Consider the following 72089-nt stretch of genomic DNA (forward strand, 5'->3'; position numbering starts at 1 on the left):
GCATGAGAGTAAATTGGATGCACCTTTGTCTAGTTGTACTCGTTCAGGCTCTTGCCATGCATCTTATGCATCAGATTGTTATGCTTTGACTGTGTCTAGCTTACATGATGTTGAGGAACCTCTATCTTTTGATGGAGGACAGAATTTAGAAAATTGGATGGCTGTCATGCAATCAGAATATGATGCGCTTATAGAAAATGACACATGGACTTTATGTGATTTGCCTCCTCGAAAAAAGGCCATTAGTACGAAGTGGGTTTACAAGTTGAAATGCAAGCCGGATGGTAAGATCGATCGCCATAAGGCTCAACTTGTTGCAAAGGGTTATGCACAACAAAAAGGCATAGATTATAAAGAGACTTTTGCTCCCACTTGTCGTATGACTAATGTGCGTTTTCTATGTGCATTGGCAGCTCATTTTGGTTGGGATGTACATCAATCAGACATTGTTACTGCTTTCTTGAATGGTGACATATTTGAGGAAGTTTATGTAACGCAACCTTGCAGTTTTGTCATAAAAGGACAAGAGGACAAAGTGTGAAAATGTAAGAAGGCTTTGTATGGGTTGAAGCAATCTCCTCGTGCTTGGTATGAGAAAGCTGACACTCATTTGGTAAAACGAGGCTTTTATAACAGTCCAACAGAGAGCACATTGTATGTAAAGCTTGAGGGCGATGTACTTCTCATTGTTGTTCTTTATGTGGATGATTTGTTGATCACTGGTCCCAATGAGGCACATATTGCTAAATTTAAGGCTGATTTGAATGCTACTTTCAAGATGAAAGATTTGGGGCTGTCGCATCATTACTTGGGCATACAGTTTAAGCAGTGTGATGGTGGTATTGCCTTGTGTCAGAAAAGTTACATAGAGACATTGCTATGTAAGTTTGGACTTGAGGATTGCAAACCTATTGCCACTCCTATAGAAAGAGGTTTAAAGTTTAGTCTACATGATGCTGGCGATCCTGCTGATGTCACTCTTTACCAAACTGATGTTGGATGCCTCCTTTATGTATGCAACACGAGGCCGAATATTCAGTTTGCAGTCTCACATGTCAGCAAATTTATGCATAGCTCAGGGTCTAAGCATTGGCAGGATGTCAAGAGGATTTTCCGCTACCTTAGTGCCACTTTACATCTTGACTTGTTTTATCCCAAGGGGGGATCATTGCCGCCACACTTACATGCTTTTTCGGACTCAGATTGGGCTGGTTGTTTTGACACGCGAGTGTCCACAAGTGGTTTCTGTTTCATGCTTGGCAGTTCATGTATATCATGGTTGAGCAAGAAGCAACCTACTGTGGCCACTTCCAGTTGTGAGGCTGAGTACAGGGCAGTCTTCACAGCTACAGTTGAGTGTGTATGGCTCAGACGCCTTATGGCTGAATTGGGTGTTGGACAGGACACTGCCAACACTATCTACACTGAAAGTCAGAGCGCATTGCAAGGAACCTAGTTTTTCATGCTCGCACAAAGCATATTGAGGTGCATTACCACTATGTCAGGGAGAGGCTCTCAGCGGGAGAGATCAGCTTGGCTTATGTGCCAACACAGGACAACCTTGCAGATCTTTTCACAAAGGCATTGTCTCGTGAGAAGCTCGAAGCTTTCTGCAAAGCTTTGGGCTTACTCCCCTTTGTGGACTGATCATGTACTCAAGGCATGGCACTTCCCTTTACTCATGTGCCAGCTCTCGTTCACCGCATCACTCCAAGGGGGATTTGTTACCATATACATGTGGTAGTGATGTGTGTGAACACACTAGGACCGCCGGGGCATTTTTCACCTCTTTAGGAGGTTTTTTCCCTGTGCAGTGTATATACGCCCATCACTCTAGGGCTATCTATCTTTCCATTGCACACTAAGGAATACACTCTCTATTGTGTGCCTTGAGCTTCCTTCGTCTTCTCCAAGCTTTGTGCGTTTCTCTACAACCCTAATTCCAACACTCCCTACCTCTCACACGGATAGAGATCACCACTCATATGTCAGGATCTGATTTAGCTAGATACGAGGAGCACATGGATACCAATAGATGCCCATTTTGAGGGGTACCAACAGAGGCTAGGATACGTCATTTATGTCGCCTAGAGCCAGAGACAGATCTACATTACACATCACTGCTCGGTGTACTATGAGCCGCGTCCATTGTCTATTCAGAGAGGGTTTTGGACCATTTTCTAGAGTCATGAGATATGAGGATCAGAGATGTCTTGGATTGTTTCTACTAAAGATGCGCAGACATAGAGAGAGCTTGCTGTGGACATTAAGGGAGAGCTTGTCTCAGAGACAGATCACAGACTTCTTTACACACCAGACGGGGGACATCCAGAGGAGCAGTCATTACAGCAGATCTCAGATCCCACTTACACCAGAGGTACGCTAATTGAGCGAGCCAGTGAGCTAGGCAGATCCAAGCACCCACGACCACAGGGGGTCTCACATCACTGACGGAGGTGGCAACAGAGGATCCAGATCATCCTAGCTCGACATGCAAGATGATCGGTCAAAGTATTGACCATGGAGGATATTGAGGAGATTCGGCAACGATTGATGAGGGATGTCATATGAGCTTGACCCGTCTACCCCTGATGATTTGTATCTCATTTCCATTTGTATCACTAGTGATGTGTATCCATTAGCTAACCCATTATATCAGCCCTCACCCCGTCACCCCTCCCCACCTATTTTGTTTCAGCTTCTATTTTTTCAACTTTTTGTTCTTTCTATACTCAGACATTATATCAGATTCACCAATTGTGACTTTTTGGTCTCATAGTGGCCTCTTAAAGACATTAATTTAACATTTCATTTCATTTCTCTCTCTTCTCTCTCTCTCTCTCTCTCTCTCTCTCTCTCTCTCTCTCTCTCTTAAATCTCTTGATATTGTTCACACACACACACGAGGAGCACCATTTAATGTAGGAACAATATCAAGAGATTTGAGAGAGAGAGAGAGAGAGAGAGAGAGAGAGAGAGAGAGCTAAGCATTTAATGGTGCTCCTCGTGTGTGTGTGTGTGTGTGTGTGTGTGTGTGTGTGTGTGTGTGTGTGTGTGTGTGTGAACAATATCAAGAGATTTAAGAGAGAGAGAGAGAGAGAGGTTCACACACACGAGAGGAGTACCATTTAATGTAGGAACAATATCAAGAGATTTGAGAGAGAGAGAGAGAGAGAGAGAGAGAGAGGAGAGAAGAGAGAGAGCTAAGCATAGTAGATTGGTTATCCAGATTCCCTTTGGCGTAATAGGTCTTTTTTCAAATAGATCTTTAAGACCTCGTGGGATTGTTCTGACGACGACAAAAAGTATTCTTCTTCGCTCTCTATCTCTCAGAAAATAGCAGGAAATAGCAGATTTCAGACACAGCAAAACTCAAAAATTATAGATTTTTAGAAAATTGCAAGAAATTGCAAAAATGGAATATGCCATATATGCTTAATGCAGGAACATGTATACATAATGTGGAAGCCCATTGCGTGTAGATCTCCGCAACCTTTCGTCTTGTCTCGTTTGTTAGTAACAACCAACCATGAGGAAGCAGAATGACAAGCCTGACCCCCTAGAAGACACAATCCAAAAGTGCAAAGAAGAAATGGTCGAGACCATAGCAAGATTAACCTCCACCTTTTAGTTAAAATAAATCTGTTCGAAGATCGCGTTCTAGCCCAAGAAAGCAAGATCATTGCACTAGGAGATCGTGTGACAGCCTAAGACGAAGAGATTGCGTCGCTCAAGAGGGAGCTCACTGAGGCACGATCACAAAATACACTTGAAGAAGGAGAATTGCAACCTTCAATAATAGAAGAGCTCAACACGATCAAAGAGCAAGTGCGAGACATCAAAGAGGGGAAAGAGCAGCACAAAGAAATGACGACCTCTTGGGTGGACGTTACTACAAAGACTCAACAAAAGGCCGATGAAGCCGAGAAATGAATTGAGGTTGCCAAGAAAGGGAAAAGCAAGGAAACAACGTCCACACCACACCCAACATAATTAACCTGACACTAGAAGATGAGCAAAGAAGGCGTGTGCACTCTCTACATGTGTGAATTTGCGGCCTTAGACAATGTGGACGAAGAGGTAAAAGAACTCATGGCTTTTATGGGGGTTCATGAGCCGATGCACTCAAGAGCATGGAGAGTGGGCAACAAGAAAAATGGGAGCAAGGGAAGAAAAATGGGAGCAAGGGGGAAACCTCGAAAGAAAGGGCACTCATCCTTCGTTTTTCCTCCATGGAAGCGAAGAAGGACTTTTTGAAGAAGAGACCAACTCTGAAGAAAACAGGCATCTTTCTCGGGGATGATCTTAGCCTCTCACAGATCGCTAGTATGCAAGAGGTAATGCCAGAGAATAGAGCGGCAAGGGAAAAAGGTGAGATTGCTTTTTACCGAGATGGAAGAGGGGTGATACTGGAGCCACGCTTTACATCATGGTGTGAGACCTATGGGACCACACTCAAAGTTGCTACCTGGAATTGTAATGGATCTATGCGTCTTGATGTGGGTGGTGGGAGAGACATCATCTTCTACTCTGAGACACATCAGGCCCCTGGGCAGACTATGCCTCACATTAGTGGATATAGATGGGAGACCGCCTGTAGACAGGAGACACGATCAGAGCATAGAGGAGGGGGCTCAGGAGGAATGGCAGTGTTATTCAAGGAGGAGTTGCAACCATTGATAAATATAGCTCGCAAGGATAAGCAAGCTAGGTACATGTGGGTGAGACTGAGAGCAGAGACAGACAGATATCTTTACATTGCTATTTGCTACTTTCCCCCAAGTACGTCAGTGTATGCATCGCCCAAAGGACAGTCCCCTATTCTATTTTGGATGTGACATCTGGGAGTTCTCTAGAGATGGTGACATCATCATTTTAGGGGACTTCAATGCTAGCACTGCCCATCATCAGACAGTTTTTTATGATACCTCAGAGGAGATGTTGAGAGAGGTGGATGTTGCAGAGACGGGCCTATCCAGACTATCACAGGATGGGGAACATACTGAGTATGGACTACACTTGATAGACATGGGGCCTGCACATGGATTGATCATCTTGAATGGCCTACAGAGATTTCCCGATGCGGGGGGTTTTACATGCTTTCCACACAGACATGGAGCAAGCATTGTGGATTATGTCATGGCACAACCGAGTCTCATCTCTAGTATTTAGGATCTCATGGTCGGTGGACCCAAACATGTTGGTGTGGCAGTGGATCATGCTCTTGTGTCGTTGACCATCTCTACCAGTCCATTGTAGCACACAGGCCACAGGCAACAGCCCCTACTCGCTACACTTTCACGCGGGAGACAGACTGTGTATACATAGATGGGATCTACAAACGCCTGTGTACAGAAGAGCCAGGGAGACCTCTAGAGGAGCTGACTACTATATTGACACAAACATTACATGATGCAGCAGCAGAGGCATACCCACACACCCAGCCTGAGCAGAGACGTCGTTCTGGGAGCATGCCCCATAACAGCTGGTATGATGAGGAGCGCGGCGAGACTAGAGCTAGACTTCAGAGGGAGGTGCTTTTGGGGGACATCACTCACAGACAGTCACAAATTGATTTCCGGTGCCTAGTGCGGCGGAAGAAGAGGGAAATTTTGGCTCGCCTAGAGCAGGACCTATACCAACTATTCTTGAGTCAGGACTCACTGGAGGCATGGCGGCTCTTTCATGAGCACTCCCCTCCCCCTGCCATTACCTCTACAGAGGCATGGGGCCAGTACACATCATCTCTATACACAGTTCCTGACCCCCCCGATCCATGTCCCCACATGTGTGCTTTTTTCACCGCCGCTGAGATGGTGAGAAAGGCCATTGACAGGATGAGGACTGGGAGAGCATATGATCATGATGGCTTAGTGGCTGAGCACTTCATGCATGCCAGAGATCTACTAGCAGAGCTTCTAGCAGTTATATTATGATCGGACACACATTGGCACGGTTGTATGCATCCATCCTTGAGCAGCAACTGAGCAAATGGGTAGAGAGAGAGAGAGGCTACGCGCAGCCGGGCTGGCAGGGTTCAGGAGAGGTTTTTCTACTCTTGACCATATCTTGACACTCAGAGCCATCATTGAGGAGGGCAAATCACATCGGAGACGGATCTACTGTAGCTTTGTCGACTTCCGCAAAGCATTTGACACAGTATCCAAAGCTAGATTGATGCACAGATTACAAGAGATGGGAGTACCCACAAAGCTCATTTGGGGAGTCATGGCATTATATAGGTCAGTAGTGGGGCATGTATGCACCTCAGAGGGCCTATCTACAACGGTTCACTCCACTATTGGGTGAAGCAAGACTGTCCGCTCTCCCCTACTCTATTTGGTATGTATGTGGATGAGGTTTCTGACTACATTGAGAGAGATGGTGATAGAGGTGCCTAGTTGGTAGGGACATGGATTCCACTATTGTTATATGTTGATGATATTGTGTTCATCTCTGACTCTCCGGAGGGGATACAGCGTCACTTGGATGCTTTGCACAGGTTCGCCCATGAAAGTGGTCTATATGTCAACCTTGGTAAAACCAAGGCCATGGTATTTAATACCACCCCACAATGGGTCAAGATGTCAACGCCCGCATTCACATACGGCCAGGAGACGGTGGAGTACACAGATGCTTACACTTCCTTGGAGTGGTTTTGAGTGGACCAACATTTTCATTGAGGAGAATAGCAGAGACTAGACTGACCAGAGCCCATGCAGCATTTGGCAGATTGGAGAGGATGTGTTCACATGTTCAGTTTCAAGAGCTCAAACAAAGCTCTGGCTCTTTGATACTTTGGTGGCTTCTGCATTACTTTATGGAGCTGAGATTTGGAGACCTTCATTGGACCATCACGGGAGGACAGGTCGCCACTCATGGATGGGGGAACATGGAGAAGTCACTAGATGATCTTGCAGCTCATTAGAGCCAAGGCTTCGGTGCCACGTGCCATAATCCGGGCAGAGCTAGCTGCCCCCCCCACTAGTAGTGAAGGCGCTCACCAGATCCGTCTCCTTCATACACCACAATTGGGTTATCCCTGTTCCCTCTATAAAGAGGGTTCGATGTTATTTTGGTACTTATTTTTCATCAATTGATGTTTGTTATGCTCACAACCCACAAGAAAAAATGTGCAAGCACAAAGCGTTCCACTGTTTACCTTAGCACCTGTGCATAATAGATACTGAATTGACTTGTGTTTCATGTTTTCCGATAAAAAGTCGCTCATTGACACCAGGTTGCACAAATGGGACCTTTCCACACATGCAATGATCAAAGCTCAATGCAATACAAAATATTCTTCCTTTGAATCCTTATGAACCTTGAGCTCTCGTAATGTTCTCATGGACTGAGGGCACACTTATGGCACAATGTCAGAAATACTCTTGAAATTCAAGTAACATATCACATAGAAAGGAAATTCAATGTGCTTGTTAACAAGAGCACATAAAATTAGCCTTTAAACCAACAAGGTGAAGATTCGGCATTCTAAAAGAATTAAATACAAGGAAGTCGAGGCAATCCAAGGCTGTGAAAAGAAAAGACCATCGATTGACAAATTGAACAAAGGAAAACTATTCGCATGGAAAGGTAGATTAATGGAAATAATAAATTTTCAAATGTCCACCTAACTCTCTTCTCCTCTAGGGCTTCTTTTAGATAGCCAAAAGGGCACAACTCAAGGGACCACTCACTCGTATGTAAAATTCAATCAACCTTCGGCAGGCTGAGGCATTCATCCATGGAAAGGTTCAAATTATCTTTATACAGATAAAACCTCATACAATTAAAGGCAGGGACAGAAAAAGGCAGAGCAGTCACGGATAGGGTATAATGTACATCATGTTTAAGCTTTAGCAAGAGATGAACCTACAAAACTTCTTGATTCAGAAGACCATTGCATACCGGCTACTGCTTCTCGGTAATCACCTTCTGAAGACGGTTGAGAAGATTCAAGCCAAATACAGAATCTTCACAGTTAACTTTCACTAATACAGGTAAAGCGTCGGTGCTATCGCCCATGCTTTGAAGCTCCAATGTGATAGTTATCAAGCACAGACTAGAATCTACTAAAGTCTCCCCACTGAACTTCAAGTGTACGTTCAAGACGTCATCATTGATAGCTCCTGTATAAACTGGTATTGTGGCCATCACCAAAAAGACATTAATTTGGCTTAGTACTCTGGTTGCTAGCACTCTTGTGAGGGCAAGTGCTTCTTCATCAGCATCAAGTACTGCAAAATTCTGACTTCTCATTGGCCTCTCTGCAGAGCATCTGCCAATCAAACCAGAATTTACAATTAGATTGCTCTCTCAAACGTTACAAATCGCTGGCATTAAGAAACAAACCTGTATGTCATCTCGAACATGCCAACTAGCTTGCCTTCAGCAGCTCCAAACTCCTCAAAGCTCATCACCTTTGGTCGCAGGAAGGCACCCACGTCTGGTACTAGCTTCACAACAAAACATTTTCGATTGCAGTGAACTGCAAGCTTCACCGGTACTAGCTGCTGTCGAAAATCAACGTGTACATCGAACTCTTTCACCTGATGAGGTTCAAGGGATTGTACCTCAGGAGATGGGAAAACCAACACTCCAGGCCTGAAAAAGTTGAAGCCACAAGTCAAGAAACAAAACCTAAACAAAAAGCAGCCTTTCAAAGCTCAATCAGATCAAATGCTTACTCGACAACATCTTTTGACGTTTCAGCCTCCGCTTGCTTGAGAGAAATGGCAGACAGTGCATCCGATGATCTATTTGTCAAGTGAAGCTTTACCCACACCATCTTATCGTAGTAGACAGAATTACGAAAACAAAAGGAGTACTTCACTTCCAATCCCTCTCCATTTGTGAAGTCCAGTAGGGTCATCTTCCGAGGCTCTCTCTTTATGGAGTCCATGGAGAGATTCAAAAATCCCGAAGGCAATCTGTTCTCCGTGCAAGAATGCTTGCTTAAAAAGCTATCCGCAGTAAGCCAGGATTCCAGATCCTCTGCTGTTCTCGTACCCAGACTAGTTTGAGCAGACTGCCTTGGATGTACATGCTGCATCCTCGTTCCAGAATATCCCAAGCTGTCTGCAGCTTCATCATCAGACAGATGTATTAAAGGTTCGACTGCAGCCTCTCGATCTAAGCTGCTTGAGTTCCCTTGAGCACCCCCGTGAATCCTCATTGCCCCATTAGAGCTGCAACTCTCATTCTCACTGGTCTGTGAGTAAGCATATCCATTATTTGCACTAAGAACCCTTGATGCAGTATCATCATCGTCATCGTCAGCCTCACTATTGCTAAGATCTGAGGACAAACTTCCAGTATAATCACTCATTCTGTCAAACTGTTGAGAACTTTCTTTTTGAGAATTTGTTGGATCACTACAAAGATGCCCAGGAATATGGGTATCACCTCTCACTGGCAGGGCTGTAAAGCTGTTAGGCTCAGGAAGCGGTCTATAACCAGGAGCACTATGATTTACAATATGGGACATGGACCCGAGTATAAAGGTTCTGACATGTGAGGAGGACACTGGAAGTGACCTCAGTTTTGAAAAGGTTAAGATATAATTTGGAAGTAACCTTAGATCATCCTGAAAATCTTTGCTTAATGTCCTGACATTAGGAACAGGTAATTTTTCAAGGCTTAATTTGCTTAGCACATCAGATACTTGCGAATCATCTAGTGCTTTATGTAGACCCAAAAGCTGCTTTAGCATGCGTGCTCGATCACGAACATCGTAGTTACCATCACTTACACCAAGGTCAAGCACGTACGTCAAAGCCATTACAGCTATCTTAAATGAAGCTCCTAAATCTTCCCACGACTGGACCAATATCTGCAATGTGATTAAAAATATCATTAATACAAAATTTAAGTGTACTTTATTTAATGAAAAGTGAGGGGCCCTCCAAATAGATATGGCAAAGGCATGTATACAACCAGACTCAGGCAGATTCATGCCCTTACAGCATGTAATACCCTCACTAAGTGTGTAAGCAATGCCTGTATGCACGACACAAGGTGTGCACTCACTGCTCAGAAAGACATCAAGTTACCCCTGCCACAGATTATACATACATCACATGATATATCCCACCTGATGTATTGTGTTTCCCAGAGTTGAGTTTGTGTTTCACTGACGTATTATGAAATCAATCAACATCAACACGCGCCTAGATTTGTGTCATGTTTATTTACACTTTGCATCTAACAAAAATGACAAATAGTAAAAATCTGGGGCTAAACACCTTCACATCGAAAGAGAAATGAGAGAATGAGCGAGGGCGAACTAACCCACATCTATAGGGAAATAACAGAAATGTGGGCAGTACACCCACATCTGCCTCCATGGCACCTTGGCACCCAATTGATTGATGTAAAGAGCTCGTTAGACGAGCACCCTCAACCATTGTGACCTCAAAGACCATCAACAAAGCACTGTACTGAGAATCTCATGTACTCTGAAAAATCATGGGACTGTAAAGCCCATATCCATGAAATAGGATCTCTCAGTCCAATGCTGAAAAAAGATGCTGTGCTAAAATGGTATTACACTGACCCTATATCCAGTCTTGATCTCTTGGGTAGAAACCCACTTTTTCTTTTCTTTTTTGAAGGTTTTAGAGACAATTCACACGTAAAGACATTTTGCAACAAAATGGAGTTGCTGGGCAAAAAAGCATGCACTTAAGATATTGTGCATGCATTGATGTGTGGAAGAATACTTCACATGACTTTTGGGCTGAGGCTATGTCTATTAGATTCTGAAAAGGAGCCCTACAGTCTCCGTGAATAATGTAATATGCAAGGAAAAATATACTACTAAGAAACCAATTTGGCTCACTAAGAGGTTTTGGATGTGTTACACACCCAGATCGTTCCCAACGTAAAAAAGTAAAACGATTGAACACTCATCGGAGCAGTACTCTCCCCTTCCTTAACACATTGCATTCGTGTGTTCTTTTTTACCAAAACTCAAACTATGCTCTTCAAAAGATACACCCACAACTTGCTTTTGTGGTCATTAACAACCGTGACACAATGAAAGACCTTATAGGCTGCAATTGCCCACATACAATCACATTCAAGAATGTTAAAATTTACTTCTGAATGCATGCACAACAATTACATCCCGTACATAAATGTTACCTTGGATATACAACTCAGTATTTGGAGCTTGGACTCATTTTCCTCATTGACAAAACATGAAGCAAGATAGCTGAAGACTGTTGGTAGAATTTCCCTGATTATAGAACTTCTGCTGCCGTACTCTCCCACCATCCAAATAACTACAGCCCGGGCTGCAGCCACCCTGATAAGATCTAGGTCACATATCAGCCGCACAAAGACCTGCAAACAATTATGATCAGAGCTGAAATGTACTGAAAATAAAATTTGTAGACGAGCAGTTAAAAACTATTGAGTAGAAAATGCATGCAGTACTCCAGAATACTGGTACCTTTTCTACTTGTTTGAAATGATGCGATGCAACAGATCTTATGGCAAGCACGGCTTGAACTATAACTCCCATATCTCGGTCTCCACCTGAGTTATGACGTCTGTAAGCCTGTCTTCCATATCTCATGCAACAATCTCGATACACACAAACTCAATGTACCTTGATCAGTTGATGACATTTTGCAACCTCCTTGAATGAGGCTGAGAAGCCCTTCCGTACACGTTGAGGCAATAGTAGGATGTCTTACAGCACACTTACCTATTGCACTCACTGCATTGGCAGCAAAATCACGATCTGGATCTCGGATATATGCCTGCAATGTTTGCAAGACACTAACCTGCTTACATTTCATTAACAAAATTTCTAAAATGTTGTGTGCAAGTGCATTTGTTCGTACGTAAGTGCCCAACCGCCGCCACCAAAAAAATCTTTCTTCCCTTTCTTTCCCAAAACCTTGGCACTATATCCAGTTGTCTTCTGCACCACTCCAAATCCTCTCTTTCTGACCCTTCTTTCTGTCTCTTATATATCTCCACAACAATGGACACAAGAACTTTATCGACAAGCCATTACGACATTGGGAATATAACAATATTATGCCCACTCTATCCTACAAAAATATTAAATCTAAGCCTACCAAGTCAACTTAAAAGGCTTTTCTATTGAAAATCTTATCTGAATCCTACAATAACTTAAATCTAAGCCTTCCAAGATGGCTTAAAAGCTTTTCTATTTGAAAGCCTATTTGACTCACTTCCATGACATGCTTAACAGCGTAACAAAAAGAAAGAAGCACACTAAAACACATAATGCTTAAACCATCCAATTGTGCACAAATTTGAATTTTTCAACCGAGACACTCGCCTGCAATTCTTGCAGAATGGCAGCAATTGATGATTTCGTTGCAATCAGAGCTAAAATCTCCAATTTCATTGCCCTGACATGGAGACTATCAGAAGACCGCACGAAAAAATCATCATAATATTCTTCAAACAAAGAAGGATTATTCTTGACCAGTGTTAATAAGTTGGCCAGTACCTGCACCAGAAAAATAACCACAAGATGTAAAAAACAGCCAGCAAGCCAATAGTTGCAAAGCAGCAAAGAAAGCATTTTCAAAGAAGCGAAACAACTAAAAACTACAACGAAGGAAATAGGTGCATAGCAAAAAGAAGCAATAAGTGATCCTTTCTCAGTCTACTGGCTGCAAATTTTGAGGCAGGACTAGTACTGGAGGTTTCTCAAGCACTTGGATGCAAATACCACATAACTGAGCTGTAAAAGGTGACCACTAAGCACCTCCCACAACACAGAGGAGAGGTTAGCACCCTCTCTCTATAGAGGGCAGGTGACAGTTCACACCCCAAAGGTTGATATGTAGCATCTCCTGCAACACAAAGGGAGAGGTAGCATCCTCTCAACACCCCAAAGGTTGATATGTCAGGGGATCAGCAAAAACAAGGCAAACAAGCACACGCTCACACACCCCCACACACTCACAAGAAAAGGCTAGCACCATGCACACATCCATAGATGCAGCCACACCTGCATGCACACTCAGGAGTTGGCCTCACTCGTATGCAAACACCCTTAATGCACAAAACCCACAAACCAAAGCCTAGAACACACAAAAAACAGAAAACACAAGTCAGAGAAACGGAACAGAAGAAAACAGAGGCAGAACAAGCAAAAGCAGGAAACAAAAAAGAAAAAACAGAAAACAAGTAAGGGGGGAGGAGGAGGGAAGCTGTAGCTGAGGTATATCAGATCTCCAATCAAAAGAGAAGGGGCAGCATCCTCTGGGCAAGAGGGCATCTGGGGCAGCCATCCTTTTTGTACAACATAGGTTGTCATCACAGGCCCCTCGCAAGGGCTGCAAGGTCTCACCTCCTCCTCATCAAAGCGTGGGCACTGTCTCTCCCTTATCTTCCTCTCGGATGCCTCATGCAATGCAGGATTTATACATGTCAGTCAGAACAAAACCCTTATGTCAAATTCAAACACTGGGAATAGAGAATGTCAGATACGCAGACGTTTCCTTCTATTTACACACATGCACGTTGGAAGGTTCTTACCACATACTGAGTGTCATAAGAAGACCTCAAAAGAAATAATAATGGCTTCACTGTCTTCATCAACTGTGTACTCGGAGCCAAAATCCAGTGTACTCCAGTAGCTGCCAACACCACCGAACTGTTGTGACTCCACATGAGGGGTACAGTGGACTGCAGCAAACACCGTCTATCATGTGGCACCTCATGTCTACCATCCACTTCTAAACACCACAATACCAATGCTTAAGTCTTCAAAAAATGAAGCATGTGTTCTGGATTCTAATTTGAGCAGTTTGAAACACATTGAACAGACAAAAAATAACTATTAGAAGATTCAACCTACCTTCCGCCTCATTTTTCCCAGGGTAGCCATGTGCTGCAACAACATATCGAAGAAGAATGTCTACTAACAAAACTTGGCCCCATTCCTCAACATCTGTCAGTAGTCTACAAAGTTCCTGGAACCTTGGAGCAATAATTCCAAAGTTCTCAGGGCAGACCGCATTAAAAGCTGCAGCAGCTGCTCCAAGAACACCAGCTGACTTGTCATCCAGCAGGAGGCCTATCAGCTACACAAAAATTTCTGGATTTACTACAGGGTCAGATGGAACACTAAGAAAATTTAGATATGCAACCCCAAAGAACAAAACAGCACCTCTTCTAAAACGTCAACATATTGCTCTGGATTTAGTACATAAAGCTTTGGAATAGCATTAGCTGCAGAACGCCGTACATATGGTGACGGATCCTTGGCACATTTTTGAACTGCCATTATCATCAATGGGGCCACAACATGAACTCTTATGCCACACATGGCCCGTAAGGCCCATGCACGCACCAGTGGATTGAAATCCACCAAGTCTTTCTGAAAAGTATTGATTGACAGCAAGGCTTCATCAGGACGCCTGCATAAAAACGCTAACAAGAGTTGGAAGCTTTGATTCCATTCCGATCATATGCACTACCATCAGGCAAGCATGCACAAATTTGACAATAATTGTCCTAGAAATTGAAACAAATGCATACCAGTCGCTAAATTTCTCACTAGATCATACTTTTCAGCATAATGGACAAGGTAGATGTAGACAAGCTTCTTCACTTCCAAGTTCGAGGATGCCACACTTTTTACCACCTACGTAAAGCAACAACATAATGGTCGTTAGAAAAACATTTTAAAACGTAGAAGGGGAAGCGAGAAAAAATTAAGCCATAATCACAGATTCAGCATATTAGAAAACCTAACTTATCCAATAGCTGAACTTCTTCAAAGATAACTCACAAGCCAAGGGGCAAAACAATATCAACCATACTGAACTTTGATTAAAATGAACAGTTTGCGGCACCCGCGGGGTGGGGGGGGCGGGGGGGGGGGGGGGGGGGGGGGGGGGGGGGGGGGGGGGGGGGGGGATGGGATTATCAACGTCTTCGAAAGGCCAAACTCAGCCTATGAGACAAATCAATGTACATGTGTGGTATGTCCATTTTCATCCCAAAAAGGAAAAGCTAAAGTGAAAATGAAGGATATAACTGACTGAGAGAGAGAGAGAGAGAGAGAGAGAGAGAGAGAGAGAGAGAGAGAGAGAGAGAAATGAAATGAAATGTTATATTAACGTCTTCAAAAGGCCATAGTGACCTATGAGACCAGAAAGTTACAAGGTGGTGGATCTGATACAAAGTCAGAGTAACAAAATAACATAACAACAGTACAAAACAAAGATATATACTATGGGATCCTAGATTGGTCGATGTGAACTAAGCAAAAATAGGCGGCTCGTTGGGATAGCTGAATCACAAGAGATCTAGCATCGGTCGTTGGCGAATCTCATCAATTTCCTCCATGGTTAGTAGTCTGACCGGGCGTCGTGCATGCCTGGCCAGCGTGCTCCGAATCGACGGAGGCTACTAGATTGGTCGATGTGAACTAAGCAAAAACTAAGCAAAAATGGGCGGCTTGTTGGGATAGCTGAATCACAAGAGATATAGCATCGGTCGTTGGCGAATCTCATCAATTTCCTCCATGGTTAGTAGTCTGACCGGGCGTCGTGCATGCCTGGCCAGCGTGCTCCGAAATCTTCTGACGTAGCCTCCGTCGATGCTGTGTAGTCCTCCGCAGTCGTGGGCGCCTGGATTTCCTCAATTCAATCGCTCGATCGATTAGTGTGCCTCTGGTGTGAGACGAGGGAGAGCTCTGCTGTGGGAGTGGCTCTTGCGGTTGTCCCGTGTCTGCTCTGAAGAAGTCTGTGATCCGTCTTTGAGACCATTCATCAGGCTATCTCTGTGTCTGCGTAGCTCGAGCAAGAACAAACCCAGGCATCTCTCATCTTTGTATCCCATGACTCTTGAAAGTGGTCCAAAACCCTCTCTGAACAAGCAATGGAAGCGGCCTCGTATCTCGTAGTAGACGAGGCAGCGGCATGTATAATGCAGCTCTGTCTCAGGTTCCATGTCACACAAGGGGCATGTCCTGGCCTCTGATGGTACTCCGCTGTATCTCCCAGTCTCAATCCGCAGTTGGTGAGAAGATGTGCGTAACTAGCCAATAGCACATCGTATCCCATGAGACAAGTGGGTATCCATGTATCTGGGTCTCGTCACAAAACCATCTTCCGTAAGCTGGAGAAGGTGGTCTCTGTAGAAAGCCATCTTCGTGCCCAATTCCTGTGCTGGTTGTATCCATGTCCTCCTGGTGTCTAGCTGGGTCAGGTCTTGGCGGATGAGCTTGGTGATCTCTGACTGTGTAAGAGTGAGAGATGGTGCATCCAATGAGTACTGGAATGGTGGCAGCCTATCTATGCTGAACCCATGCGCCTGAAACCATGATGTCATCTCCCCATACCAGCATGTTGTATCTCCTTGTATAGCTAACTGTCGAGAGGTCTCAAGCGCTACACGAGCATATCTGTCTCTAGGAAGTTCCCATGTGCGGTTTATGAAGGAGACTGATCTGGTGAGCGCCTCCACCACTAGTGGGGGGGCCGCTAGCTCTGCTCGAATAATGGCCCGTGGTACTGATGCCTTGGCTCTAATGAGCCGCGAGATCATAGAGATGAGAGGTTTCTCCATGTTCCCCCATCCGTCTGTGCAACCCGGCCTCCCGCGGTGATCCAATGAAGGTCCCCATATCTCAGCTCCATAGAGAAATGCTGAAGCCACCAAAGTGTCAAAGAGCCAGAGCTTCATCCGAGGCTCCTGAAACTGAACCTGCGAACACATCTTCTCCAATCTACCCAATGTTGCGTGGGCTCTAGTCAGTCTGGTCTCTGCTGCTCTTCTGAGTGAGAATGCAGGTCCGCTAAAAACCACTCCAAGGTAAGTGTAAGCATATGTGTACTCCACAGTCTCCTGGCTGTATGTGAATGTAGGCGCTGACCTCCTGATCCACTGTGGGGTGGTATTAAACACCATAACCTTGGTTTTACCAAGGTTGACAGACAAACCACTTTCGTGGGCAAACGTATGCAAAGCATCCAATTGACGTTACATTCCCTCTGGGGATTCGGAGATCAACACTATATCATCAGCATATAACAAAAGTGGAATCCATGTCCCTGCCAACTGTGCACCTCTATCCCCATCGCTCTCAATGTAGTCAGAAACCTCATCCACATACATACCGAAAAGAGTAGGACAGAGCGGGCAGCCCTGCTTCACCCCAATAGTGGAGTGAACCGGTGTAGAAAGTCCCTCTGGGGTGCGTACATGCCCTACTACTGATCTGTACAATGCCATGATCCCCCAAATGAGCTCTGTGGGTACTCCCATTTCCTGTAATCTGCGCATCAATCTAGCTCTGGGTACTGTGTCAAAAGCTTTGCGGAAGTCCACAAAGCTACAATAGATCCGTCTCCCATGAGATCTGCCTTCCTCGATGATGGCCCTGAGTGTCAAGATATGGTCAAGAGTAGAGAAGCCTCTCCTGAACCCTGTCTGCCCAATTGCACGCATTCCCTCTCTGCCCATCTACTCAGCTGTTGCTCAAGAATGGATGCATACAATCGTGCCACGGTGTGCCCCATCATAATAGTGCGATAATTCCCAGGCTCCATGGGGTCTCCTGACTTGAAGATAGGTACGATCGTAGATAGGCTCCCAAGTGTCCGGTAGGCCCTCACACATGGCACGGTTAAACATAACTGCTAGAAGCTCTGCTAGTAGGTCTTTGGCATGCATGAAATGCTCAACGACTAAGCCATCATGATCATGCTCTCCTAGTCCTCATCCTGTCAATACTTTCTTCACCATCTTAGCGGTGGAAAAAACACATGTGTGTGGGCATGGATCGGGGGGGTTGGGGAGGGGCGGCTGTCCACGTACTGTGTACAAAGATGATGCGTACTGACCCCAGGTCTCTGTGGAGGAAATAACAGGGGGGGGGGGACTGCTCATGAAAGAGCCGCCATGCCTCACGCGAGTCTTGACTCAAGAATAGCTGATATAGATCCTGCTCGAGTCGAGCCAAAAAAGCCCTGTTCTTCCGCCCCACCAGGCATCGAAAGTCAATCTGTGACTGTTTGTGAGTGACGTCCCCCAAAAGCACCTCCCTCTGAAGTCTGGCTCTAGTCTGGCGGCACTCCTCATCGTACCAGCTGTTCTGAGGCATGCTCCCTGATCGGCGGCTCTGCTCAGGCTGGGTGTGTGGGTATGCTTCTGTTGCTGCATCATGCAATGTCTGTGTCAGTATAGTAGTTAGCTCCTCCAGAGGTCGCCCCGAGTCCTCGGTGCATAGGCGTCTGTAGATCCCGTCCATGTATACAGAATCCGTCTCCCGTGTGAATGTGTAGCGAGTAGGGGCTGCTACCTGTGGCATGTGTGCTACACTGAACTGGAAGGAGATGGTCATCGACACCAGAGCATGATCCACTGCCACCCCGATTGGTCTGGGCCCAACTGTGAGATCCTAGATACTAGAGATGAGATTCGGTTGTGCCATGACATAGTCCACTGTGCTGGCTCCATGTCTGTGTGGGAAGCATGTAAAACCTCCCGCAAAGCAGGAAATCTTTGTAGGCCGTTCAAGATGGCCAATCCATGTGTGGTGCCCATGTCTATCAGGTGTCGCCCATACTCAGTATATTCCACATCGTGTGATAGTCTGGACAGGCCCGTCTCTACAACATCTAGCTCTCTTAGCATCTCCTCTGAAGTATCATAAAACACTGCCTGGTGATGGGCAGTCCTAGCATTGAAGTCCCCTAGGATGATAATGTCACCATCCCTAGAGAACTCCCATATGTCATCATCCAAAATAGAGAAAGGGGACTGTCCTCTGGGTGATGCATAAACTGATGTACTCGGGGGAAAGTAGCAAATAGCTAGGTAGAGATATCTGCCTGTCTCTGCTTTCAATCTCACCCACATGTACCTAGCCTGCTCATCCCTGCGGGCTATATGTATCAGTGGCTACAGATCCTCTCTAAATAACACTGCCACTCCCCCCGAGCCCCGCCCTCTGTCCTCTGAGCGTGTCTCCTGTCTGTAAGCTGTCTCCCACCTGTATCCACTGATGTGAGGCATGGATTACCCATAGGCCTGGTGTGTCTCAGAGTAAAAGATGATGTCTCTTCGAGTAAAGCTATCCTCAAAAGCACCCACATCAAGACGCATAGATCCATTACAGTTCCAGGCAGCCACTTTGAGTGTGGTCCCATAAGTCTCGCACCGTCATGTGGAGCGTCGCTCTAGTATTACCACTTTTCCATCCCGATAAAAGGCAATCTTGCCTTTTCCCCTTGCCGCTCTAATCTCCGGCATTACTTCCTGCATATGAGCGATCTGCGAGAGGGTGAGATCATCCCCGAGAAAGATGCCAGTCTCTTTAAGAGTTGGTCTTTTCTTCAAGAAGGACTTCTTCGCTTCCATGGAGGGAAAACGAAGGATGAGTGCTCTTTCTTTTGAGGTTTCTCCACTGTTTCCATTTTTCTTTATGTTGCCCACTCTCCATGCCCTTGTGTGCGTCGGCTCATGAACCCCCATCAAGGCTGTGAGTTCTTTTACTTCTTCGTCCACATTGCCTTTGTCTTTAAGACCGCAAATTCTCACATGTAAAGCGCGCACCCGTCTTCTTTGCTCCTCCTCTAGTGTCTGATTAATGATAGTGGGTGTGGACGTGGGCGTTATCTCCTTGCCTTTTCCTTTCTTGGCCACCTTGATCCATTTCTCGGCTTCATCCGCCTTCTGTTGAGTTTTGGTAAGAACATCCACCCAAGAAGTCGTCATTTCTTTGTGTTGCTCTTCTCCCTCTTTGATGGCCCGTACTTGCTCCTTGATCGTGTTGATTTCTTCGATTGCTGAGGGTTGCAGTTCGCCCTCTTCCAGTGTGTTTCTTGATCGTGCTTCGGCGAGATCTTTCTTGAGTGACGCAATCTCTTCCTCTTGAGTCGTCACTCGGTCTTCCAACGTACTTATCTTGCTCTCTTGGATCAACAGGCGTCCGTCGAGCATGTTTATTGTGCCCAAGAGATTGCAGTTCATCTTGGTAATGATCTCCGTCATTTTCTCTTTGCACTTTTGAATGGCATCCTCTAGGGGGTCAGCTTTATCGTTCAGCTTCCTCATGCTTGATCGCCGTCCGCAAAGGAGTCACTAAACGTACGTGTGCACCCACACTAGCGGCGGGCGCGGTAGCTGGGCGAGTGGGGGAGCGTGAGGAGGTATGGCAAGGGAGGGGCAGCGATAGAGTACACACGAGAGAGAGAGAGAGAGAGAGAGAGAGAGAGAGAGAGAGAGAGAGAGAGAGAGAGAGAAATGAAATGTTATATTAACGTCTTCAAAAGGCCAAAATGACCTATGAAACCAGAGCGTTACAATGTGGTGGATCTGATACATAGAGTAGCAAAATGAAATCAAATGAAATGACAAAAGGATGAGATGTAAATACTATGAAATCCTAAGCTTGTAGGTGTGAAATAAGCAGCTAGCCGGGATAGCTAGACCACAAGTCACAAGAGATCCAACATTGGCTCTAGGCGACATAAGTGTAGCCTCTCCTAGTATCCCTCAAAATCGGCCAGTCTCAATCTGAAGCTGATGTGAGGATGTGCATATCTAGAGAAGATGCGCTCTATAAAAAGCCATCTTCGTGCCCAACTCCCGCGACGGCTGTATCCATGTGCTCCTAGTATCTAGTTGAATCAGATCCTAACATATGAGTCTGGTGATCTCTGTCCGTGTGAGAGATAGGGAGGGTGCATCCAAGGAATACTAAAACGGAGGCAATCTATCCATGCTGAAACCATTAGGTCATCTGTCCATACCAACATGATGTGTCACCCTGCAGTGCTAGCTGTCGGGATGACTCCAGGCTAGCAGAGCATATCCGTCTCTGGGGAGGTCCCATACACTATGTATAAAGGATATTGATATAGTCAATGCCTCGACCACGAGGGGTGGGGCTCCTAGCTCGGCTCGGATAATCTCATGTGGCATTGAGGCCTTATAGCCCGAATCATCTGAGAAATCATAGAGACCAGAGGCCTCTCCGTACATCTCCATCCATCCGTGCTGCTAGATCTACCATGGTGGTCTACTGAGGGTCCCCATATCTGAACTCCGTAAAGCATAGCTAAAGCCACTAGAGTGTTAAAAAGCCAAAGCTTTGTTCGTGGTTCCTGAAACTGAATCTGCGAACACATCTTCTCCAATCCTCCCGAGGCAGCATAGGCTCTCGTAAGTCTGGTCTCTGCTGCTCTCCTCAATGAAAACATCGGTCCACACTGAAGACTATCCCAAGATAGGTGTATGCATCTGTGTACTCCACTATCTCCTGGGCATACGTAAATGTGGGTGCTAAACCTCCTGACCCACTGTGATGTGGTGTTGAACACCATAACCTTGGTTTTCCCAAGGTTGACAGACAATCCACTATCATGGGCAAATGTGTGCAAAGCATCCAAATGACGCTCCATCCCCTCCAGAGAGTCGGAAATCAACACAATATCATCATCGTATAACAACATCGGAATCCCTATCCCTGCTAGTTGAGCACCTCTATCTCCCTCTCGCAGTCTAAACACACATCCACATACATCCCAAAAAGAGTCCGAGATAGGGGGCATCCCTGCTTCACCCCAATAGTGGAGTGGACCATGTCAGACATACCCTCTGTAGTGCGTACCCGCCCTACCACTGTCCTGTATAAAGCCAAGATCCCCCAGATCATCTCTGTGGGCACACCAATGTCCTGTAGTCTTCGTATAAGTCTGGCTCTCGACACTGTGTCAAAAGCTTTGCAGAAATCCACAAAGCTACAGTAGATCCTCCTGCCATGGTGTCTACCCTCCTCAATCATAGCTCTTGAGTGTCAAAATCTGGTCAAGAGTGGAGAAACCTTTCCTGAATCCTGCCTGCCTGATGCACGTATGCCCTTTCTCTCTACTCATTTACTCAGCTCTTTCTCAAGAATAGATACATACAGCCTAGCCAAAGTGTGACCAACCATAATGGTGCGATAATTTCCAAGAATCATGGGATCACCTAACTTGCAAAAAGGCACAATCGTGGACATACTTCAAGTCTCAGGAAAACCCTCATACATGGCTCGATTAAACATCATAGCAAGGAGCTCTACAAGCATATCTCTGGCATGGATGAAGTGCTCTGCTACCAGACCTTCATGATCATGAGCTCTCCCTGTCTTCATCCTGTCAATGGCTTTCCTTACCGTCTCAGCAGTAAAGAAAGTACATGTCTCAAGGCATGTCTCCGGTGGGTCCGGCAAAGGTGGTTGCCCTGATGCTTGTGAGTGCACGGACGCGGTGCATGTGCGGGGAGAGAGAGAGAGAGAGAGAGAGAGAGAGAGAGAGAGAGAGAGAAGACAAGATGTGGGTGGAGCTCCCAAATCTCACTGTATGAGTACCATGTGAGAATGTGAGTGAGAGCTCCTTATTCTTTGTATGTATAAAGAATAAGGAGATAAATGTGGGCAGCCGGACATTGGCCGGCGGACACGGGCAAAGCACAGTGAGGCACACCGCCTTTACCTAACATTCTCCCACTAAAGGCTGTGTGCCGATAAGTGGCGAGAAGACTAGCCTACAACTAGTATATACAAGAGGTGAGAGAAGACGACTCTCAACCTATGCCCACTGGCTCACTCTATAACCGCTCTAGTGTAGATGCAACATGCATACCACTACGGCTAGAGCTACGATGACACTCCTGATGCAAGTATCGAGTGACGACCTACATGGCTCCACAATGCACAATGCCAGTGTCAGTCATCGCACGACTGACAACTCCCACTGCAAATGCACCAACCGCATAAGCAAGATCACGTCTCGAAACCAAAAGGTCAAACATGAGAGACCCGAAAGTCGACGAAACATGCACTATGTGTGCCAACCTATCCCTGTCAGCAACCTCAGTGCCACATGCATCCTCATCAGGAACCACCTGACTATGCATCACCATGTCATCATCATCTGGCAAAGGCATGTTCGCTGAGAATGACTGCAAAACCGAAAAATCAGCACCACTTCAATCACACACAGCTGTTTGAAGGACACTGTCGCCCTCAAACGTATCAGACGCATCATAGAACAATGCATCGGTCTCTTGCTCAACTGAAGTCACCTCAATTGATGACTGACAAAGCTGTGCATTCCCAGAGATACCACTGTCTGTGTGAACGTCACCACAAGACAAATGCACAACCTGCTCTCCATACAACACATCCGCAAAAGAGACACGCCTCGTCTCTCGCTCCAAACATGGCTGCAAATACACAGAGACTATACCGCCTCGTGTGTCAGAAATATGCAAAGGGTATATCAGACCACTCCTAGCACCTCTGGCTATTACCAACGATCCCCTATGCATCTGAAATGACCGCTCTCCAAGCAGTACACGATGTCCACTACTCTGCAAAACTGACGCACTGAAATGAGACTCTGACTAAGTCCTGGTACATAACGTACATCTCGTAGTGTAAGCAATGCACCGCTAGGCAAGGACATACATACATCTCCAACACCCTCTATGTCGTATGCTGAACCATCAGCAAACTGCACACAACCAAGTCTCCCACTAGAGAAAGAGAAAAACAAATCACGACGTGGTGTCACGTGAAAAACTGCATGCTCGTCTAGTAGAAAACGCGTAGACAATGTGCTATCCCAAGACACAAAGTAGTCTGAAGGCAAGCTAGATTCAAAAGTGACATGCCCGTCACATGCATACTCTCTAGCATCTGTCCTCATAGTAGCACCATGCATCTGCCTCTTCCGCTGCCTCATACGCCTGAAGCAACGGCGCCTAATATGCCCCTTATGGCCGCAGTGTCAACATGTCAATCGCGATCGTGAACAAGAACCGCCTCTAACCTGAAGCGTCTCCATGCCAAAAGTATGGCAAACAATGCTCAAGATCACAAGACTCTCCCACCCGAGACAAACCACTGTCTCAAGCAAAGAAGGATACACAACTCCTCACTCTTGCGAGAGTGGATACTAAAACACAAAGCTGTGTCCAAACTGACAAAACCTATCAAAGTGAGTAAACACTCGATCACAAACTATGGCGAGAATCTGGGAAAAATCCGGCAGAGTTTCCCTTGAAAACTGAGCAAAAACTCAAGTACAATCTCTACCATAAACCATAACACTACTCAATGCCAATGAGTAGAAATACCAAAATGGCTCCACATTTTCACATACAATGGCAATCCGCACTCAACTTACATCAATGGAGTGACCGCGCATAAGCAAGCGCCAAAAGAGTTGCAATCCAGAAACTTGATCAATGCGAAAACAATGCTCTCAAGAGAGCTCACCGGCACTTGAAAGTGTTCGCCAAAATCCATATATAATGGGCATCAACTATGCACCATAACCATATGCAAACCCATTCACAAAGACCATGAATCCAAGCACAAAATCATTGCCAAAGTATCCTGTGAAAACCAATGAAAGAAGCTCCACTTGTGTGCTCCAAAAAACGTCTCTCTCAAGAGACCCCTTCGGTGGTGTGTAAACGCCTCCGTACTTCGTTGCCCAAATCTACCAAAAAACCCTCAAATCACAAGCTCTGCACAAGCTCAAATTGCATCTTCAGCTCAGAATTGATGCACCTAACTTCGAGCACCTGCCGTGCTTCCAAAAGTGCATAACTCGCACACTATGCGAAAACAAAAAACCTGCAATTTCTATATACAGTCAGTCTGAGCTGAATATCAGCAAAACGGTGAGGAATTTGCAAAACATTTCTTCTGCAAAGTTGTAGACTACGTCGAAACGGATGGGCATAGCGGACAGAATTCTCATATCTGCATTCTACAAGGAGAAAAACGAATTTGAAAACAGTGCTGCTGCGCACACAGATTTTAGGGCAACACCTTCACTTACACACAATCTTCCACACTCCTTTCTGAGCTTCCACAAGAGCATACATCACTCTCAACTAAGCTCACAAGCTCCCATTGCATTCTCACAAAGCTTCCAAGCTTTCTTAATCTCTCCACCGTCGAGAGCGAGCGAGCTATTGCCTCGAAGCTCTCAAAGCCGTCGTGCTCTCTGCGGTCACCATAGCTCTGATACCAATTGTGAGTGCACGGATGCGGTGCGTGTGCGGAGAGTGAGAAGGAGAGAGAGGAAGAGAGAGAGAACGACACAAGATGTGGGTGGAGCTCCCAAATCTCACTGTATGAGTACCATGTGAGAATGTGAGTGAGAGCTCCTTATTCTTTGTATATATAAAGAATAAGGAGATAAATGTGGGCAGCCAGACACTAGCCGGCGGACACGGGCAAAGCACAGTGAGGCACACCGCCTTTACCTAACAATGCTATGTAGAGAGATGTTGCATATTCCCCCCATGTCTTTGTGGAGGTGATGGTTGGTGGTGGTGAATGCTTATGGAATAGTCTCGCCTCACTTGAGTCCTAACTCATAAACAGCTTATACAGATCCTGATCTAGCTAAGATATATAAGCCCTCTTCTTTCGTCACTTTAGCCGGCGAAAGACAATTTGTGACTGTCTATGTGTGGATTATAATACCCATGATCACCTCCCTCTGCAATTTGATCCTTGTCTCTCTACACTCCTCATCATACCAACTGTTCTGGGGCGTGCTCTCAGATCGTCTCCGTGTAGGTTGACTGTGGGGATATGCCTCTGATGCTGCATCATGGAGCGTCTCTGTCAGTATCTGAGTGAGCTCATCTAGTGGCCTTCCTGTGCATAGCTGCCTATATATCTCATCCATGTACACGGAATTTGTCTCCCTTATGAAGGTATATCGAGTGTGTGTGGAGAGCTCTCCTAGTGGAGCTGTGCTGAACTGGAACGCGAGAGCGAAAGACAAGATAGCATGATCAACTGCTACTCCGACTGGGCTGGTGCCCACTATGAAACCTGAAAGGATGGAATGAGACATGGCAGGGCCACAAACACAATCCACTGTGCTAGCCCCATGTCGGTGTGGAAAACATGTGAAACCCCCCGATGTAAGAAATCTCTGTAGGCCATTCAAAATGGCCAATCCATGGCAGTCAACCCCCATATCTATCAAGGATCTGCCATACTCAGTGTGCTCTTCATCCTGTGATAGTCTGGATAAGCCCATCTCTGTACCATCAAGCTCCCTAAGCATCTCCTCTAAAGTATCATAGAATACTATCTAATGATAGGCAGTTCTAGCATGGAAGTCCCCTAGTATGATAATGTCACCATCCCTAGAAAACTCGCATATGTCATCATCCAAGATAGAAAAGGGGGACTCTCCTCTAGGTGATGCATATACTGACGTACTAGGAGGGAAATAACAGATAGCAATGTAGACATATTTGCCTGTCTCTACCTTCAGTCTCACCAACATATACCTAGCCTGCTCATCCTTGCGTGCTATATGTATCAAAGGCTGCAATTCCTCCCCGAATAGAATTGCCACTCCCCCTAAGCCCATCCTCGATGCTATGATCAGGTCTCTTGTCTACACAGTGCAAGTTGTCTCCAATCTATATCCGCTCACCTGTGGCATGGACTGCCCAACAGCTTGATGTGGCTCAGAATAGAAAATGATGTCCCTCCCAGTGAAACTATCCTCAAAGGCACCTACATCAAGGCATAGAGATCCATTATAGTTCCAGGCGGTCACCTTTAATTTAATCCCATAGGTCCCGCACCGTCATGTGGAGCATCGCTCCATTATCACAACCCTCCCATCTCTATAGAAAGCAATCTTCCCTTTTTCCCTTGTCGCTCTAATCTCAAGCATTACCTCCTTCATCTGAGTAATCTGCGATAGTGTGAAGTCGTCCCCAAGAGAAATACATGTCTTCTTAAGAGTGGATCTTTTCTTCAAAAAGTCCTTTGCTTCCAGAGAGGGAAAGCGGAGGATAAGCGCTCTTTCCTTGAAAGTTCACCCTTGCTTTCACTTTTCTTGTTACCTACTCGCCAAGCCTTCGTATGCGCTGGCGTGGTAACCCCCATCATAAACATGAGTTCGTTGACCTCTTCCTCAACATTATCTTGGTCTTTGAAGCCGATAATCCTCACATGTAAGGAACGCACACGCCTCCTTTGCTCCTTTACTAGTGTCAAATTAATGATAGTGGGTGTGGGGGTTGATTCTTTGCCTTTGCCTTTTTTGGTGGGCTCAAACCATTTCTTAGCCTCATCCGCATTCTTTTGAGTTTTGGTAATTATGTCCACCCAAGAAGTCTTCAATATTTATTTTGCTCCTCCCCTTCTTAGATACCCGCACTTGCTCTTTTATGGTGTTGAGCTCTTCCAGTACCGATGGTTGAAGTTCCCCTTCTTCGAGTGCACTTTGTGAGCGCACTTCTTCTAGCTCCTTCTTAAGTAGTGTAATCTCCTGGTCTTGGGCCGTCACCCGTTCCTCAAGTATCTTATCGTGCCTAGGAGGTTGCGGTTAATTTTGGTGATGGTCGCTTGCATTTCCTCTTTGCATTTTTGGATGGCATCTTCAAGGGGGTCGTCCTTGTCATTTTGCTTCCTCATGGCCGCTTGTTCTATTTGTTCGCTTGTTTCACAATCTATGCAAGTCCTTTGAGCCACACTAAGCATACAGTGGCATTTACCACATTATGCATACATGTTGATCCTCACTATGCATTCATTCAACACATAAAGCATACATTTTCCCCCCTTTTTCGCAAAATATATTCCACCTTGTTGTACCTGCTGCTGAATTGGCCGAAACCCTGTAACTCTAGCCTGCTGTTGACTTTGTTGCGAAACCCTAAACTGCCATTGTCGCGAACCCTAAAATTTGCTCCCTGCCCCGCTGTGCACTGAAACCCACTGTCGCACACCCTAATCTGGCATCGAGCGCGCAGGGCATGAGAAAGAAAGCACAGGTTCGGCCGCGTAGGACAGCAAGTTGCAGGTTCGGGTTGCGCGAACCAGCACAGAGAGAGAGAGAGAGAGAGAGAGAGTGATTTTTTAACGTCTATGTGAGGCCGAAGTCGGCCTATGAGACAAATCAAATATACATGTTGTATGTCCTCCATCTATCGAAAAAGACAAAACAATCCAAACTGGCACAAAATAAGGATAAGGATAAAAACCTTGGTTTGTGATGGGATCTGTGGGTGGGAATGGAGCTCGCGTATGTGCATGTCTATACGCTCAGGTAGTACACCATGCAAATGCATCAAGCTAGCTAGTTTTACATGAGAGGATCGTGAGCAAGAGCTGGTCAAAGCCGCAGCTGGGTGAGCCATCATTTGGGCTCGTCTCTCCTCAGTCGCTTGACGAGCTCGGGTCTGGATCTCCTCAATCTGTCTGCGATGGAGTCATGGGGCCCAGCATCCAATAACACGTGGGCGTTGATTGGCCAGCTCGTCTCAACCTGTTGGAGAGTCACTCCCCTCGGTGGATCTGGGAATGGAGGGGGTGTGGTCCTTTGGAAAAATCTATAAGCTGTGATTGCCCCCCACCCCTGGGGCCTATAACAGACTTGGACACCCCAAGTCTAGATTCTGTCGCGACACAATAGAGACTCACTTAAAATTCTTCATAATTAAAGAGTCGACACAGCTCGGCGTAGTTCTGTGCCTAGAGAGATTGACCCCAAAGACTTGGCGCCCCTTTCGATATTTCTTTTAATACTAACCTTTGAGCAAAGTACAACTCCCGTGGGTCCTCGCTCTCAGACTCTGCGTCCAGATGCCCTGAGAAGTGAGGCCCATTATTGATACAAAGGGATGCTAAAAGCAGAGCCCCCAAAAGCAGTAAACTTTAAAGTGATGCTTCCAAAAGCAACGTGGCAATATCTGGCAACAAAAAGCAGTTAGTGCAACTAGCAGAATTCCGTACAATTCTACCACGTCAACAGCAGCGCAAAAAGCAGAATTTCCGTACAACCACGTCAACAGTCAGTCATCGCATTTTTCAGGGTCCGTACAGCCTGCCTGCCACGTCGACATCCATACAGTACGACAATGCTGTACTGTTCTGCCACATCATCCTCTTATCGGGCAATAGGACATGCCACGTCACAACTTTGTGACATACCCCCCTCTTGAAATAATTGTAATCGCCCTTGATTACGCCTGCAAAACAGACAAAGGCCAGAAACCATTTCAGTAGACACTGACTCTAAGTACCTATGCACTAGACATGACACATCTAGTACTTGTACAAAGACAACAATCACATCACTACACGTGACATCGCATGACAAATCAATCACAGAAAGACTCATTCCAAATCTCAAACCATGCAATGTAACAGGGAATGGGCGGAACACAGCCCAAACGTTCCGAAACGGCGTCCGGACGAGTCCCATTTCCGAAACGGAGTCAAGAATAGGACACCGTTCCGGAACAGGGTGTGACCGGAACGGTGTTCTGAAACAGGGGCAACAGGGCAGAACGCGAGGCGGAATGGGGCGGAACGCGGGGAACAAGGCGGAACGCGGGGCAGAACGGGCAAAAGTAGGCATTTGGGGGCAGATTTGGGGCTGTTTGGGGTGACATATTTGGGGCAATTTGAGGGCAGGTTTGGAGACAGATTTGGGGTTGTTTAGGAGTTGATTTGGGACTAAGCTGAATGGAGGTAATTCAAGCCTTACTTTAGTTGACTGTTCCGGCCCCATTCCCGTTCCGGGCCCCCCTCCTCCCCGTTCCCGTCCCCTGTTCCCGCAACGTATTTAGTAACCGCACCTAGATCCATCCTGGACCTCACTGATGTCGGATTAATTAATCCTTATTGCGATCATGTCTATAGAGATTTATGAGATGAAAATGCTGCAATCATTTTGTCTTTCAGTTCTTGCACTCAAACAAGTCACATGAGAGAGTACAAATCATTCGTATTCAATTTCGGGAATTCCATTTCATAAAGTCATACAGCACAAAACTGTCAAACAGCAGTATCTCTAAAACCCAAACGGATATCAGTGACTCTATTCAATCCAAATAACGTGTGACAAAGGAGCAGAGTGACTCCCCACTTGTGTAATCCCTCTGCACTAGATTCAACCCTGCTGATCCACGGGATCTCTCGGAGTTGACGCAGCTAAACCGAATGCTTCAAGGTAAAGTTCCAAAATCTGAGGAGTATTTGCTAGGTCCTCCTCCATCCACTTCTCATCTAATGCCGGATAGTTCTTGAATTTAACTAAGAACCGTTGAATCACTTTACCTTTCACTTTTCTTTCCTTGTGTGCCAAAATTTGTTCAGGAACGAGTATCTCCTGGCTCTCTTCCACTTCAGACTGCTCATTTGGCTCCCCATCAATTGGCACCTGAGGACCTTTAAAAGGTTTCAAGAGACTCACATGGAATGCATTGTGAATCTTCCAAGTATCGAGCAGCTTGAGTTGAGAGGAGACATCATTTATCTTTTCTTTAATCTAGAAAGGGCCATAATACCTTACGCTAAGCTTTGGAAAAAGCCCCTCCTTTCCCTTTCGTTTCCTTAGGCGTGCCTTTTCAAAACGTAAGAGCACCCAATCGTCTTCCTTTAGTTTCAAGTCTCGTCGATGTCGATCTGCTACCTTCTTATGTTGTACTTGAGACTTCTCTAAAGCCTCGCGGACCTTGGCAAAAGCAGTGTCCGAGTCCCTCGTGTACTGGTCGGCTTCAAAAATCTTGTCTTTAGTGATGAGAAAGGATGGAACCTTTTGAGCACCTTCAATTATCTCAAATGGCGCCTTTCCTGTCGACGAGTGAACCGTGTTATGGTAGGCAAATTCCACCAAAGGCAAAAATCTTTCCCATTGAGTCTTTTGATCAGAGATGTAAGACTTCAATAAATCCAAAACAACTGAGTTTGCGATCTCAGATTGTCCATCTGTCTGCGGGGGAATGATGACAAGAACTGCAACCGCGTGCCAATGTTCTCCCAAATAGCCCTCCAAAAAAAACTTGTGAATCGAAGATCTCTATCGGAGACGATTGTCTGTGCAATGGACAGTCTTGCTAAATGGTTCGGCTTCACTGTTTTCTTCATTGGAATGAAGTGAGCTTGCTTGCTAAATCTATCAATGACAGACCAAATGCCATCGTGCCACTTTGTGTCTTCAGGAGATCAAAGATGAAATCCATTGCAATACTTTCTCAGGGGCGGGTGGGCATGGGTAAAGGCTGTAGTAATCCTTGTGCCTTATGCATGTCAAACTTGACCTTCTAGCATACTAAACAACTGCAAACAAAGTCGTCCACATCCTTCTCGAGTCTCGGCCAAAAGAAATAACGCTCCACCCCCTTCAAGGTGGTGTCGATGCCGCAATGACCCATAAATGGTGGACAGTGGCACTCTGTCAAAACCTTTTCCCTCAAAGGTTGCGTAACACACAACATTGTTTTCTTCATCAAGTAGCCATCCCATATGGAATATCCACGCACTATCTCCCCATTCTATATCCGAGTAAAAACATCGGTAAAGTCCAGATCGGTGGCGTACTAGTCAACCATATCCTCAAAGCTTCTGTGATGTATCATGGAAATAGCCAAAACGAGGAGCTTCCAAGACAATGCATCTCCCATTAAGTTTTTCTGTCCCTGAACATGGACAATCTGGAAGTGAAACTGTGACAAGATGTTAGCCTACCACATCTGCTTTTGCTACTTCTGTGACAAGTAGCATAGACTCTGATGATCGATAAAGACCGTAAAATCGTCTCCGAATAGATAATGTCGTCATAGTGTAAAAGCATGGATCACTGCCAACAGCTCTTTCTCGTAAATCTATGCTACCAATTTTGGCCTTGAAAACATTCTAGTTTCATAAGCAATCACATGGCCTTCTTGCATCAAGACCACTCCCAAACTACGACCACAAGCGTCACAATAAACTTCGAATGGCTTTTGCAAGTCTTGCAAAGCCAACACTGGTTCAGTAGTCAATTTTTCCTTAAATGTCTAAAAAGCAATCACCTGTGTTGGTCCCCATGAGAAAGGGACTCCTTTTTGAGCCAATAAGTGTAAAGGCGAAGTTATCTCTGCAAACTTCCGAATAAACTGCCGATAGTAAGAATACAAGCCCAAAAAGCTTCTAGCTTCGTGAACATTCTTCAAGTCAGGCCAATCGCGAATTGTCTTAATTTTGGCCGAATCAAAGAAAGTGCCCACAAAAGATCGATGCTCTCGGAAAATCCTATCCATCATTCGGTTGAAAGTTGTTGGATCATTGGTAAGTCCAAAAGGCATCACCAAAAATTCGTATAAACCAAAGCTTGTCCGAAAGGCTATATTGTAGACATCTCCCGAAGCGATTCTGATCTAATGATACCCACTTTTCAAATCAATCCTGCTGAAACAAGAGGATTCTGTCAAGAATATCATCGATCCTTGGAATCAAGAATCTGTTCTTGATGGTGAAATTATTGAGAGCTCTATAGTCAATGCACAATCTCCAAGATCCGTCTTTCTTTAGTACCAATAAAACCGGAAAACAATAAGGTAAAGTACTGGGCTAAATGAGACCCTTTTCAAGGTCTTTCACTTGGTTCATGATTTCTTCATTCTGGGCTCGGCAAACACGGTAAGGTGGCCAGTTCGGTGGTGTGGTTCCAGGAATCAGATCAATAGTGTGGTCCTCAGGATGAGATGGAGATAACTCCCCTGGCAGACCTTCCGATAAACAGTCAGCATGTGTGTGCATAAATTCTTGTCATTCTTTGTCCAATTCAGACATGTTCGTTCGTTGTTGATCATTCAATTCTTTCAAATAGATCGAGTAAACAAAAAGACTGGATTTCATTAATTTTGAAATGGCCGAAGCCGATACAATAGGGACGGACTCGCCCTTCAATTTTACATCGAGTACAATTTTCATGCCCTTCTCATTATTCAAGGTCGCTTTCTTGGCCCGATAGTCAACCACGGCGTTGTTCTTATGGTACCAAGGGATTCCTAGGAGGACGTCACACCCTTCCAAAGGCATGATGTAAAAGTCCTCGTGCCCTAAATACTCCTGACAATGCAAACAAAGTTTGCTAATGACAGACGTAATGGCTACATCCTGTTCGGGCGCTGCTAGAACTGCCTCTGCCGGTGGCCCCATGTTATCAGGCGTAATCTCGAGTCGAGCCGCCAATTCAAGTGAAATGAAGTTGGCTTTGGCTCCTCCATCAAAGAAGATGAGGGCTTCCTGATCTTTTACTTTGCCCCATGCACGGCAAAGTTCCGTACTTTCATTCATCTGGCTTGGGTCGGATCCCATGGAATCCGGTACCAATCTTGCTTTCATCTTGCCTTTTCTACCACGTTCTTCCACTGCTCTAGAACTCTCAGGTTTGTCTTCAGTTTGTTCTCGTTGTGCCTTTTTGGGGCACTTCGCGGAGATGTGCCCTTGTTCCCCGCAACCAAAACACTTCCCCTCTTTGAGATAGTCAAATGGGGTCGTGCATCTTTCTTTTTCTAGGAGTTCTTCTTTCTATTATCATTGGTCGAGGTCTGTCTGGTCTTCTCAATCAAAACTTCATCAGCGGGTAGGTCTGTCACGTGACACATCCAACCCTGTGTGTCCGTGGACAAGCTACAGCACGACAAGGGTTCAATCAGTCCAGATTTAGGAGTGTTCTGGCACTTTTATGAGTCTGTTCGCAGACCGTGCATGCCCAGGCACTTAGAGGAGATGCATATCCTCCGGTTGCACACAGCATGATCATAAGCATTTCCATCAAAATCCTTCAGGGGAATTTTACTGTGCATTTAACCTATTTTCCCTATTTTTGACATTTTTCACTTATTATTTTAAGTGACTTTTGTTGGGAACTAAGTAGGGAAATTTGGGTAAGATAATATATAAGCAAACCTAGGCTAGCACTATTTGGCAGAAGAGCAAGGAGAACACAGGGCATAGGCAGCAGGTTCCCCCTCTCTCTCTCAAGCAGTACCTTTCCCCCTTGGTGGCGTTTTTCCTCCAAGCAAGAACCTCAGCACCCTGGCGTTTTTTAGCAAAGCTTCATCGCCATAGACTCCAGCACCATAGCGTTTTCAACATCAGTCTCATCGGCAGAAAACCAGCGTTTTCAGCTTCAGTAGACCAACGTTTTCAGCTTCAGAAAACCAGTGTTTTCAGCCTCAGAAAACCAGCGTTTCCAGCCTCAGAAAATCAGCGTTTTGCATCAGCAAATTCAGCGACAAGAAGCATCCCAAGCATTCAGTTTTCAGCCATAGTCTCGTCCTCATCGTCCACACCGTCGACATCGACATAGCCCCATTTAGATTTGCATCGGCGTCTTGTACCAGATTGTGCAATCAATAGTAACCACTCTCGCCATCGAGAGTGGGGCCCTTGGAGGAGGGTTTTACAACGTCTCTGGTGTCGTATTTTCTTCTCTATCTCTCACTCTCATACACTTTCACGCACAGTGTCCTTTCACTTTGTTTGTGTCCATTGCACTCTCTCACTAAAGGAATGGAAGGCTCTCCCTTCCATAGGAACAAAGGAACCTTGAGCACAGTTCGGCGCACTCAAGGAAAGAACCACAAGAATCACAAGAAATTTTTTTGCTTGTTGAGGTCGCACGAACCCAAGTTCACTTGGGCGTGTCGATTCCTAATTGTGTTTTTGAAGAGTGATAATACGTTCGGTTCAAGTGCTTGTATAGACTTCTCCTTAGTATTAAAGATACTATTATGGGGGGGGGGGACCAACCAATCTTCCCGTCCCCAGGACTGTGTCGATCTTCTCACTCTCTCTATCTATTTCTCTCTATATACTTTGGCTTCATATTAAGTGATAAGTTATGTTTATCCGAGTATATTTTATATTGCTATGCGCTCCCGTTTGTGACAAGCGGCCTCTCCAAGATGTTGTCTCTTGCAGTACATTGACAAGGATCCTCTCCAAGATGCCGTCTCTTGGAGAGCATTCATTGCTGATATGCCCAACATGGCTATGGCAAGGAAGCTTTGTCTCTTGAGAGCATTGATTGTAGGGTATGCCCAGCCTGGTTGTGACAAGGAACCTCTTGTCTGTTTTAACCAAATGCAAAGGGAAGGCCTCTCTCAAGATGCAATCACTTATGCTTGCGCCTCTCAAGCATGTGGCCTTACGCGAAACGTTCACGAATTCACTATGAGATTGCTACATAGGGGCTATTGGAGAAACATGTTGTGCTTGGCTGTGCTTTGATCGATATGTATAACAAAACATGGCTGTGTCAAAAAAGCTTCAGGCTGTTTTCACTCGAGGGGAAGGGAAAGCCTTCTATCCAGATGTGATTGCTAGCCAAGGGCTGTTCAAGAAACATGTTGGAGTAGGTTAATTACAGATATGCCCAAAATGGCTTTGGCAAGAAAGCTCTGGGCTGGAATCACCTATGCTTACACAAGGTGAAAGAATTCATGATGTGACTGCTAGTCAAGGGACATTGGAGAAAGATTTTGTTCCTCGTTGATCGTTATGTATGTCATATGTGGTGCCTTCGCAAAAGCACAAAGAGTTTTTGATGGGCATCCCCTCCGGGATGTCGTCTCTTGGAGCACGTTGGTTACAACATATGCCCAATATGGTTGTTGTAACAAACTGCTGACATGTCAAAGCCTAAAGAATGGAAACCCTAATTTCTGCCAGAAACCCTAACTACTGAAACCCTAATTCTGGAAACCCTAACCCTAACCCTCAGGGCAACGTAGCAGATTTCCGAAAATTGTGCTGGCATGATGACGTGGCAGGCTGTATGGATTTTTGTGTTTTGCGCTGGCTGATGGCGTGGCAAGCTGTACGGATTTCCGTGATTTATGTTGGCAGCTTTTTGGCTTTGTTTTTGGACCAGAAGCTTTTAAGTTTGAAGGCTTTTTACTGTAAACTGCTTTTTAGGCCAAGGGCCTTTAAATATGAGGTTAGGGCTCATTCTCTCGAAGGGGCAGAGTCTCGAGTACCGGCCTGTACTGTGTTGATGCAATATAAAGAAATACCGAAAGGGGCGCCAAGGTTTGGGGCCAATACTCTCTGGGGTGGAATTCCGCCACTCCGTGTCGCGTGTCGTCTCTCTCTCTCTCTCTCTCAGTTCTGTTGTTATTGAAGTGCTAAAAGTCTGTTCAGTCTGTTCTTTTCTATTGGCACGTGGTGCTCGTCTTGTGACAGTGGTATCAGAGCATCAGGCGTGTGCTTTTCTAAAAGCATACTGGTCCTGCAAAAGAGCAAACAGAGCTATTGGAATTTTATTGGGAGGTATCCTCGCCCTCCAACCCGGATGGAATTTTATTGGGAGGTATCCTCACCCTCCAACCAACCCGGACCTATTAGTCACTCCCACCCTTACTTCGTCGCGCATCGGGCGCGCTCCCGTCTTCACCGCAATGTCTTACAGGGTATAAGCCAATTAAGAACCCAATACTTGGAATTCATGGATTCGGCAGAATATTTGCAGTTTCTGTTCAACAAGCTTCACGACATTCTTTCGCGGCATCCTCAGCAGAATCTTTCGATGCTGCAAAGTTTTCAACAATTTTTGAACTACATGTTACCCCCTTTGATGCCCCAGGTGGTACCTCCTCCTCCGGCACCAGAAAGTACGAGAGCTTCCAATCGGCAACCTTCTCAGCCGTCTGTTCCGATCGGGGGAGTCTTCAAGAATATGGTGCAACCATCTGACCCTGATCCAGTGCAACCGCCTTTGCCACCGCCATTGCCCCCACCTCCACCACCACCGCCACCAGGCTACAATGTTTGGAGCCCATATAGATACCCTTATTATCCATACCCGGGACATGCACCTAACCAACCCAAAGATTTCAAAGATGGTGGCACGACAGTCAAATTTTTCACTTTTTCCGGGATGAAAGATCGCAAGAAAGCATTACAGTTCCTACAGCAATTCGACAACATCTATGCTTTGGGGAACTATACAGAAAAATCCAAGATTTCTCGAGCAGCGGGATTTCTTAAAGATAATGCTATGCAATGGTGTAGTTCAATCGCGACACAACCGCATGCTCCAAGGACCTGGCAAGCTTTCAAGACAGTTTTTGTGCGTAGTTATATGACTTCAATGTTTAAAGTCCGGATTTTGGCAGAGTAGGGCAACTTGAAAATGCTTGCCACCGAAACCATGGACGACTATAACCAAAGGTTTCTCGACGTGTACCTTCCGGTGTCCTCCTATAAGTTCATTCCCTTGGAGGACCAGTGCGAGCGCTACACCATTGGACTACCATCACCATTGCAGGAATATTGTCTCTCCAAGCAAGTCTCTACCATGCAAGAGCTTATGGACCATGCCGCGGTCGGCTACAAGCTCATGAAAGGAAAGTTTGAGTTTACCATAGAAGAAGTTGTTGCCACTAACCAGAACTACCGGCAACAACGAACAAATTCTCGAGAATCCCGTGAAAACCAACCTCAACGGCCTCGTTTGACACAACTTCAACAAGACGCCTTGTTACAAGAAGGCCGATGCTTCAAATGTTTCCAAACAGGGCATACGTTCAATACATGTCCTGAGCGACCCTTGACGTCCTCAGTGCAACCTTCTGCTCCCACAACAGACAAATCCCCGCGGCCACCTCCGACCAAGAAGCCTAGACCTGCTATTGGACTAGTACCCGATATTTATGGTATACACCTCGAGAGTTTATGGAAAAGTCAACGGCTTGAAAGCCCTTATTTTCTTTGACCCCGGAGCTATGGAGAACTTCATCCATCCAGAATTCTTGAAGCAGATGCACTTTGATTATGATGCAGAGGGTGGAGAAATTGAAGCTGAGCTAGCCACGGGGCAAACTTAGAAAGTGGTACCGCTCATTGGTGCACTTCCAGTGACTATACAAGATTATCATGGAAAAGCCGATTTCCACATTATGAAGTTGGGCAATTGCGACGTTCTCTTGGGCATGCCCTGGCACGACAAGAATGATGCAACTCTCCAAGTCCGGAACCGAACCATCACCGTGATGCAGAAGGGCAAGCCCGTTGTCCTCAAAGTTCGATTGTCCGAACAAAACCCCGAATGACCTCTCTAGTTGTTTTCAAATTTCTACTTAGATACTTTTGAACATTGTTTGAGAAAGTATTGTTTGAACTTTGTTTGAAATGGATGCTATCTGTTTTAAACCTGTCTTGGTGCCGATTTGAAATGTTTGACTCTGGTTTCAATACTGGTTTCATTGAATGGTGATTTTTACTCCCGAGTGGAGGAATGAGAAATACAGTCTTGATATTGTTTGAACCTCGGAACGACGCAGGCCGATGCCTGGGGAGCGTTTCGTTGTATGCTAGAAAATCTCCGAACGACGCACGCCGATGCTTGGGGAGCGTTTGGTTGTATGCTTGAACCTCCGAGCGACGCAGACTGTGGTTTGGGGAGCGTTTGGTTGTACGGTCCTCTGAGCTCATGGCCCGGACCTTTTTAGGTTATTTGCGGGGGGAGTGACGAGGTAGTCGTTGAGTAGCTTCATACCGCAGACCGTTTGTCTCGAGGGAGTGCTCAACGGCGCTGTTTGTTGTGTCTTGTAACATGCATATGTGAGCATGTGTGTTGCATTGTGATGTGTCAATTATTGAATATTCCTAATTGGATGAGATTGCCTGGGTATGTAATTTTAGTGCATCATGACACCCGTGGAACTTGAGTTGTTTTGCAGATATGTTGTAATTGCGGACGGTTACTCTCTTTCAAGAAGGGAAGATGTAACAAACTGCTGACGTGTCAAAGCCTAAAGAATGGAAACCCTAATTTCTGCCAGAAACCCTAATTGTTGAAACCCTAATTTTGAAAACCCTAACCCTAAAACCTGCAAACCCTAGTTCTGGAAACCCTAACCCTAAAAACTGCAGAAACCCTAACCCTAACCCTAAGGGCAGCGTAGCAATTTTTGAATATTGTGCTGGCATGATGACGTGGTAGGCTGTACGGATTTCTGCGTTTTCCACTGGCTGATGACATGGCAGGCTGTACGGATTTCCGTGATTTATGCTGACAGCTTTTTGGCTTTGTTTTTGGACCAGAAGCTTTTAAGTTTGAAGGCTTTTTACTGTAAACTGCTTTTTAGGCCAAGGGCCTTTAAATATGAGGTTAGGGCTCATTCTCTGGCATGCTTCAGTACGAAGGTGCAGAGTCTCGAGTAGTGGCTTGTACTGTGTTGATGCAATATAAAGAAATACCGAAAGGGGCGCCAAGGTTTGGGGCCAACACTCTCTGGGGTGGAATTCCGCCACTCTGTCGCGTGTCGTCTCTCTCTCTCTCAGTTCTCTTGTTATTGAAGTGCTAAAAGTCTGTTCAGTCTGTTCTTTTCTGTTGGCACGTGGTGCCCGTCTTGTGACAGTTGTGGCAAGGAAGCTCTGGTCTGTTTTAGCTAGATGCCAGGAAAGGCCTCTCTCCATATGAAATCAAGATGTGACTTCAAGGAATGTGGCCTTACGCAAGACTTTCACGTGGGTGAGAGAATTCCCGATGTGATTACTACTCAAGGGCTGTTGGAGAAACATGTGCTGCTTGGTGATGCTTTGGCCGATTCGTGTCACGTGACACATCCAACCCTATGTGTCCGTGGACAAGCTACAGCACGACAAGGGTTCAATTCAGTCCAGTCAGTCTAGATTTAGAAGTGATCAGGCACTTTTGTGAGTCTGTTCGCAGACCGTGCATGCCCAGGCACTTAGTGTAGATGCATATCCTCTGGTTGCACACAGCATGATCATAAGCATTCCCATCAGAATCCTTCAGGGGAATTTTCCAATGTATTTGACCTATTTTCCCTACTTTTGACATTTTTCACTTATTATTTTAAAGTGACTTTTGTTGGAAAGTAGGTAGGGCAATTTTGCTAAGTTTGTATATATGCAAATCTAGACCAGCACTAATTGGCAAAAGAGGCAGGAGCACAAGCTCAACAGGCAACTTCTCAACAAGAACCCCCTTGGTGGCGTTTTCTCCTCCAAGCAAAGACTCCCCTTCCCTAGCGTTTTCAACGGTCCTAGCGTTTTCCACCACAGCACCATCGCCATAGCCTCTAAGCCCTGGCGTTTCCAGAACCCCAAGTCGCCCCCATTTGCATGGCGTTTTTCAGAAGATAAGGAACCAGCAGATTTCAGCCTTGACAAGCCTCAGAACCGGCAGATTTCAGCCCGCAAAGAGCAGCCCACATCAGCGTTTTTGGTTCCAGAGATTTTCAGCCATTAGCGTTTTTGGGACAGCAGCAAATCAACGACAGATTTCAGCCAGTAGCGTTTTTGGACAGCAGTACAAAAGCATCAGCTTTCAGCCCTTAGATCGGTCTCGCCATTCCCATCGTCGTCATCGATCTAGCCTAGACTTGCATCAGTCACATGCATCCACTTTGTACGAGTTTGTGCAATCAATAGTAGACCACTCTCGCCAACGAGAGTGGGGCCTTCGGAGGAGGGTTTTTACAATGTCTCTAGTGTCATATTCTCTTCTCTCTCTATCTCTCAGTCTCATACACTTGCACGCACAGTGTCCATTCACTTTGTTTGTGATCATTGCAATCTCTCATTAAGAACAGAAGGCTCTCCTTTCCATAAGAACAAAAGGAACCTTGAGCATAGTTCGGAGCACTCATCTTGAGCAAAGTTCAAACATTCATTCCGTTGCACCTAACATTAGTATCAGAGCTTTGGCAGTGTTCTGTATCACTCAAGGAAAGAACCACAAGAACCACTTTTTTTTTTTTTGCTTGTTGCGTCGCACGTAACCCAAGTCCTCTTGGGCGTGTTGATTCCTAATCGTGTTTTTGAAGAGTGACAGGAAACCCAAGAAAGAAGGGCTTGTCCAGCCTCCCCTGTGCCTATTTTCACTCATTGAGAGCGGACCGTGCACTTAGCGGCCGGCCAGTCGACGTGAGATGGGAAAAAGCAACCTTGGTGTGAGCGCAAGGCCGCCAAGGGGTGCACCCGTAGAAAAGAGCAAAACTCGGGTGAAGAGAAGATCCTTCTCGAACACACATTGCAAGCGAAAGAAGAACCTCAAGAACCCCAAGAAACCAAGACCCGCAAGAACCCAAGTTCCTCGTGAACTTAAGAACCCAAGACCACAAGAATTCACAAGAGCCCAAGACTTCAGTGGATGGTCGTCACTCGAAGTGGAATGGATACTTCGCTTGGAGGTGATGAGCATGAGAGAGGCGAAGAAGAATTTTCCCCACCAAGAGGTTTTTCCGACCCTCCCCCTTCCCCATCTACGCCAAGGATTGCACTAACTCCTATGAAGGAGTTGGAGCAATTGTTTATGGAAAGACAGTTAGAACGAGAAGAAAGAAAAGCAGAAAGAGAAGCAGAAAGAAAGGCCTACGAAGAACGAAGGGCAGCCATAGATCGTGAATACAAAGAAGGAATGGCAACCATAGAGCGTGAGCACAAGCAAGCACGCTTGGAAGCCAAAGAAAGACAAGCAATATTTGATCGCGAGAACAACAAAAGACAAGCAGAATATGATCGCGAGAACAAAGCAAGACAAGAGAAGGGCGATCAACACATGAAAGAGTTGTGACAACTTTTTTCTCAAGTGCAGGCGTACTTTGCACAGAATCAGGGAAAAAAGACTCTCTCAGTCTCTACTTCTCCAAAGCAAGACACACATGATTTGCATGATAATTTGAATGACAATAATAAGCATGATGATTTGCATGGTGATCAAGATGTGATTTCTCACAAGCATGATGATTTGCATGAAGATGACGTGATTGTTCACAAGGATGATGAGTTAGTTGATACTTTCTCTAGTGAAGCTAACCTCATTGCAGATTCGATCAATCACAAAGAATCGATCTTGGCTCTCGAGTCGAGGTCCAAAGAACCCCCACAGGAAGATTCGACCAATCGGGAACAACCGATCTTGGCTCTCGAGCCTAGGTCCAAAGAACCCTCACAGGAAGTATTATGTGTTCGCATGATTAGTACGGACGCATTGTTCGAGTGTTTCATTCATGATCGTTTCCTGTATTTTCGTCAGCGTCTTTATGTGATCCCTTTTCCTAGGCATGACATATTGTACGATGAGCACGTTTCACTCATGAATGAGCACGAATGTATGCGGATTGTTCATGAAAAGCTGAAAAGTATGTATGTAAGGAAGTCACATTCCATGTCTCTTCCTTGGCATGACACATTCGTAGCACGAGCACATGAAAGTATAAGCACCAAACATGGGCATTTCCGTTGTGAATAGCCAAAGTTGATTGCTTTAGATCTGAAGAGCAAGATTCGATCTCATTGTTTGCGTGTGTGTGGTGAACGGTTTGGCACTCCGTCTCTTTATTCATCTACATTGCATGCACAGTCTTTTAGGAAGACAAGATTTTTTCCAGTCACTTTACATGGAATAGGTATGTTCATGTTTTTGTGTTGGAAGTGGTTTCATGAATTTTCAGCCATGGAGATTCTTGACGAAGAAGAAGCATGACTCTCGACAAAGTTGAAGCATTGAAGGAGCCACAGAAGACTTTGTGTCGCTTTCGGCGCGGCCCAAAGAAGCAAGCGTTGCAGACCTTTATGAAGTTCAAATACCGCACGACCCACACATCAGAGTGGGCCGGCGAAGAGTCCCTTCCAGGATTCCGGATGCTATTGGCGATCTCCCTCGACGCCATACAGTTCGGTATCAGTACCTCACTTTGAAAAGGAGGGGATGTCACGTGACACATCCAACCCTATGTATCCGTGGACAAGCTACAGCACGACAAGGGTTCAGTTCAGTCCAATCAGTCTAGATTTAGAAGTGATCTGGCACTTTTGTGAGTCTGTTCGCAGACTGTGCATGCCCAGGCACTTAGTGTAGATGCATATCCTCTGGTTGCACACAGCATGATCATAAGCATTCCCATCAGAATCCTTCAGGGGAATTTTCCAATGTATTTGACCTATTTTCCCTACTTTTGACATTTTTCACTTATTATTTTAAAGTGACTTTTGTTGGAAAGTAGGTAGGGCAATTTTGCTAAGTTTATATATAAGCAAACCTAGACTAGCACTAATTGGCAGAAGAGGCAGCAGGAGCACAAGCTCAACACGCAACTTCTCAACAAGAACCCCTTGGTGGTGTTTTCTCCTCCAAGCAAAGACTCCCCTTCCCTAGCGTTTTCCACCACAGCACCATCGCCATAGCCTCTCAGCCCTGGCATTTCCGGAACCCCAAGTCGCCCCCATTTGCATGGCGTTTTTCAGCAAATAAGGAACCAGCAGATTTCAGCCTTGACAAGCCTCAGAACCGGCAGATTTCAGCCCGCAAAGAGCAACCCACATCAGCGTTTTTGGTTCCAGAGATTTTCAGCCATTACCGTTTTTGGGACAGCAGCAAATCAGTGACAGATTTCAGCCAATAGCGTTTTTGGACAGCAATACAAAAGCATCAGTTTTCAGCCCTTAGATCGGTCTCGCCATTCCCGTTGTCGTCATCGATCTAGCCTAGACTTGCATCAGTCACAAGCATCCACTTTGTACGAGTTTGTACAATCAATAGTAGACGACTCTCGCCAACAAGAGTGGGGCCTTCGGAGGAGGTCTCTGGTGTCGTATTCTCTTCTCTCTCTATCTCTCAGTCTCATACACTTGCACGCACAGTGTCCATTCACTTTGTTTGTGATCATTGCACTCTCTCATTAAGAACCGAAGACTCTCCTAGAAAAAAGGAACCTTGAGCATAGTTCGGAGCACTCATCTTGAGCAAAGTTCAAACATTCATTCCGCTGCACCTTACAATTCGTATGCCAAATGTTGTACCCTTACAAAATCGCGAAAAAAATTTGATGAGCTTCCTGTTTGGGATGTCTCACTTCGAATGAATATTGTCACGGATACTTGAGAGTCTATCTTCTTGAGGTTTCTACGAGAAAGCACTAGAAGATTCTAGAAGAATGGTGTGGAAGATTCTAGAAGATTGAGGAAAGTTTTAAAAGGTTCTAGAAGATGGCTTGCATCATCGCTTATGCCATCGCCTACATCATTGCTTATGTCATCACTTGCATTATCACTAGAAGGTTCTAGAGGAATCTAGAAGAATCCGAAAGATTCTAGAATGTTCTAAAAGGTTCTAAGAGTATCTAGTAGATTCTAGAAGATTCTAGAGGTATTAAGAAGATTCTAGAAGTAGCTAGAGGATTCTAGAAGTAGTTAGAGGAATCTAGAAAGTTCTAGAAGCTTGAAGAAGAATCTAGAAGATCCTAGAAAGTTCTAGAAGCTTGAAGAAGAACCGAGAAGGTTCTTAACCTCCTTAAGCTTGAGCTAGAAGGTTCATAATTGTCACGTGCACACTTCACTTGCTCTACGTGGACATGCTTCTGCTACAGTCTAGCATGAGTCTTAGCTTAGGACTGAGGTTGGGACCTTTGTGAGCCACTAGCAGAACGTGCATGCCCAGGCCGGTCATAGTTCCATACCCTCTCTTGCACAGTACAATAATTTCAGCATACAAGCATTTTACCACGTGAACCACCTCTTATAGGTCACTTATTTATAAGTGACTCTTAAAATTCTTTTTAGAAATTGTGGATTTGTTGGGAAGCTTGCCTGACCCAGCATATAATTCCTATAAATGAAGAACTAGAGCTACCAGAATCAGGGAGAGGAGCAAAGGCCACCGAGCCACAGTACAAGCCTCTCAAGTACCCTAGCGTTTTCAGTCTTCAAGACCAGCGTTTTTGCATCAACATTCAACCCATTCCATCGCGGCAGATCCTCGCGACAATCAGCCCGCCATCATCAACAAGCCAACATTTTGACAATTCAGCCATTATCAGCAGCAGATCAGCATTTTCAGATTCAGCCATAGTGTCGTCATCGTCGTCGCGTCACCATTTTCAGCTTAAAGCCAGCAATCAGTTTTCAGCCATCAAGCACCCTAGCGTTTTGCATTTTCAGCCTAGCCTCGTCATTCCTTGCAGACCCCTTACCATCGACACCGCTAGCAGATTCCAGCTTTCAACCGTAGCGTTGACGTTGTCGTCATCGTCGTCACAGTACCCAGCACCAAGTATCCCTTATGCCTTGGCTCGGCATTAGGATCCACAGAACCTCGTCGTCGTCGACATAGACCCATCAAGAACCTCGCCGTCATCGTCGTCACAATACCCAGCACCAAGTATCCCTTGTGCCTTGGCTCGGCATTAGAATCCACAGAACCTCGTCATCATCGACATAGTCTCCATCGAGAACCTCGTCGTCGACATCATCGTCGCCGACATAGACTCCATCAGTACCTCGTCGTCGTCGTCATCGGCATAAACTCCATCAGTACCTCGTCATCGACATAGACCCATCAGTACCTCGTCATCGACACAAACCCAGTAGTACCCCGTCGTCGTCATCATCATCGTCGACAAAGAACCCATCAATACCCACAGTACCCTAGCATCAATACCCATTAGCATCAGCATCTCAACATTTAGTCATTGTATCAGCATTGTGCAAGAATAACGAAAGTACTTGCTCTGGCAACAGAGCAAGGGGGACCTTGAGGGTTTGGGACCCGACATACCATCTCTCTCTCTCTCTCTCTCTCTCTCTCTCTCTCTCTCTCTCTCTCTCTCTCACACACACACACACACACACACACACATTCAATTCAATTCAATTCTTTCAAGTGAAGGAAAGTGTCCCTTGTGTTTGTGTGGAGTACTAGATTCGAGCTAAATCCTTAAAGTTTAAACACTTCCGTTGCACCTAACAATAACCTCCTTAAGCTTGAGGAAGAACCTAAAAGATTCTTAACCTCCTTAAGCTTTAGTATAAATAGAGGTCTTGCAAGGGCTACAAGCCCCTCAGTCTTCTCAACACTAGTTGTGAGGCTCCTGCGAGGTAAGCCCTCTTCCAGTGCTCGTCTTGTGTTCGAGTCTTGCTCTTGTAATCAAGTCTTGCCTTGTACTCTAGCATTGCAATGCAAGTTTTGTAATCAAGTTCTCTTTATCAAGTATTAAGTCTTGAAATCAAGATTAAAGTCGTGTTCAAGTTTCGAGCTCTTGTATATTGTGAGCACCTCCTCTCACTCTCTTCTACCTCGAGACGTGCTCATAACAAATATGGCTGAAAAGGTTCTTGATGAACTCGTTCATTGCACGATATGCCCAATGTGGCTATGGCAAGGAAGCACCGAATACATAGATTAGAGAATTCACGATGTGATTCCTAGTCAAGGGCTATTGGAGACACATATTATGCTTGGAAATGCGTTGGTTGATAGGTATGCCAAATATGGTGCCCTATCTAAAATGTTCTCTCTTGGAACGCGTTGATTGCAAGAAATGTCGGACATGGCTGTCGCAAGGAAGCTCCGTGTTGTTTTCACAGGATGCAAAGGGAAGGCCTTTCTCCATGTGCAATCACCTATGCTTGCATCTTGAAGGCATGTGGCCTTACGCAAGATGCAAGACATTGATATGGATGAGAAAAGCTTTTCCTTTTGCATCGGAACAATAGCTCTAAAACCGGTTACATTGCTTATGTTTTATAGTATCTATCTAAATCTTATTGAATCTGATTCAATTGTTTTTCCCACACATAAAGTGGACATTCTTAGCAACAGAGACATTATAAAATTGACAGTTTTGGAAACCCACGAAAGTACTCTCGTCATGTAATTTACCAATCTTCAATGAACTCACTTCCAACATTGAAAGCCCAAGTCCGGCTCCTCAAACTAAGAGTCTCCCACGCTAAAGGAAAGGAGGGCGCGTCTTTTCGTGATTATAACAATAGGGGAGAATAGCACCACCTCCAGCCGCACATTTAACGATCGTGTGTGCAAAGTGTCCAAATTATGATCACTTGTAGTGTAGAATGTGCACAAATGTGATTATAACTAAATGCATTGCATTAGAAATATGTACAAAAAAGAAACTTCTAATAATTGGTTTTTTGTCTACAAGAAAAATACAAGTACAAAGAAAGAGGGATGTTCTTTGGAAAGTACTCTACAATATTAACATACACACACTTGTTTGAAAGTACCTCTCATCTAATCTTCGCTCTTTTTTCAAAGATTTCGTTAATGAAGTGGACTATCTAAATCTAGAATTGTTTGAACACCAAAACAGTCGTCGAACTGTTTGAACACCAAAACAGTCGTGTCTCTCTCTCTCTCTCTCTCTCTCTCTCTCTCTCTCTCTCCGTGCATTACTAGTTGTACAATGTTTTCAAATCAACATTTGGGGATAACTACAGTCGGTTCAAAAAGTGCATGATTGGAATTAATTCACCCATTTTTCAATTAACCGTCCCACATGATAGTTAAAATTAACAGTCTACGGCTAAGGATCTTGCATCATTATCTGAAACAATGTGAATGCAACAGCATAAAAGCTCGATATCTGCTGATCAAACTCGAGCATAACGAGAGAACCAGGCGGGAAGACTGTACCTGCGGGAAGAAGGTAGAGACATCAGATCCTTGGGAAATGAGGGCGAGAAGACGTTTCAGGGCTTCCACCTTCTCGGCATCGAACTTGCTGTCAAGAAGCCGAACAATGTCGGCATCGTGAGGATCGTCATAGAAATGTGCGTCAGTCCCAGCCTTGAGCACGAGCGATGAAGCCCTCGTGAAGCTGGCCGCCGTAGAAGCCAGCTGCGGAAACATCTTGCACAGAGAGAGAGAGAGAGAGAGAGAGAGACGATCGGGAATTACTCGTCACAGAAAATTACCTTGGCTGGATCGACCTACTTACCTCGGCCACGGGCAAGGAAATGGTAGACAAGGAAAAATCTATATATAATCTATAGGCTATCTATATCTATACAACAAGTTTATGGGGGAATCTCAAAGGTTTGACACATGGCACACAAAGCTACATCAAGCCACCCTTCTCCCAAAAGTGTCAAAGAATGCAACGGTCGAAACTCCAGCCCAAGTAGATATTGCTCCCCATGTCCTCCAAAGTCCACTTGCCACCACAGGCCAACTCGGCTCCCTTAGCCACAGGCCACCATGTGTTAGCAGCAAGCTAACTCGTATATCATTTTTCGGAGCTTTCATTGTAATTTTGATGGAATCGGGAATATTGTAACTCTTATGTTCTAGATAAACATTGTAATTGATGAGTCGGGGCTACAAGCTGTCTTTAGTTATAGCTCCCAGATTATTAGTTTTGACCACAAAAACCTTGGCTAAGATATAAAAGCCAATGTTTTGTAAGTTTTTTAAAAAGTTTTGGATAATAGAAACACAGCGTGAGCTAACGGCGCTCACTTCTCTCCTTCCGTCGCTTCCTACTCCCTCCCCGGTTGTCACATTGTAGTCGCGTATGTTGCGTTGCAGCCGCAGGTAAGAGCTCTACACATTGACGTAAGCATTTCATGGTAATCCATAGCTTTTAGCGTCGCCTAATCTCATCATAAGTAGAAATTTAAGCTTTACAATCAAAAACTAAGTATAGACGGGATATTGGAGCATCATTGCTAAGCATTTAGATACATTTTGGATCGAAAACAACTAGGTCAGAAACTCACTGCTGTTAATAAAATCATAATTTTTACACTTGACCTAAAGTGAGATTTGAGACCATAAGCATGTGTGCTTGGGTTTTATAAACATGTCCTAGAAGTTTCGTAACGTTTGGATATCGTTTGATGCTGTAATGGATGTGATTTGTTTGTCGATGAGCGATTAGCTTTTGGTGATTCAGTCATTTGAGTGTAGCTTGAGTTAGATGCGAGTTATTTGTTGTTTTTCAAGAGATTGACAACCTCTTGTAGCCTATATGCACTAGTCGAATCAGCTTCATTCTATGGATTGACAATTATATTCGTGGTTCTCGCTATGTCTGCAATAAAACAGGAGTGAGGTTAGACACCCATCCCACATTTGGCGTCGCTGCCGGGGATCGAAGAGGCCTAAACTAAGAAAAAACATGAGCGTCTTGTGAAGTTATCTTTTAACTTCCTCTAGGATCACTTAGAGTCAAAACTTTCTTTTTAAAGCCGCATAGCTTAACATTGTCATCTTTTGCTTTGTAGAGGTAGCTTGGAAGTAAGCATACTTGATAAGTACCTTTAAGGATTGTAGGATTGTAGAATTAGAATAGGATTTTGAGAATGATTGATGGACAAAACAAGTCTTAAGATCAAAACTCAGAAAATCATAAAAAACAAAAAAAACGAGTGTTTGTGGAAACTTTCCACAGCCCCATTGCAATAGAACTTAGGAGTAGGGTAAATAGAATCCGAGGTGGAATCTCAGAACATTGCTCGCTCCAAAAGAATCAATTGTGAGTTGTTTATGTAAAGTTGCAGAATTTCAAGTCTACGGCTAGAAATAGCACCAGAAGGCTGTCAACCACTGAATCCGACTGGAGAGTATGCTTTAAAAGTTGTTTGAACCAGTGGGCAAGCTTAAGGACGCATTGAGGTAAAAATTTCAAGAGTTTGCAAAAACTCTGATTATTTACTTTTTCTTGACATTTTAGGCCAAATTAAGTGAAACTTGACTTAGAGGCTTAAAATAGCTCATAAAAGACTTTCCACTAAAAAAGTTCAAAAAAGTGCTCATCTTAGGCCTAAAGTAAATAATCGCAATTATTTACTTTTAGCTCAAAAGTGATACCAGAAACTCTATACATATATATATAAACATCTTTTGTAAAGGTCCAAAGAATTTGGATCACTAAACTGACCAAAAACTTAGTAAAAATTGAATTATGTACTGATTTTCGAGAACTTGAGTGTAAAATTGGAAAACTTTTGCTCAAACCAAGTGAAACTTGACTTATAGGCTTATATTGATGTGATAAACAAGTGTACATGCTCATTTGACAAAAAAGATGCAAAAATTTCCCAAAAGTAAATAATCGCAATTATTTACTTTTGTCACATTTCTTAACTTTTTTTACCAACCCAGCATACCACTAGTTTTACCATGTTATATTAAGCCCACAAATCAAATTTGGTAAGATTTGGATCATTGGAGTGAAAATTGTGGCCAAATTTGCAAAGTCAGTCAAAACTGTTGACCATTTGAACAGAAATTATCCAAACTTGATGAAACTTGGCTAGGGAGCTTAAGTTAAGCTGCTTAACAGATCTGTGTCAAGATTGTGTCAAAAATTTACAAAAAATAGCAGAGTAAATAATCGTTATTATTTACATTTGATACAAAATTGGACATTCTTGCACATTTGAGTATACCGCAAGGTCAAGCATATCAAGTAGACCACACAAATCAATTTTTGTGAAATTTGGATCACAAAAATGGGACTTAAGCCAGATTCTCGAAAACCGAGTCTATGGACACGAAACAGTTGATAACTTGAACAAATTTTGTTCAAACTTAGTGAAACTTGTCCAGAGACCTTAATAAGTTGCACACTTGGCAAATCAAGCCAAAAAGTGTAAAAAACTAAGTAAATAATCACGATTATTTGCTACTAATACACAAAGATAAACTTTTTGACTTTTGAGCTGGTACAGTGTTAAACCAACATAATACAAAACCACCAGGTAATTTTGGGTTCAATCGGATCCAAATTAGTATATGTTCACTCAGTTTCCAGGTTGCAGATTAGTCCTTTGGCTTTTTGCAAAAATAGAATCTGAAAGTCTCAATTGTTGACTCACTTAGCTCAATTTGAAGTGATACACATAGACTAGTCACATTAGTTAGCAAGAATTGTACAGTCTTTGTGAAAGAATAGCTAACTTAATCAAAATTGATACAGGAATCAAGATGCAGACAAAGAATTCAAAGCTTTACAGAAGTTGCAATCAAGTCAAGTGAAAGAAGCTGATAACAAGTCAATCCGACGATAAGTACTCTATCCAGGGCTTCACGAGTCTATATGAACCTTAGATCTAGTTGTACACTAGCAAATCAAGGCATATTTGGCAAGACCACTAGTTCCATCGAAGAGAGCGTGAACCAAGGAGATCACTTGGACACCATCTTTGAAGAAGTCTCGGACACCTTTACAGAATCAACATTTGAAATGTCTTCCTATTCAACTCATTCAAAAACCGGAACGACAGTGCAATATAAGCACATACTCTCTTTTTATAAGACTAATCGCCATGGAGCTCAGGTTTACCTGGATCCTAATGAAGAGTATGTTATTCGCATTGATGACCATGGCATAGAGTTTGAAGAGAAAATCAGAGCAAACAAACAAGGAAATATGTACATGGATAAAAATAGAACTCAGTATTTACAAGTTGAAAACCCTGACGTGATAGACAAATGGGGGTTAGAAGTAAATACCATAATTCCAAACATGGCAACAAAAAAAGGATCACCAACTTTACAATTCGAGGATATTATCAAGTTGATTTGAAGCCTTTGAAATGGCTTAGTATGGATAATCCTAGGATCGGAGTCTATTGTTGGGAGGATAGAAACGTCAAAGATCTTCTATGGACTTCGCATGCCAAATCAGGACAATTAACGCCCATGAAGATCATATATATCTTCAAAATCAAAGACAAGGGTTCATCAGATCTAGCAACCTATCTGTTGAGTAGGAATTGTTATAATAATAACCTTGTTATGATGACTCCTGAGGAGGTGGAACAAACCAAATACCAGGGGTACTCCATAGGGATTGGATATTGGACCAAGGACCAGAACCTATTCCAAGAGACGAACTCTGCGAGAGGTCTTTTGAGAGTAATGTTAAAAAACCAGAAACTCGGGTGACACTAAAGCCAGTCTAGGGCTACATGAGTCACTATTTCCAACAGACTGGTTTGAAGGACTCGTAACAGGACCAACTGGCAGGAGACCGGGAGTTGAACCAAATAGACGTGTCACATCAGTTGATTTTCAAAAATGGATCAAAAAATACAGTGGATCTGGGGATCCATATAACCACTTAGCAAGCTTTAAACAAGTGCTAAGAGCAGAACGCATATTTGATTTCCATACTCAATTCAAGGTATTTGGAATGACATTAGAAGGAAAAGCATTGACATGGTTCCAAAACATTCCACCAAAGTCAATCATGGACTTAAATACATTAGCTCAAGGATTTGTAGCTACTTGTTCCAAAACGGGGATCAAACACAATATATAGCTCAAATCTATAGCTTCAAACAAAAACAAGGTGAGTGTGTTAGGGATTGTACAACTAGAATGAAGCAATACATTGCAAGATGCCTAGAGCTAGAGATACATGCGTAAGAAAGGCTAGTATCATTGTTTCTAGAGGGACTGCTAAACAAAGAACTTCATGCTATACTGTATAGCAAGAAACATATTACCCTAGAAGAGTGTGTGTCAGATGCTATTGGCTTAGGAGACAATTGTGATATTTTCAATGAAGAAGATGTCCCTAAGGATAATCTAAGCGAGAAAGTAGCATCCATCGAACGAGCACAAGCGGGAACGGCTGTTGCAGCACCGCTTACAGCCATAGAAGACATGCTCAAAAGGATGAATAACATGCAGAAAGCACCTGTGAGGGGACCAGGACAAGGGATACCTCAACAGGGACAACCAATTAGGCCGCAAAAATGGTGTGCAATCGAGGGTAAATGGACCAACCATGAGACCGATGAGTGCTACTATCGGCCAAAGTATGATGGGAATGTTCAATACGTACCTATGAGATCACAAAGGCAACCCATGTACATACATCAGCTTAATATGGCCCCAGCTCAAAGACCACCGATGGGTATGGAAAGACCTCAACCCGTGTTGGGTCAACAACCTCCATATCCTGGACATAATGCAGTGCCTATAGAGTACATGCATTCAGAAGGAGTCATAGATGAACAAGCATTAGTGACTGTTACACCCTATGATGAGCCTAGTCCATCTACAATAATGGTAGAAGGAGATTGGTATAATTCACATCCACCACCAAGGGAAGAACCTATGACTTAACTACACCAGAGCTTGTACCTATGTACTATGTAGCTAATCAAAGTATTAGACCTCCGATGGTAAGACCCATGATTAAGCCAAGACCTGGAAACTGTCATAACTGTGGTGCAGATGATCACTGAAAAAATGAATGCCCATAGCTCGACAAGAACCTTAAGCCAGTTGAAGCTTATTGCATACAATGTTGCGAAAAGGGAGGACACTTCCCTGAAGATTGTCCAAAAAATCCTTTAAACAAGGATAAAACAGTAGTGAACATAGTCCAAGTGATACCTAGTAGCTCATTTGAGAGTGAACCGATTGTTCCAATCAAGGTAATCACCAGAGCCCAGGCTAAGAAAAAGAAACATATTCCTCTAATGATTCGGAGAATACTAAAACTTCCTCTCAAAAGAACAAAAGAAGCAGAAGCAAAAGGTATGAGATGAGAAAACAGAAACAAAGGGCTAAAATCAAGGAGAAAGCAAAGAAACTATTCCAGGAAAAAGTGAAAGAATCTGGAAGTGAAATCAAGGAAACCACCGTGAAAACTGGAGGATCAATTTTGGTAGACAAATTTTTTGAGCCAATCAATGTAGCCTTGGAAGCTTACCAAGCGGGACTTAAAGTAGGCCAAAACAGGGAAAACAAATGGAAAAACTATCCTTCTCCAGACATGGAAGCAGCTAAGCTTGAAGCTTATCAAAATTTGGTAAGAATTACTCAAGAGATGTTGGAAAAACAAAAACGCAAGCTCGAGAGTATGGCAAAACCTGAAGAGCTTGTGGTAGGAACAAGTAAAGAGAAATCCGAAGTGGTGGTAGAACCCCACATTGAAACTACAGAGCCAGAACTCATAGTGCCTGACAGCGAAGATGCCTTAGACGGAATTCCATTCGTAAAAGAAGACTGACCGAGACACTTATGGGAAAAAGTTAGAGAGATTAATGATGGGAGCCTAACTCTGAAGTCAGCTCCTATAGAGGAAGTTTGGTAAGACAACCTACCTCCTAATATGGACATAGATGTACAATCCTTGTATGGGGATTGCGGCTCTGAAGCTTCAGGAATGCCTAAACCCATGACTCTGAAAACACTACCCTCTTACTTAGGAGATAACGAAGATGAATCCATAGTGTGTAAAACCACTCAGATAAAGAGAGAGGAACAGACCCTAGAAGTAGACAACATCCATTGAATCATGTCTGCACCCATTCAATGCACTCTTACTTTAGGAAAACTGTTAAAAATCAGACTATATTTATGGAACGATCTACATAAAACTCTAGAGAAGGTGGGGATAACAAGGATAATGACAAAAAAATTGGGAAAATTGAAACACGAATTGGATAACAAAGAGATTCCATCTGTTCCAATGAACAAAGTCGGAGAATACTACGAAGGGGAAGAAGGAAACACGACCCTTCCAGTGAGATATAATGATATAGAAACCATGGCAATACTGGATGGTGGGACAGGCATAGCCATAGCCATGAAAGCAGTATGGGAATCAAGGGAACAACCAGCCATTAGACAAGCTCGAATGAATTTGCAATTGGTTGATGGACACATTGGAAGACCCTTAGAACTGCTTGAAAAAGTGATAGTTAATTCCTGTGGAATTGATTATCAACACACTTTTGCAATAGTGGACTTTGGAAAGAAACTCAATTATAAAATCATCTTGGGAAGACCTTTCATGCGACAAGTACAACTCATCCAGGATTGGGGAAACAACTATCTGTACTTGAAGCAAGTGGGATCAATAACAAGGGTTAATCTAAAAGATCACACTTATCGAGATGTCATGAAAACGTCCATACAAGAATTTGACTCAGTCTCTTCGGCTGAAACTAAGCTTCCATCCTGGTTGAATAAGGACACACCTATTTGGATGTGCGGAGCCTCAGAAAACGAGAAGAATGGATTTTAGAAAGGGATTGCACAGACGAAGCCTATGTACCTGAACCCTTTCCAGAGCATTTGTTTGAGCCATTTGAGTGGACTCAAATTTTAGTAACAATGGATGTATGTGTAAATACATCTATGCCTACTCAATTTTGCAATGAGGATGGCTATGACATAATTCCCATCCAAATGATCTCAACCCTTCACATTGAAGACAAAATTCAAGAATCCAAGGACTTGATAAAAGCTCAACAAGTCTTTTCAGATCTCTACTATGATGCAACAAATGAGTTAGAAGAACATTCAGCTACCTCAGATAATTCGGGGTCGGAAAAAGAACATGTGAGAGCTAAACTACTCATAAAAGGAGGGGAGGAAAAGTTTTTTGACTTTCCAAACCAGAAACCGAGAAGACAGAAATGGTATAAAAGAAAAAGAGACACGAGAAACTTGAAATTTTGACCTATGCCATCAGTCTCCAGTAGAACACAGTTTCTGATGCAGATAGGTGCACATGATTGTGTCAAGGACAAAATCATTGGTAGATATCCTTTGAATGAAAAGCAGAAAATATCAAAAACATTGAGAAAAACAAGAAAGGAAACTCAAGCAAAATCTAAATACCAGGACAAGGATTCAACCATGACACGAGTTGAATGGAGAAAGAAATATCAAGAGTTGAAAAAAGCTCTAAAGGAGATATATACAAATGAAATGGAAACCACTGAGGAGGAAGGTAAAGATGTAATGAGCGTTCCATCTCATTACAAGAAATATACTCTCCAAGACCGAAAAATCATAGTCGAACAACCTGTCAGGGAACTACGAAAACAGGGCGAGTCCTACGAAGGACCTGAAAACACAAAAAAGATAGATTTGGCTGAGAACCAAGAGAGGAGCTTAGACCTGCCTACATTGCAAACGACTTGACGGAAGAAGAAGAGGAGCTTTTGTTAAGCTTACTGAAAGAATACCGAGATGTTTTTGCTTGGTCTTATAAGGATCTCAAGGGTGTGGATCTAGAAATCTGTCAATATACAATACTTATGAGAGATGATGCAAAACCGAGCACACAAAGGCCATACACTTCTAATGAGACATTTGCCAGAAAAATCAAAGAAGAGATAGAAAATCTAAAGGAGGTCGAATTCATTTATGAAATTGAACACATAGATTTGATGTTTCCAATTGTGGTAGTATCCAAGAAAAATGGAAAATTAAAGGTGTATCTCAATCTCAAGAAAGTGAATGCAGCTACCATCAGAGACAACTTTCCTCTTCCAATCACTGAGCATGTTTTGGAATGAGTTGCAGGAAAAGAAGCTTACAGCTTTTTAGATGTCTTTTTGGGATACAATCAACTTTTGGCTGACCCCAAAGATCAACATAAAATTGTCTTTGCAACTGAATGGGGTATTTTTGTCCATCGGGTAATGCCCTTTGGGTTACCTAATGCTCCTACCACCTTTCAAAGATTGATGAGCCATGCTTTTAAAGAATATCTTTGGAATTTCTTGGAAGTATATATGGATGATCTATGTGCACATTCATCAATCCGAGTTGATCATTTTGAACACCTCAAAAAGATATTCGAAAAATGTAGACTTTATAGGATTTACTTAAATATTGAAAGGTGCACATTCATGGGTAGACAAGGAAAATTTATTGGACATATAGTTTCTAAAAATGACATCGCTACTGATATGGATAAAATTCATGTTATTGCTGATTTGCTTAGACCGACAACAGTCAAGGGGGTTCAAGCCTTTATGGGACATTGTGGATATTACGGACGATTCATTTACATGTACGCTGTAATTGCGAAACACATGTACAGCTTGATTACACACTTTGAATGTGCTGATGAGTGTGAAGAATCCTTCATGAAGCTTAAGCAAGCTCTCACTTCAGCTCCAATATTGAAAGCACCAGATTGGAATAAGATATTCCACATACATGTAGATGCTTCCAATTTTTCCATTGAGTGTATCCTAGCTCAACCAGGAGACGAGAAAATTGATTTTCCTATTTCTTATGCTAGCCGACAGTTGAATATGGCAGAGAAAAACTACACAACCACCGAAAGGGAAGGATTATGGATGATCTATGCCATCAAAAAGTGTAGACATTACCTATTAGCAAACAATTTGTGTTCTTTGTGGACCACCAAGCCTTATTGTACGTGGTCAACAAGCCATGCAACACAGGAAGAATAGTGAGATGGTTCATCATTCTTTTGGAATTTGATTTCACTATAGTTGTGAAAAAGGACACCACTAATCAAAGAGAAGATCATTTGTCAAGGATTATTTCAGGAGAACCACTTAAGGGAGTAGACGATGATCTACCAGATGCATATCTGTTCTCCGTGGAAATGATACCTCGATGGTCGAAAAATATGGTATCATTGATGACCATAGCTCAAGTGAATTCGCAAATACCACTTTCTATTACAATCGGATTAATTGAGCAATTGGCTATGTATCAATTACTAGCTAGAAGGCCGTACAAAAGAAATCGAGATGGAATATTGCTTTTATGCATTAATCCTGAGGAAAAAAACCAATACCTAAGTCAAGCACATATTACCATAGTATACTTCACTTTGCGAAAGACTAAACTATGCAACGGATCTTAAGACTTGGAGTATTTTGGCCAAGTATGAGGAGGGATATTCATTCATATGTAAAACAATGTCCTTAATGTAAAAAACAAGCACCCATACCTCATGTGACATTGTTCCGAATATTACTTGTCCCTAAGTGGAGTAACTATCTAGTTACTTACTTATCAAGCCAAACATTTCCTAAAGATATGAGTAAACACCGTGAAAGAGCAATTGAAACTGAAGCAAGAGACTATGCTCTTATTGGAAACCGATTGTATCAAAGAGGCAAGGATCAATATGTGTGTGTTTGTGCAAATGAAAATGGATATATTCCCATTATAGAACAAGCACATGCTGGATTAGCAAGAGGTCACTTTTCTAGTGAGACCACCGCAAGAGCAATCTTAATGGCAGGCATATGGTGGCCAACACTTTTTACAGATGCCAAAGAATATGTCCGAAGGTGTGATGCATGTCAACGAGCGAAAATGCCAACCCATGTAGATAGCATGCCTTTAAGACCAATGATGGGGGCTAGAGCTTTTGCAAAATGGGGCATAGACTTTGTTGGGCCAATACAGCCACCTGCTTATATAACCCAAGCTCAATATATCATTGTAGCTACAGACTATTTGACCAAGTGGGCAAAGGCTAAAGCAACTCATGCTAGAACCACAACCGCATTCTTATATGAGAACGTGTTCACAAGATATGGACTACCAATAGAAATTGTTAGTGATAGGAGAACTCATTTCCTTAATGAGGTAATTGAGTATTTTCTTAATGAATTTATCGTCATCCTAACAAATCAGCTCCCTATCATCCACAAGCAAATGGACAAGCTGAGCATACGAATAAAATTCTTAGCTCGGTATTGATTAAAGTGGTTAGTTCAGGATGGACTGATTGGGAAATGAATCTCCATGCTGCTGTATGGGCTTACAGAGTTTCATTCAAGACAGCTTTGAATGCTACATCCTTTAACCTTGTTTATGGTCTTGATGCCATACTACCGATAGAATTTCTATTGTCGACACTAAAGGTAGCTAAGGATCTTGAGTGGACTGGACATGAATTGTCAGAGAGGCTCAAAGATTTAGAAAAGCTTGATGAGCAAAGGCTAACAGTTATAGCTCACATCTATGCACAAAAGCGGAAACAAAAATAGTTTTTTGATTTCCATCTAGTTACAAAAAATTTCAAAAAAGGGGACTTAGTTTTAGTTTATTCCCTTAAGCAACACATTCCTAAGTTTAAGAAAAAGGAAAACGGATCGTTTATCATTGAAGACGTATCTCCAAGTGGAGCATTTAAATTGTCCACCCTAAATGGTGAACCAATGGCTAATTGGATTAGAGAATGCCGTTTAAAGAAGTACAATTTGCCACTAACCAATGAATTGCTAGAAAAGATGCATGTAGCAAAGCAAAGAAAGATGAATTGACAACAGGTTATTGATGAATCCCAAGAGGAAGCTCGGCTTTGAGTACTCAAAAGGAAAGATTCTCTCAAAAATCAGCAAATACCTATTCCCATCAACACTCTGGAACTAGATGACCGACTATGGGAATTACACAAGGATGTAGTGTCAGTGGATGATGAATGGTTAGATGGAATGGACCTTCGTATCAAAGTTCAGTTGAACAATCATAGCACAAATGCATTGGTCGATACAGGTGCTCGAGTAAATGTAGTCAGTTATTCCACGTATAGGAAAGCCACAAGTCAGTCCTTGACAGAAGGAATATTGACTATTAAAGGATGCAACAAGAACAGAACACCGACATTGGGAGTAGTCAACTTAAATGTGATAGTACATGGATATTCTTGCCCTTATCAATTTGTATGCTTATCAGATGAACACATGAATGAAACAATGATTCTTGGAGTCTCATGGATGCGGACGTACAAGGCAGTACCAGATTGGGATACAAATCAACTCAGGCTATCACCTAAAGGCGGACAACTCATTGTTCCAATTGCACCAAGTAAGGAGGAATGGAAAGGATGTTACCAGAAAATCAAACCACGAAGCAATCAATCTTCTCCATCCTATAGACAAGCAAATGCTACAAGTAGCATGCAAGGAGTCAGGCAAATTTGGGTACCAAAAGCACAGCTTAAGGACAAGCTGATTCAAATTTTGGTGCCCAAAACATCATCTATTGTACCAAAGACGGTTCCAAGGTTCAAAACACAAAGAGGAGCATCACCGGGCAGGGAACCTAACACATGCAAACTGTAAAAGCGATGAAGCAATGGAGAGTTAAGTCTCATAAGACTCAACCACAACATTCTAACCCAGACAAACCAAGATCCCAACGGCAGGTAAAAGCTCAACAACCATCATTATTGATACCGATAGCTCAGGAAATCAACATGCCAAAGCATCATGATGGTACAATAAAGCAAAGAGCACACAAGCTACAAGATTTGCTCTTTGAAAGACAACAAAAAGAAACCTCGACATCAGAAACCCTTGAGTTAATTACTCAAAACCCAACTCTTGCACATCATAATGGTTCTAATTGCATTGATCTTCAAGCCAGGGTAGAGCCAACCAAGGCTATGCATAGACACGATTGTTCAACTCATGCACACAGTCGTCCCGGAGTACGCCATCTAGTAGGGGTGGAAGGGAACTAAGTAATAAGGGGCAATGTTAGAAGAGGGAGAAAAAAGTTTGATATTAACGTGTGGTTTTTTGCAAAATTACCTAATAATGCCCTTAACAAGTCATTAACAGGGAAAATTTAATTGATAACATCTCCCGATGAGTGTAATCCTATACTATCAGAAATCATAAAAAATTGGTTGTTTTTTGTTATTTTTTTTCATTTTTCTTGATATTGGGACTTAAAAATGGAGAAATCCAACAAAAAACAATGAAGCTGTGTTTTTCAATGGATTTTCTTAATTATTGGATTTTCACTTTGCTTTTTTAACGCATTTTGTTATTTTCTTTGATTTTTTCAATAAACAGGTCAAAATTTAACAATAAATAGCAAATGAGCTTAGATGGAAAAAACTAAAGGTATGCTGATGATTAGAAGGACAAGGCGGACAGGCACAAAAAATTTCAATCAAATCGACAGATGGAAGCGGGAAGCCTAAATTAGGTGGCCAAGGCCTACTTTCGCAAATTCTTGCAGAATGAGCAACCGGAATCCGATCGAGGAAATTTATGAGTCTAACATAGATTTCACGGCCTAGTAGGACTAATAGGGGAGTTTGGGGGAAAATAATTTGGGAAGTCCGAGCATAGATATCCAAGGTAGCCTAAAAGCACCTCATTTCCACTAGTCGCCCTTGGAAAAGAGAGCTTTCGACCTTCTTCGCGCGCGATTTTCGGAGTCCATAGTCGTCCGTTTACAGTGCCATCTCACACGAAACATGAGGGATAAGTTCTAAGCTTATCAATGATCAATTCTATATGGCCGATAGTAAGTCTAAGCTCAAGAAAAAAATCCTAGAAATCGAGCAGTGCACGAAGTCCTACGACCAAAAATTGACCATAGCGGCCTGTTAGCTCAACCAAATTGGACGAGACTTGAACTGTAGCATGCCCCTATATAATAGAGCACTTCTATATCACCAGATGACCATTCGGCAGGGGTCGAGGGGGGTCCCAAGTAGAAAAGCTAGGTTTTTACCAGATGTTGGATTCTGACTCTGTAGACAACTTATAGATTGGGTCTATACACAATGTACATGGATGGTTTCATGAAAATAGTCAAGGCAAGCTCTCGAAAAGCAGAAAACAACTCGAAGGCTACAAAGCGTCAAATTTGACATACAAAGTCAAACTGACTCCAAATGGGCCAAAACTGGATGGGTATCTTCAGGACTATGTAGCGGACAAGTCCATAGCCTCAAAAGTGACTAACCAACTCCACAGGCCATGTAGTCACAAAAATCGGTGATTTCAGAGTCGACAAACCACGAAGTAATGCCGACAAGACAAAACTTTACCAAATTCAATTTAGGACTTGTTTTAGGTGTATTGAATATGTCTAGGTAAAAAATTGTCAAGTTTAGCCAAAAAAATTGACTGCTGTAAATAATCATGATTATTTACTTTTGTACTGTTTTGGTTTGAAAATGGTACCTTTACTTCACCTATCACTTGTACACACCTATTACATGCCACATTTCTAGTATAAGCCAAAATGATCAAGAAAAACTTGAATATGTCAAAAAACGCAAAGGAGTCCTTCCAACCTAAATTTTGAGTTATCTATCATATTTTTTGATCCAAATCACCCCCTATCTGATACACAAGGTCTACATCAAGCCTAGAACCAAGTTGCACCAAAAAATGTTCATTTTGATGAAAAAGTTAATAATCGCGATTATTACTTTCTTGCCAAAATGGGGAAAAATTGCAACTTTGACCTTATGGGACCAAAGCACATAATGTCCCAAGCCCACTGACCAAGTTTGAGCAGGTTTGGATCTCAAAATCTCAAAATCCCTTTAAATCTCCCGTTTCAAAGAATTAAAGCCTAAATCTGGCACCATTTCCACCCAGTGCACTCAAATGAGCCCACACTTCACTTAGAGCACCCAAATGCTATATATTTCAAGCCTATGATATAAAAAATGAAAAAAGTTGGAAAAAATCCTCAGCTATAAATAATCACGATTATTTACTTTTGTTGCAAATTTTTGCTTGAACTTTATGATTTTGATCTTTACATGTTTTTATGTATCTATGCATGCTCCAAAATTGATTTGAAGCAAATTGGACTCAATTTTGTCATCAATTCAGACTCAAGGACATTTTAGAACAAAATTTGTAGAATTTTCTAACTTTGGCACTGTTTTCACTTAACAGAAGCAATGCAAGCTGCCGAGAAGGTCAAGAAAAGGGTGTCCCAAAGGGAGAAGCTGCAAGAGCTGCCACCCTACCAACTGACCCAAGTTTAGTAAAGACGACCAAGGCAACATACTTGTCAAGAGAACAGCTTGAGGAAAACAATACAATGGTTTTCACATGCAGGATTAAGAGTGAAGAAGAACACCAAGTAGAGCTGCACTGCTACCGAAAGAGATATATGATGTAGCGGCCAAGCCAGACACAAAGGAAGCTAACAGAAGGCTGGGCCTCAAGGACTTCTACGACCAAGAACCATGTGGCATAGATTTCTAGAAAGCCTATGAGCTACTGTCTACAATTAAAGAGGATGGATCCGCCCAAATTACTGATCAACAAGGGCAAAAAGTCGAAGTGGTAATCACAAAGGAAATTGTGGCCGAGGCACTGAAGTTGCCAACTGAAGGAATGACAATGCGGGCCCGAGACAGAAAGACAACAGGCACATTCACCAAGGAGATTACTGCTGCAACTTTTTACCGACCTCATCCAAAGGCAAGTGGAAGAACGAGCATGCATATACCATCAACACTTTCACTTTTTAGCAAAGAGACCACCACGGTACACCACCCCAAATCATGAGGTTGCGACTACCTTCACCCAAGTGTTGAAGTCGACAACCAGGTAGCCGATTGTCACGTGCAATATGTGCTAACAACATTGAAGGGCACCAAGAAAGAAGGGAAAATCACCTATCTGGGCGCACCTGAAGTACTGACAAGAATAGCATATCATGCTATTGGCATGGCCAACAATTTGCCGCCAGCCCCATATCAAAACACATGGATTGTGTCTGCAAAACCGTCTCCAAGAACTACGCGTTCGAAGCGAGTTTATAAATCTGATGAAGAATCTACCAAAAGCTCCCATGAAGCTCATAGTAGTGAAAGCTCGGACAATGAGGAGAGAAGGGCCATAATTGAAGAGATGAAGAAGACAGTTGTAGCTGCACACCAAGAGGAACCTCAACCAAAAAAGGCGAGGTTTGAAAGAGAAAAACAAACTTACAAAAGAACCCACCAAGCTGCAGGTGAGGACCCAGAAAGGTGGGTTCCAAAAGAGATAAGGGGTCCAAGAACTAAGAACCTTGAAAGGAAAGAAGTAGAGGACTCCACAGACTTTCTTGAATGCATGTATGCAGAGGCAGAAGCCCTCAAGTTAAAAGAAGCTCAAGAAGCTCAGAGAAAAGCAAGAGAAGATGCAACAGAGCAACAAAGACAGGCAGAGGCTACAGAACAAGGAGAGACACAACACTATCAAGAGGAGATGTCTCCGAAGCCAACCTCACCTGCTCCGGAACAGACAGACCACCCAATGGCAAGCCCTCCCCCTTCACCAATAGTTAGACCCAATGAGGGCAAGGAAGCCAAAGAAAAGGTGCCTGAATAGCAAGTAGTAGCCACATTTGACCAACCCAAAGCAACAAAAACTAAGACGGACCCTTCTACGACCAACCAACAAGAAACAACAGAGGCATCTGCAAAGCCTCAAGAAGCAAAAGCAACCGAGGCAACCGCAACGCCTCAAGGAGAGGTAGAACCCCCACCATCGCAACCACAAGCAGCCACCACAGAACCACCCAAGGAGCCACAAACCGAAACAACTGAAACATCCAGACAGCCTACACAGTCTGAAGAATGGGAGAAAAATGACGAAGTCAGTAAATCAATATGCCAAGCAAATACAACAGATGATAGAAAAAATGCGAATAACAACACTTAGTTGTAGGGCTAAGGCTAGGGAGCTGGAATTGGTCATCGATGCTCTACAAGGAGAGTTAGATGACAGGATGAATGTCATTACAGATCTGCAGAGACAAGTCAAAGAGTTGAAAGCTGAAGCCCAACAACACCAACTAGCCAAAGAGAAGCAACAAAAAGAAATGGAGGAGGTAGGTGAACTTCTCACCAAGTTATCAGATGCATGCAAGACCAAAGATCAACAGTTGATAGAGGTAACAAATGAACTCCTAACCACAACACTGTCAGTACAAAAGAACCAAGTGCAGCTCAATGTAGCGAACGTTTCTCTGCAATACTTAGAGCAAAGGATCAATGATCAGGCAGCCTTTTTGAGACAGATCAAACAAAATCCTGCTGTCGCCTCGATCAAAGGCACGGATGAAGTCTATAAGGCTTTGGAAAAGAGGATCAAGGATCTCGAGCAAGAGCTAAAGCTAGAGCAATCACAAAGAAGAGACCTTGCACTTATGCGGGTACAACGAGAAGAGCAACTGCTCAAGGAGATAGCAGACCTAAAAAGAGTCAATCATGTTGGAATTAGGGTTGCAGAGAAACACACACAGCTTGGAGAAGACGAAGGAAGCTCAAGGCACACAATAGAGAGTGTGTTACTTAGTGTGCAATGGAATGACACATAGCCTTAGAGAGATGGGCGTATATACAATGCATGCGGGAAAAAATATCCTAAAGAGGGAAAAAATGCCTCGGCGGTCCTAATGTGTTCAGACACATCACTACCACATGTATATGGTAACAAATCCTCCCTGGAGTGATGCAGTGAGCGAGAGCTGGCATATGAGTAAAGGGAAGTGCGATCAATCCACAAAGGGGAGTAAGCCCAAAGCTTTGCGAAAAGCTTCAAGCTTCTCACGAGACAATGCCTTTGTGAAAAGATCTGCAAGGTTGTCCTGTGTTGGCAATTAAGCCAAGTTGATCTCTCCTGCTGAGAGCCTCTCCCTAACATAGTGGTAATGCACCTCAATGTGCTTTCTGCGAGCATGAAAAATTGGGTTCCTCACACTGCCAATGCGCTCTGACTGTCAGTGTAGATAGTGTTGGTAGTGTCCTGTCCAACACCCAAATCAGCCATAAGGCGTCTGAGCCATACACACTCAACCGTAGTTGTGAAGACTGCCCTGTACTTAGCCTCACAACTCGAAGTGGCCACAGTAGGTTGCTTCTTGCTCAACCATGATATACATAAACTGCCAAGCATGAAACAAAAACCACTTGTGGACACTCGCGTGTCAAAACAACCAGCCCAATTTGAGTCCGAAAAAGCATGTAAGTCTGGCGGCAATGACCCCCCCTTGGGATAAAACAAGCCAAGATGTAAAGTGCCACTAAGGTAGCGGAAAATCCTCTTGACAGCCTGCCAATGCTTAGACCCTGGGCTATGCATAAATCTACTGACCTATGAGACTGCAAACTGAATATCTGGCCTCGTGTTGCATACATAAATGAGGCAGCCAAAAACAGTTTGGTAAAGAGTGACATCAGCAGGATCTCCAACATTATGTAGACTCAACTTCAAACATGTTTCCATGGGAGTGGCAATAGGTTTGCAATCCTCAAGTCCAAACTTACATAGCAATGTCTCTATGTAACTTTTCTAACACAAGGCAATACCACCATCACAATGCTTAAACTGTATACCCAAGTAATGATGCAACAGCCCCAAATCTTTCATCTTGAAAGTAGCATTCAAATCAGCCTTAAATTCAGCAATATGTCTCTCATTTGGTCTAGTGATTAGCAAATCATCGACATAAAGAACCACAATGAGAAGTACATCACCCTCACGCTTTACATACAATGTGCTTTCTGTTGGACAGTTACGAAAGCCTTGTTTGACCAAATGAGTGTCAGCTTTCTCATACCAAGCACGAGGAGATTGCTTCAACCCATTCAAAGCCTTCTTACATCTGCACACTTTGTCCTCTTGTCCTTTTATGACAAAACCGCGAGGCTGTGTTACATAAACTTCCTCAAATATGTCACCATTCAAGAAAGCAGTAACAATATCTGATTGATGTACATCCCAACCAAAATGAGCTGCCAATGCACATAGAAAACGCACAGTAGTCATACGACAAGTGGGAGCAAAATTCTCTTCATAATCTATGCCTTTTTGCTGTGCATAACCCTTTGCAGCAAGTCGAGCCTTATGGTGATCGATCTCACCATCCGGCTTGCGTTTCAACTTGTAAACCCACTTCGTACAAATGGCCTTTTTGCTAGGAGGCAAATCACATAAAGCCCATGTGTCATTTTCTATAAGTGCATCATATTCTGATTGCATGGCAGCCATCCAATTTTTTTAATTTTGTGCTTCATCAAAAGATAGAGGCTCCTCAACATCATGTAAGCTAGACACAACCAAAGCATCACAATCTGATGCATAAGATCCATGGCGAGAGCCAGAACGAGTACGACTAGACAAAGGTGCATCCAATTTACTGTCACGCAAAGTGTGCACCAGCCATTTTAGCATACCTCTAGCCTGCTCATTTTCAGCCCTTTCCTCATCAAGTACATCATGTACATCTGCATCAGTAATAGGCTGATTTGTAATAGTTTTAGAAATCCCCATAGGTTGTACATTTGCCTCATTGGAACTTACATTCGTATTTCCACCACTAAAAAGAGGCAACAAAGTGTCATAAATGTCCTGTGAGCTTACATTATTGTCTCTAGTACATGACAGCAAGGCTGAATAAAATCTTCCACAAACACTACATCCCGTGAAACTAGAATACGTTTTATTTGTGGATGATACAACCTGTAACCTTTGCTTTCAACACTATAACCAACAAAAATACATTTGACAGCCTTATCATCCAATTTTCTGCGCTGTGTTTGTGGCAGCAAAGCATATGCCAAACAACCAAAAACACGCATGTGCTCAATAGAAGGCTTTCTATCATGCCATGCTTCATATGGAGTAATAGACAACAAAGCTTTCGTAGGACACCTGTTTAGTACATAAGTGGCACATATGATGGCCTCAAGCCAAAAAGAATGCGGCAAAGCTTGACTTTTAACCATACATCGTGCCATTTCCGTCAGTGACCTGTTTTTCCTCTCAGCAACACCATTTTGCTGAGGTGTATAAGGCACTGTACATTGCTGTTTTATCCCACAACTAGCTAGAAATGCATTAAATTCATGAGACATATATTCCCCCCCTCGATCGGAACAGAGGGTGCCCATAGTACATTTCGAGACATTTTTAGCCATAGCCAGAAATTGTTTGAAGCACATAAAAACTTCGGACTTCGCTTTAAGCAAAAATACCCATGCATGCTTGGAGTAATCATCAATGAAAGTCATGAAGTAAAGGTAATTGCCCAAGGACGGATTTTGCATGGGCCCACAAACATCACTATGCACAAGCTGCAATCTGCATGTGGCCCGAACTGAACCATCCTTTGGAAACTTAGAACGCTGCATCTTACCCAAATTACAGCCTTCACAAACATGTTTGATAGGTGCTTCAAGAGGCGGCAAAGCAACAACCATATCAGATTTCTGTAAACGCAGCAAACTGGCAAAATTCAGATGACCAAAACGTGCATGTCAAAGTTTTGCATCTGAAACAGCCCTTGAATCTGCAACAGCATTTGCAAATTTTTTTCCACACTTGTCATACAAAGTGAGCTTATACAACCCACGGCACAAAAGGCAAGATGCAACAATTTCATCACCAAAACTAAGATCATGAACTGTACATCTATCATCCACAAATTTGACTACAAGTCCAAGTTTAGCAAGTGCGGATACAGACAAGAGATTCTTCTTGATCCCAGGTACATAAAGTGCATCAACAAGTGTGAAGGAACTGCCATTTGCAGCAGTAAGCACAATCTTTCCAATCTCCTTGAACTGGATAAGAGGCATTGTTGGCACAAGTGAGTGAATTCCCATGAGGGACAGACTCAAGAGAGGTAAACAATTCACGATGTGAGGTAATGTGCTTTGTAGCACCACTATCGAAATACCACACATGTGAATCTGTAGCAAACTGACAAGCATGCATCATGGACAAGAGGATTGTAAGTGCACTCTACGCTAAAAGCCCATTCTATATCAACATCAGCAACACAGTCTCCTTTCACAGAAGACTCAACAATGGCTGCATTTATAGTGGAACCACCCTCTTTCTTCTTAGCCTCTTTGGCCTTCAACTTAAGTGATCATTAGCTTTATAATAATGGCAACGCATCTTCTTTTTGCCCTTATCACAAGATTTCCAGACGAATTGCTGCCAGTAGAAGCATTAGGAACAGAAGTTTTGCCACTCGCAGCAGAACCATAAGAAGTGGCCGCATTGCTGTTACCACCCTTTCTTTGAGAAGCAATAAAAGCCTGTTCAACTGCGTTGCCTAGTCCTGTTTTTTTCTGGAAAAGTGACTCTTGCAGCTTTTCACGAGCCAGAGCAAACAGGTGCACCATGGATGTCATTCCTCGAAGGCAATAAGGGTCTCTGCTAGGACTTAAGTGGACAGACTTCCGAAGAAGTTCTTTACGACTTCTACACTCGATGCATGTTTTTGCCATCTAGCAATATATTGGCGTTTGAAGAAGCGTTCTATATAGGTTTCTTCACTTGGCAAAATAAGATATTTGGGCCAGTGATTAGTAACCTCACATTCAAATTTGTTGGCTATTTAGCCATTCAGCTTAAAAACCGAGTCACCATGCAGTTCTTGCAGGTTCCTGACAAAGAGAGAAGACTCAGACATGAAAAAGCCTTACACTCACTTAAAGACCGCCTCGCCAGCCGTCAACCCGAAGACTACTCCAGCCCATGAAGCTGTGTCAAGGGATGACACAGTCGAGGAGGGGGGGAATGTTAGCAGCATGCTAACTCGGATATCATTTTTCGGAGCTTTCGTTGTAAAAATATTTATTATTTGGATGGAATCGGGAATATTGTAACTCCTACTTTCTAGATAAACATTGTAATTGATGAGCCGGGGCTACTAGCTTCCAAATTGTATTAACCTGTCTTTAGTTAGAGCTCTTAGATTATTAGTTTTGACCACAAAAACCTTGGCTAAGGTATAATAGCCAATTCTTTGTAAGTTTTTAGAAAAGTTTTGGATAATAGAAACACAGCGTGAGCTAACGGCGCTCACTTCTCTCCTTCTCTCGCTTTTTACTCCCTCCCCGATTGTCACATTGCAGTCGCGTCTGTTGCGTTGCAACCGCAGGTAAGAGCTCTAGCATTGATGTAAGCATTTCATGGTAATTTGTAGCTTTTGGCGTCGTCATAATCTCATCGTAAGTAAGAATTTAAGCTTTAAAATAAAAAACTAAGTGCTAAGCATTTAGATGCATTATGGGTCAAAAACGACTAGGTCAAAAACTCACTGCTGTTAATAATCACGATTTTTTGCACTTGATCTAAAGTGAGATTTGAGACCATAAGCATGTGTGATTAGGTCTTATAAACATGTCTTAGAAGTTTCGTTACGTTTGGATGTCGTTTGATGCTATAATGGATGTGATTTGTTTGCTGATGAGCGATAAGCTTTTGGTGATTTCAGTCATTTGAGTGTAGCTTGAGTTAGATGTAAGTTGTTTGTTGTTTTCCAAGAGATTGACAACCTCTTGTAGCCTCTATGCACTAGTCGAGTTAGCTTCGTCCCATGGATTGACAATTATATTCGTGGTTCTCACTATGTCTGCAATAAGATAGGAGTGAGGTTAGACACCCGTCCCACAACATATCCTCACCACACTATAGAAGCAAGCAGTTGCTCCATACCTGATGTTCCCTACCACATCCCCTCGGCCCGTAGCCTAACCACTTGTAACTCCCCACCGCAGCCTTGGCATAGGGGGGTGGGATATAAGTCTCACGAGAGGGGAGAGGGAAAGGGAAACGAGTAGAGGGAGAGATGTATTGAAAGGATATAAATATATATTCTCTCTATGTTGTCTATTAGTAACATATAACGACATTGAAAACCATAGATAGAGATGTTCATGAATGTATCAGATGCTCACATTACTAGGACAATATTTGTAATTCCCATATGATGTCAATTGAAAGTTAGTATTTGATATTACACACCTTAAATCCTTTTCACATAACTAAACTCAAGTTTATCTGCATTCGCATTGTCATAAAATCTAATATCTAACTATCCCAAATGCTTTTCTCATATAGAACTGATTATTTAATGTGGGAAAATGAATGGGAACGAGAGTTAGAATATAGATATGTGCTTTTAGACCTATCTCAACACGGGACCAAAGGGAGAGAAGGCTACATCTCATGAAGGGTCCAAAAGGGAGATGGTCAAAGAGCAATGAGCAGGTAATGGAGCTTAAAAGACCTTAGGGTTAGCTTCATTAAAGACCTCCAAAGGTTAGTGTTAAAAGTCCTTAGACCTAAGGCCTTTAGGTACTTTAGACCTTATGGAAGCTAGGCATGTGCTTGAGGTGCTTGGCGTGGTTGAGTTGACTAAGGTGCTTGAGGTACTTGTCGTGCTTGATGACCAAGGTGCTTGTCATGCTTGATGACCAAGGTGCTTGTGGTGTGCAAGTAGAAAAGGATCCCTACAAAGGAGGGGGCGAGCCCTAAAGATAGGGGCATGAGAGAGAGAACACACACACACACACACACACTCTCAAGGCAAGCCCAAGACTCAAGAGGCAATAAGGACACATGTCAAGACCCTGCCCATGCTGCCCACATGGTATGCCTGAATCCTATTGGATGGCCTTTAGGGAGGCCCAATGAGAATTTAGATGCAAGTAATCAATTAATTAATCTCTCTCTCTCTCTCAAAGGGGGAAAGAAGGACACTTGTCCAAATGCTACCCCTATTGCTTGAAATGACCATAGCTTGTCATTGGCCAAGCTTGGCAAAGGCCAATAGGGATCAAGCTAGAGTAAAGAGAGAGAGGGGTCGACCTAGGCAAGGAAGAGGCTCACAATTTTGCTCATTCTCTCACTCTCACACATTCTCTCATTCTGTTGAGCAAGAACTCCATCTCCTTCTCCAAGCTTGAGAAGTGGAGATCCTACACCAACACCTCTTGGCTATGGAATGCAAATCCAACCAAGAGTCAAGCTTCAATGGTATGCTCATCTTCTCTACCATCTATTATACTATGCTAAGCTAAGCTCCAAGAGTAATATATGGTGAGGAAAGTACTTCTTTTTTGTATGTTACTTCTTCTTCCTCTTCCCTCACTCCCTGCTAGCTCTCTCCACCTTTGAAGGTGTTTGAGGTCTTGGGATTGAGACCGGGGATAAGTTAATGCTTTTACAAGATTAGTTACGAGCATAATATCGGTGCATGAAGCTTACCATCTTCATGGCATCAACAAGGTCTCAAGGAACACAAAGTATGTATTGTACCAAGTCTCTCTTCATTTTGGAAGGGACTCTTTGAAAATCTTGGAACAAAGATAATTTACCTCTGGGCTATCACCCTCAAATGGATGGACAAAGTGAAACTATTAACTCCATTGTGCTAGATTTACTAAAAGATATGTCACAAAAGTAGACCAATGTAATCAATGGGACAAATACTTACCTCCATTAGAATATACATATAATAATACTATGCATACTTCTACAGGTGAAGCACATTTTGAGGTGATTGTAGGCAAAACAGAAGTTCCCCCAATTAAAAAAAAGCATGGAAATGTTTTTGCTACGGATGAATGTAGTCGTGACATGATGCTTTTCTCTAAGATCAAAGAATCTATAGCCATAGCACAACAAAATCACAAAGCTATAGAAGAGCTCTCCAATTCAAAGAAAATGATTGGATTCTCCAGTTCAACAAAATCACAAAGCTATTGCTTACAAAGATAGATGAACTCTCTAGTTCAAAGAAATTAATTGGATTCTCCTAGAATTTCCCAAAGCTCACTAAAGGCACACTACTCACAAGGTGAGCTCATAGGTCATCAAAAGTACTATGTTAAACTAGCACACAAAGTATTATGGACCTTTTCAAATTCAAATACCAATCAATGAAATGGCTTATCAACTTAAGCTTCCCTCTCATTTGCTGATCCATAACAATTTCCATGTTAGTCTACTCAAAGGCTTTAAGTGTGATCCACCACAAGAGCTAGTAGTAGAAGATCTCCTAAATTTGAAGAAGCCAAGGAAATATTGCAACCTGAGTACATTCTTCCTCACAAATACAAAATTCTAAGTAACGGTAATGTTTTGCATAAGTATCTAGCCTCTAGCATGAGCATATCAAAGAACTCCGTGTCCGTCATCTCTGCATGTGTCTCTATGGAGCATACTTGCTCTA

General features: G+C 43.5%; 1 protein-coding gene across 2 annotated transcripts; it reads right to left on the reverse strand.

Annotated features, from left to right (window-relative positions):
* Nucleotides 1–7532: 7532 nt before the first annotated feature.
* PAT2 (protein affected trafficking 2) lies at nucleotides 7533–47562 on the reverse strand. 2 transcript variants are annotated; one of them, XM_086506593.1, is made up of 12 exons: nucleotides 47235–47562; nucleotides 14565–14641; nucleotides 14165–14414; nucleotides 13853–14078; nucleotides 13531–13730; nucleotides 12320–12493; nucleotides 11615–11768; nucleotides 11456–11541; nucleotides 11146–11346; nucleotides 8688–9832; nucleotides 8353–8604; nucleotides 7533–8278 (listed from the first exon to the last, which is right to left on the reverse strand). In XM_086506593.1, exons 1-12 carry the CDS (start codon nucleotides 47448–47450, stop codon nucleotides 7912–7914), a joined length of 3348 nt encoding a protein of 1115 aa, XP_086362719.1. In that variant the 5' UTR covers nucleotides 47451–47562; the 3' UTR covers nucleotides 7533–7911. The 2 variants fall into 2 exon arrangements, with proteins under 2 accessions (XP_086362719.1, XP_086362720.1); XM_086506594.1 differs by having other exon boundaries at nucleotides 14536–14641; nucleotides 47235–47306.
* Between the last annotated feature and the right edge of the window lie 24527 nt (nucleotides 47563–72089).

The sequence above is a fragment of the Adiantum capillus-veneris genome, chromosome 30 (genome assembly GCF_014529385.1).
Source record: "Adiantum capillus-veneris isolate H3 chromosome 30, ASM1452938v2, whole genome shotgun sequence".
Classification (NCBI taxonomy): Eukaryota; Viridiplantae; Streptophyta; class Polypodiopsida; order Polypodiales; family Pteridaceae; genus Adiantum; species Adiantum capillus-veneris.

Excerpts from the sequence above, each read along its gene's own strand:
- PAT2 (XM_086506593.1), bottom strand. The coding sequence starts at position 47,450 with ATGTTTCCGCAGCTGGCTTCTACGGCGGCCAGCTTCACGAGGGCTTCA. Across the intron at positions 14,642-47,234 it reads TCTCTACCTTCTTCCCGCAG|GTGGTAAAAAGTGTGGCATC; the intron begins GTACAGTCTTCC and ends TGCTTTACGTAG. Across the intron at positions 11,542-11,614 it reads AATGTCATCAACTGATCAAG|GTGGAGACCGAGATATGGGA; the intron begins GTACATTGAGTT and ends GTCATAACTCAG.